This window comes from Tauraco erythrolophus, chromosome 16 (assembly GCF_009769465.1).
Source record: "Tauraco erythrolophus isolate bTauEry1 chromosome 16, bTauEry1.pri, whole genome shotgun sequence".
In the NCBI taxonomy this organism is placed as follows: Eukaryota; Metazoa; Chordata; class Aves; order Musophagiformes; family Musophagidae; genus Tauraco; species Tauraco erythrolophus.
The window spans coordinates 20,607,707-20,659,211 of NC_141480.1; the positions used below are offsets into that span (position 1 = coordinate 20,607,707).

Sequence of the window (51,505 nt, forward strand, 5' to 3'; positions counted from 1 at the left end):
CCAATGCTTGACAACCCTTTTGGTGAAGAAAGTTTTCCAACATCAATCTAAACCTCCCCTGTCCCACACACTTGAGGCCGCTTCCCCTTGGCCCAGACTTGCTACTTGGGAAAAGACATCGACACCTACCTCATTACAATCTCCTTTCATGGAGTTAGTAGAGGTCTCCCGTCAGCTTCCTTGCATGCAGCACAGACAACCCCAGTTCCTTCAGCTACTCCTCATAAGACACGTGCTCCAGACCCTTCACCAGCTTCGTTGCCCTCCTTTGGACAAGCTCCAGCACCTCAAGACTTTCTTGTAGAGAGGGCTCAAACTGAACACAGTATTCAAGGTGTGGCCTCAGCAGTGCTGAGTACAGGGGACAATCACTTCCCTAGTCCTGCTGGCCACACTACTTCCGATATAAGACAGGATGCTATTGGCCATCTCTTGGCCACCCTTGCCCACACGCTGGCTCACGTTCAACCGTCTGTCAAGCAACATGCAACCAGGTCCTTTTCCACCAAGCAGCTTTCCGGCCACTCTTCCCCAATCCTTTAGCGTTCCATGGGGTGGTTGTGATTCGATTGCAGGACTCTCAACATGTAGCCTTGTTGACCCTCATACAATTGGCTTTGGCCCATCGATCCAGCCTGTCCAGATCCCTCTGTAGAGCCTTCCTACCCTTAAGAAGGTCAACACTCCCACCTCTCTTGGTGTCGTCTGAGTTACTGAAGGTGCACTCGATCCCTTCACTGATAAACATATTGAACAAAAACGGCCCCAGTTCTGAGCCCTGCAGAACACCCCTGGTGACCAGCCGCCAACAGGAACGAACTCCATTCACCACACTCCTGGGGCCTGGCCAGCCAGCCCAGTCTTGACACAGCAAAGAGTACACCCATCAAGCCATGAGCAGCCAATTTCTCCCAGAGAGTGCTCTGGGGAACAGTGTCAAAGGCTTACTAAAGTCCGATAGACAACATCCACAGCCTTGCCCTCATTCACTAAGTGGGTCACCTTGTCATAGAAGGAGATCAGGATAGTTAAGCAGGACCTACCTTTCACAAAGCTAGTTGGGACAGCTCTAATGGCAATGGGCTTGGATTTCATGCACTGAAATAGAGCCACTCAAATGCTGATCACACAGCACTGAAACAGATGATATCTAATCTGCAGGACAATTTGGAGATGTTTGGGTTTTTTTAGCTAGAAAAAGAAAGTTTACACAGATTCTTTAAGTTGTCACTGCTGATCCAAATATTGAAAGAACATAAAAAGTTTTCCACACGAACCCACATCTGATCAAGCACAGGGAGCAGTCCCCAGCAAAAACAAACTGTCAGTAATGGTGCCTGGGGGACTGTCAGCACCACAGCCTGCATCTCTTGCAGTTCTTCATCAAGCTCGACTGAAAATGCTGCCATCAGTAAGCAAGAGCTTCTTGAAGCTGATATTGTGGCACCTCTCATACACAATTGGCACTGATTTTATCTAAAGTAGAATGACTCACACCTGGAAAGAGCAAAACTCAGCTGAGAGAATGAAGTACCACCAACCTTAGGAGAAGATCAGGTTCGGAGACAAGGTAAGAAACCTGAAGGTGCACTAGCTCATGAGGACCTGACGCGATGCATCCGCATGCTCCTGAGGCAACTGGCAGACAAAGTTGCTAAGCCATTATCCATCATATTTGAAAAGTTGAGGCAGTCCGGTGAAGTTCCCAGTGACCAGACAATGGGAAACATAACCACCAGTCTTAAAAAGGGAAAAAAGGAAGACCCAGGGAACTACAGGCCAGTCAGTCTCACCTCTCTGCCCAGCAAGATCATGGAGTAAACCCTCCTGGAAACTATGCTAAGGCACATGGAATACAGAGAGGTGACTGGTGACATCCAACATGGCTTCACTAAGGCCAAATCATACCTGACAATTCTGGTGGCCTTCTATGACAGTGTTACAGCATTGGTGGACAAGGGAAGATGACTGATATCATCCACCTAGAATGGAATAGAATGGTTAGGGCTGGAAGGGACCTTCAAAGGTCATCTAGTCCAACCCCCCTGCAAGGAACAGGGACATCTCCAACTAGATCAGGTTGCTCAGGGCCTCGTCCAACCTGGCCTTGAACGTCTCCAGGGATGGAGCATCCACCACCTCTCTGGGCAACCTGTTCCAGTGTTCTACAACTCTCATGGTAAAAATTTTTTCCTAATATCCAATCTGAATCTACCTCCCTCTATTTTAAAACCATTACCCCTTGTCCTATCACAACAGGCCCTCTGAACAGCCTCTCCCCATGAGGAGAGGCTCTCCCACCTGACTGATACTGTCTAGCACAACATCCTTGTCTCTATAATGGAAAGACATGGATTTGACAGGTGGATCACTCAATGAATAAGGAACTAGCTGCACAGTTCACACTCAAAGAGTCACGGTCAATGGCAACGTCTGGGTGGAGACAGTGACGAGTGGTGTCCCTCAGGGGCCTGTATCAGGACCAGCATTACATACATCTTTGTCGAGGATGTGGACAATGGGACTGAGTGAACCCCATCAAGTTTGCAGATGACAGCGAGATGAGTGCTGTGGTTGATTCGCAGAGGGAAGGGATGCCATCCAGAGAGAGACCCTGACATGCTACAGAGGTAGGCCTCTGCAAACCTCAAGAAGTTCAATATGGTCCTGGCACCTGGTCAGGGCAATCCCAAAGGACGGATACAGGCGGGGCAATGAGGGGATTGAGAGAAGCATTGAGGAGATGGGCTTGGAGGTGATGGTGGATGAAAAACTGAATATGAGCCAGCAATGTGCACTCACAGCCAAGAAAAACAATCGTGTCCCTGCACTGCACCAAAGAAGTGTGGCTAGCACGTCAGGGAGGTGATTTTCCCCCCTCTACTCTGCCCTTGTGACACCCAGAACCTCCTGACACAGATTGACACATGGAGCAGAGACGCAGCTGTAGTTTCGTGGGGAAGGGACTCCACGCTGGAGCGAGTGGCTGCATCCTAAGAAGATTCTGACTATGAGGGGAAAACCGGTGCTGGAACCATCTGATGGGTAAGGATTGCATCCTTAAGGAAGGACTCACATGGAGGAAAGATCATGGAGAGGACTGTCTTGCATGAGGGGCAGCCCATGTTGGAGCAGGGGAAGAGTGTAAGGAATGTCCCCCCAATCAGGAAGGAGCAGCAGAAACAGCATGTGAGGATTGTACCTGCAACACCCCATTCCCCATCCCCCTTGCACTGCTGAGTGGGGAGGAGGTAGAACCAGGAAGAAGGGGAGGGGTGGGGGAAGGTGTTTTAAGATCTGGCTTTGTTTCTCATTATCCTCTCTCAAGTAACTGACAACAATTGAAGTTCATTTTGTCTCCGAACACATGGGCCACAGTGGTGGGTGACTCCCTCCCTGTTCTTATCTCAACCCTCAAACCTTTTGTTACTGTTTTTTCCTCTCCACCCCACTGGGGAGAGAGGAGTGAGTGAGCATGGCCCCATGGTAGCTTAGCTACCGGGCTGGGGCTAAACCGCAACACCTACTCTGGGACATGCGTTCCCAAGACAAGCACATCATTCCCATTCTTGTCTCCTTATGACACGTCCCAGCTTGAAACCCCACCCTGAGCACGACCCAGGCCTTTGCACCTAAATACTTAATCACCTTTTCAGCAATTTCCGCTGGAAACTCTACAGAGTTACATGTTACAGTTCTTCAAGATTCTGTGATCAGAGCAGTGACAGCTCAGATCCCACTCCACATGGATTTCATTCTTCGAGAGAACCACACCAAATGCCAAAGCACAAACGCGTTCACGTTTTCAACTGGGTGGGAAAATTTCCACACAGAAAACCAGAGCCAAACTACTCTGCAGGGTTGCTGTGTACATGCACACATCAGAACGAGCCATGTGTAAGAGGGACACAGCATCTCTACCGAGGCTACTGTGCAAGTGCACACGTAGGGGGAATCAAGAGCACAAAGAATTATACCCGTCTCATCATGTGCCTTTACCAACCCTTCCCAAACAGTACAAAGGAAAACATCATGTAAACATAAAGTTTTGTGAAAGCTACTACAGATGCTCACCAGTACACAATGAGAGCAAACTGAAGCACTACCCTCCCACAACAACCTTCTCAAAAGAAGAGAGAAAAGGTCCCTCTGACAATATTCAGCAATCGCTCCCTTACCCGCACTTATCAACACATTATCTACGTCCAGGCAGGCAGCAACACAAGGACTGTCTCTGGTGGGAGATCTTCATAACCTCAAAAGACACTGTGGGCATTTCAATACCGTGTAACTATCTCAAGACCCAGAATGCCTCTTACTCCAGACTCTTCCAGCCTAGGAAGGGATCCAGGATCCACCATTCCTCATGCTAGCACATGTGTTCTCAAGAGAAGCACATCATCTCCCATTCTTGTCTTCTTATGACACGGCCTGTGGTCTTTCCCAAGGATTTCCGTAGCATTTCTATGACAGAACACCTGAGCTGGGCTGCTCTGCAGGGTCTGGTATGTATGTGCACCTATCATAATGAGAGAATATTGACAAGAGGACACACCATCTCTACTGAGGCTGGCCTATGGAAGTGGATGAGAAGGGGAAGTTGAGTGCACAGAGGTCACACCCTCCTGCTTATATCGGCACTTAAAAATTCTACTGAGGACAACAGAAGCATCACAGCATCAGCAACAGCTAATGAAGCTCCTGTAGATGCCCATCACTATGCAAGGAGAGCAGATTGAATCGCTATGTCCCACAACAACTTTTCCAAATCAGCAGTGGCAGCATCAGACAGTGTTCAGCAGCTTGTATCTCACCTGCTTTCATCATGACATTACCATTGCAATCAGGCAGCAGCAGCACAAGGGACTCTCTCTAGTACCAGTTATTCATAATGTCAGGGGACATTGTTGGCATTTCAATACCATACGCTATGTAAAGATGCAGAAGACCTCCAACTCCAGACTGTTGGAGCCTGGAAAAGAATTCTGGGTAGCATGGCTCTGTGCCATCCTGTCTCATGCTTACCTTGAAGCATCCTCCGTTCCCCACTCTGGGACATGCATTCTCCAGATAAGCACACCATCTCCCATTCTTGTCTTGTTATGACATGGCCCATTCTCTTCCCAAGGATTTCCATTTCCCTCACACAACTCTTCCCCACTGCTCAAGGTCACCCTTCACATCAAGACATGGCCAGGCCCTACTCACTGCCATTAACAACATTCACCCGTTCCACATGCCACAGTGTCGTGGGTTAGGTTTAAACGGTCCGCCCCACACACAGCCAGTCACTCCCCCTCCCCCACCCCAGGAATGAGGGAGAGAATTAAAGGATAAACGGGAAACCGTGGGGTTGAGATAAGAGTGATTTAATACAGATGATTTAATACACAGATAGGTGCTCACCACCCCTCGTATGCGAAGCCCGTCTCGTCCCGAAAACTGCAAATCCCGGACGAACGTGAGGCCCCGAAATAGAGAGGGGCAGAGAGGGAGAGAAAGAGAGAGAGAGAGAAAGAAAAAAAACAGCAGAGCAACAGCGCAGCAAGCGCAAAAGAGCAAAAGTGCAAAAAGAGCAAAAGCGCAAAAGCCCTTCTTCCCGGCTGACCCTCACTTTTATACTGGGCATGACGCTGCATGATATGGAATACTAATTGGCCGGTTTGGCCCTCAGTCTTAAGTTCCACACAAATCACAAGGGGAATCGTGTCCCCCTTGTCCCAGCTATGCTCCCCCCTTATCCCACCGTGTTTCTGTACTCCGCACACTGAAAAGTCCTTGGAGTTTCACTTCCAACCACAAACATCAGCTTGCTATCAGCATTCTTCTCAGAGTGAGCCTCTGAGTGAAACCAAAACAGGGAGCTCTTCTGGCTGTTAAAAAAAAAACTCTGTCCCAGCCAAAACTGGGACACACAGTTTCCTTCCCGCCCAACTCAAGGCTCATTCCAGCTTCTGCAGATGCTTCCCAGCAACGAAGGGAACATACAAACACACAGAGGTGTCATATTCATGGGGATCAGGAAACTCTCTGCAGCTGGGCTGTCATGATACTGAAAACTGATGTCGTTGGCACCTCTCATCCCAATCAACGCTAATTTTATTCAGCTCACACCCAGAACAGCAAAGCAAGAGCCGAGGGGCTCCGACAACGATGCCGAGCCAAAGGCAAAGGTCCCGTTAACATCCACAAGCACCCACCAAGCACCCACTGCCCACACGCCCCGCGGACTCAGTCACCCTCCCACCAACGCCTGACCAGTGGCCCTCACGGAAGGGCCACAAGGACACCCAGAAGGGCCAGAAAGGAGAAGGGGCCCCGGGGCAAGGGGCGAGGGAAGGGCCACTGACCGTGTCCAGCAGAGCGGGCGCCTCCGGCTGCGTCTCCTTCGCCGCGGGGGCCGGGCGGCGGCGGGAAGTTGGGGCTGAAAACCATCAGGTCGCTCTTGCCCGCGCCCTCCGCCACGCACAGGCTCCGGCTCTGGCGCTGCGAGTACGACCAGCTCCCCACTTCGCTGGCGCACACCAGCGCCGCCGGCCCGGGCCCCGACAGCACGGCCGCCCGCGGCGCCCACCGCCACGCCCCGTACAGCACCAGCGCCAGCACGAACACGCTCGACACTGCGCAGATGGCCACCACCAGCCACACGTTCGTCCACGACGACCACGACGAAGTGCCTCCCTCTGCCGCCCGCACACCCGACCCGACGACGACGAGAAACGACGACGACGACGAGCCCGCGGCCGCCAGCGCCGCCTCGGCGCCCTCCACCAGCGACAGGCTCAGCGTGGCCGTGGCCGAGCGCGCCGGCTCCCCGTGGTCCCGCACCACGATCACCAGCCTCTGCCGCGGGCCGTCCGCCTCCTCCAGCGCCCGCGCCGTGCTCACCTCGCCGCTGTACAGCCCCACGCGGAACGGGCCCTTCCCCCGCGGCTCCCACAGCTCGTAGCGCAGCCACGCGTTGTAGCCCGAGTCCGCGTCCACCGCGCGGATCTTCGCCACCACCTGCCCCGCCGGCGCCCCCCACGACGCCCACGCCCACAACACCCCCGACTCCGGACCCGCACCCGGACCCCCCGCCGCCTCGGGCCCCGGCCCGCCGCCCGCAGCCGGCAGCAGCGCCGGCGCGTTGTCGTTCTCGTCCACCACGAACAGCTGCACCGTCGCGTTGCCGCACAGCGGCGGCTCCCCCGCGTCCACCGCCCGCACCTCGAACTCCAGCACCTGCACCTCCTCGTAGTCCAACGGACGCACCGCCCACAGGCGCCCGCTCTCCGCGTCCACCGACACGTAGCTCGACGCCGAGCGCCACCCGACGCCCGGCCCCGCGCCCCCGCCGCCGCCCTCCGCCACCGAGTAGCTCACGCGCCCGTTGCCCGCCTCGTCCGGGTCCCGCGCCCACAGCCGCGCCAGCTCCGCGCCCGCCGCGTTGTTCTCCCGCGCCAGCACCGTGTACACGGCCTGCGCGAACGCCGGCGCGTTGTCGTTCACGTCCGACACCGACACCCGCAGCCCGCGCCTGCCAACCAGCGACGGCGACCCGCCGTCCTCCGCCCGCACCTCCACCTCGTACTCCGACACCCGCTCCCGGTCCAGCGCCTCCCGCACCACCAGCGAGTACGACCCCGCGAACGTCGACACCAGACCGAACGGCCCCGCCGGCCACACCGCGCACCGCACGCGACCGTTCGCCCCCGAGTCCCGGTCCGACACGCTCAGCAGCGCCACCACCGTCCCCACCGACGCGTCCTCCGGCACCGGCACCGACAGCGACGTCACCCGCACCTCCGGCGCGTTGTCGTTCACGTCCAGCACCTCCAGCTCAACGCTGCAGTGACCCGACAAAGGGGGGGTCCCTTTGTCTTTCGCTTCGATTTGCAACTCGTGCAAATGGGCATCTTCAAAGTCCAGGGCGCCCGTCAGTCTAATGTCCCCCGTTTTGGGATCAACAGTGAATAGGTCTCTGTTACCTGCAGGTACCGAACTGACGATGCTGTAAGAAAACTCCTGATTAACACCCTCGTCCGGATCTGTGGCGTTCACCCGCGTCACCAGCGTCCCCTCTCCAGCGCTCTCCGGCAGCTGCACTTTATACACCGACTGGTTGAACTGGGGCGCGTTGTCGTTCGCGTCCAGCACCGAGATCACCAGCTCCATCGTGCCCGTCAGAGACGGACGGCCCCCGTCACTCGCTGTCAGCACCAACCGGTGCACAGGCACTGCCTCCCGGTCCAGAGGTTTCACGAGCACCAGGAACAGGGACTTCCTATTTTCATCAGAGGATTTAACATCCAGCGTAAAGTGCTCGCTGGGGCTGAGCGTGTAGGAGAGCTGCGCGTTGGCTCCCACATCGGCATCCGACGCCCCCTCCAGCGGGAAACGAGACCCCGGCAGCGTGGTGAATTCCGCGATGCTGAGGTTTTTGCGGGCGGCGGGGAAGCGCGGGGCGTTGTCGTTGATGTCGGTGACCTCCAGCTCCACGTGGAAGACGCGCAGCGGCCGCTCCAGCAGCACCTCCAGCCGCAGGGCGCACGGCGCGCTCTTCCCGCACAGCTCCTCCCGGTCCAGCCGCGCGCTCACCACCAGCGCCCCGCTCGCCCCGCTCACCTCCACGCTCGCCCGCCGGCCCGGCGCCACCAGCCGCAGCCGCCGCGCCTCCGCCTCGCCCGCCTCCAGGCCCAGGTCCTGCGCCAGACGCCCCACCACCGTCCCGCCCTTCGCTTCCTCCGCCACCGAGTACCGCACCTGCCCGCCGACCACTGCCCAGGCCGCCTGCAGCACCACCACCCGCACCGCCCACACGCACCACCCCGCCATCGCCGCCGCCGACACCGGCCCTTACCCGGGCCCCGCACGGCTCCCCGCCGCCGCCCGCACGCCCCGGCTCTCCTCACCGCCCCGCCCCGCGCCGCGCCGCCCCCCCGCGCTCACAGCCGGGCTCTCCGCCGCACCGGGGCGGAGCCGCCTCGCCGCTCCCACGCCGTTCCTGAGCCTGCAGCGACACCGTGTGCTGCTCCGACGCCGCACACGCTCCCGCCGCACTTCGCTTGCCGCGCTTGCCTTCTCCCTGCTTTTCTTCTTCCTCCTTCTCCTTTCTCTTTCCCACTTGCGCATTTTCCTTTTCTACTTCCTTTCCTTCCTTCTCCTCTCTCAGCTTTCTGCTCTTTCCTCTTTTGCTTTCTTCTCTTCCTTCTCCTTTCCGTTCTCTCCCGGCCGTGCCCGATTCTTCACTCCCCTTTCCCTTCTCTTTCCATCCTTCGCTCTTCTTTACCCCCGCTCGCAGCTCAACAGTCGCCTCCGGTGCCGCGGCGGCGAACATCAAAGACGGAGCCATCAGCGCTAATTACGGGCATCAGCGCTAATGACGGGCTATCAGCGCCGGAGCGCGGTACTCTAACCAAGGCGGAAGCTGTAGAGACCAGCTCCCTTCGGCGACTAGAGGTGACATGGTGCGTGCTGGTCATCTTGTCTATTATCTCGTCCTTCCTTCCTCCCTTCCCTTCTTTTCTTTCTTTTCTTCTTTACTTGCTTTTTCACTTCGCTAGATTTCTTCCTTGTTTTTTTCTTTTCTTCTGCGATTCTTCCGCAAGTTAATGTTGCAACCTCGTCATCTCCTTTACTGTTTATTCCTTGTTTCTCCTTTTGTCATCTTCCTTTCCTTTTCAGTTTCTTCCTTGCTTCCCTTCTTCCTTCCTTGTTTCTTTCTTTCTCCTTTTCACTCACTCACCACCTTTCTCTGTACACTCACTACGTTCGGGCGTATCAGTAAACTCATTTATCTTTTCTTACGTTATTTTATTTCTCTCTAGTGCTTGCTTCGTTCTGGTTTCATTTTCTTTCTCCTTACTTCCTTCCTCGTTTTCCTTCCTCTTTCATTTCTTATTTCTCATTCTTTTTCGGCACCTTTTTCATTCTTCATCTCTTCCTTTCACTTCCATTAATCTTTTTCCTCTTTCCTCGTTTTTCCCTTTCTCTTCCTTCTTTTTTGCCTCACCCAGTTTTATCCTTGCCTCCTCTTTAATTTTGCTTTCATCCATGTCTCCTCTTTTTTCGCCTTTACCAAAATATTTTCTACATGTCTACAATACAATCAACATGGAGCACGGACATGCCCTTTGGCAAGAGCTCTCCTTCCTCTGCCCTCACGCCTTCCATCCTTCCAGACGAGGAACAACCTTCCTGCTTTCCTCCAGTCTATGCACGACAGACACTCTGACTCTTCACCTCTCCTTCTGGCAAGAAAATCACACTCTTCAGCCCTCGTCCTCTCAAGACATGAATCCACCATCCTCTGAAACACAAAACCAAGACCTTGGACATTTGTGCAAAAACACTCCAGTGAGCCCAAACAACACTCAGGGATGCTTTCCTTTGGAAACTCAAACTCATTACAGCCCAGCACAACAAATCTCTGAGAAGGCTGAAAAAGAACGGACCAACCACAGCTCCCGAGCACTCCTCATGTACCTCTTCTTCTGGCCTCATTTTCCACCTCCACAATGAATGGTGAGCTCTTGCTTTCCCTTTCAGACAGGCATGCACTGCCAGAACAACAAAGCAAGAAACTCGGTGCCCAGGGGCATTAGTCTACTCCAAATACCTCTCACTCAGCAGCCACCTCTCAAAAGCCACCAAGGTAACACCACGGCATTCTCACTGACAATATCCCCTTAACTCCCAACACAGCCACTCCCAGAAACACATCAGGGTCCCTCCTCCAGACGCGCTGGCTGTCACTTGCTCACACTGTGACCAAAAGCTCCAAGAAAGGAACGAGAGCAGGCAGTGGTGCTTTGCTGCTCCAATTATACAATATCTCAACTTGGAAGAGACCCATAAGGATCATCGAGTCCAACTCCCAATCCAGGCAACATCTGGCCAATCCAAGATGAAGATACAACAAGAACAAAAACAGGAGCAAAAGTACATCTTTGTCTCTCAGACTCATATTGTTTAGGTAGGAGCAACTTACCTGTAGCATCACTCATTGCTTCTTCAGAAAAGAAACACTTGCAGGGGAGGGAAACGGCTTCTAAGGGACATTTGCCCTTAACGTTAGCACAGATTTCCAGGGAAGATGGAGTGGAAAAAATGACCCACGTTCTGCAAAGCCTTTAAATCACCAGACAGTCACAGTGCTCCCTGATGTCCTTCTGTCACAGGGGAAGCAGGGAGGGACACCTGAAAGCTCAGGACATTCTCTCAATGCTAACCTCAGCTGAGGACACTGGAAAGGCCATTCCCTGCACTGATGGCTAACTCTATCCCATGCCCTGGGAAATGGCATCACCACATCCAAGCAGACATTCTTCAGTCCTTCCACAATGACACAGATCGTCTTCTACCCACCATCTTCATTTCCATCAGGGAAGACTCTTCCCCACTCCAAGTCATCCTCCCTATCACACATGTCCAGGCCCTATTCGGTACCACTCACACGATCAGAGCCAAAATACTCAGACATTGCTCAACACCAACAACATCCCCACCTCTAAACCCCACCCTGACCATGACCCAGACTTTTGCACAGCCTCACCTTTCCTCGTGACTGACACAAAGAACACAAAATGGCTGCAAAACCACATAGTGTCTGGCAGACATTTCCCAGATGCCTGGACTTCACCCTAAAGACTTTGTGCCTTTTCAGAAATTGTAGGAGGAAACACCACAGAGCTGCACGTTTGAGTTCTTAAAAATTCTGTGATTGCAATTATGACGGCTCCGATCCCACTCCACATGGATTTCATTCTTGCAGAGAATCATACCAAATATCAAAGTGTAATCGCTCTCACGATATCAACTGGGTGGGAGAGCATGTATCAAAGTCCTCCTTTCCTTTCTCTTCTATTCTCTCTTCCTTTTCTCTTTTGTCTTTCCTCCTTCTTCCCTTTCTCCCTCTTTCTTTCCTGGTCTCTCCTGCCCTCATCTTGACTCCTGTTCTCTGTTGCTTCCATCCTCGTCTCCTCTTTTCTTTTTCCCATTTACCAAAATATTTGACACATGACTACACCACACTTGCCAGGAGGCATGGAAATGTCCTTTGACAAGAGTGCTCATTCCCCTCCCTTCTGCCTTCCATGCCTACAGATGGGCAACAACTTTCCTGCTTTCCTCCATGCTATGCAAGACAGACTGACCCTGCACCTCCCTTCCACTTCTGGAACAAGATCACACTCAGCAGCCTTCAGTCCACTCGAGGACTTGCCAAACAACAGAGCACGGCAATCATATGGCAAAGAACAGCTCTGCTACGTCACAGCAGAATCCACCACCCTCTGAAACACAGGCTCGAGTCCCAGGTACTTGGACATTCTGCAAACAGGCTCCAGTGAGTCCAAACAACGCACAAAGGGTCCTTCATTCAGGAACTCAAACCCATCACAGCCCAGAATGACAATTCTTGCTGACAGAAGAAAACCAAAGGTTCCCATTCCACTTCACTGAAACGCAAGGCTGGTCAAAGTCTTGAATACAGAGAGCACTTTTCTCCCTTGCTAGCAAGAGAGATGAGCAGAGAGATGACCGAGGAGAGCTTTACAGAAGGCAGACAAAATGATTCAAGCTTCAAAAGTCTTCTGTTTGACCAATAACATACTACATTCAAGAGAATATGATTAAAGGAATCCTCATGCAGGAATACCACAGAGGGCAAAAGGGTGAAAGAGCGTACACAATTTCTGGAGGTCCTGAGAGGATGCCAAGCAAGCAGCTCTGCATCAGGCCTCTTATCAAGGTTTTCTACTGGCAATCTCTATGACACGCCATGGGTAATGTGATCTCCAGCTAAGCAGACATTCTCAAGTTCTTCCACAATGACTCAGTCCGTGTTCTACCCAGCATCTTCATCTCCATTAGCCAAGACTCTTCCCCACTCAAAGTCTCTCTCCCAGTGACACATGCCCAGGCCCTACCCATGCCACTATGAGCATCACTGCCACAATACCCAGACATTGCGTCACCACAATAACTTCACCCAGCTCAAAATCCCACTCTGAGCATGACCCAGCCTTTGCACAGCCTCATCTTTCCTTGTGCTCGCCACAAATAACATATGTAGTGAGTGCCACTCACTCTCTGGCAGACACCTTCCACATGCATGAACATCACTCTAAATACTTGGCACTTTTAAGCATTTTTAGGTGGAATCTCTATAGAGCTGCAAGTTAGAGTACTTCAAGATCCTATGACAGCTCTGATACCACTCCTCACAGATTGCATTCTTTGAGAGAACCACACCAAATGCTGAAGCACAAGCACACTCACGTTTTCAACTGAGTGGGAAAATTTGTACCATGGAAAAACAGAGCTGGTTTGGCGTGTACGTGCACACATCAGAACAAGCCATATGCAACAGGACACAGCATCTCTACCGAGGCTACTGTGCAAGTGCACACGTAGCGGAAGTCAAGAGCACAAAGATTACACTCATCGTATGCCCTCACAATCCTTCCTTAGTAAGACAAAGGAACAATCATGGCAAGATCAAGCCTGTGGAAGCTACTACAGACGCCCACCACTACACAAGGAGAGCACCTCCCACAACACCCTTCTCAAAACAAGAGAGAAAAGGTCCCTCTGACAGCATTCACCAATCTGTACCTTATCCCCCCCTTACCAACACATTGCCTACGTCAGGCAGGCAGCAGCACAAGGGACTGTCTCTGGTGAGAGCTCTTTATAACCTCAAAAGACATTGTGGGTATTTGAATACAATGTAACTGTCTCCAGATCCAGAAGGCCTCCAACTCCAGACCCTTCCAGTCCAGGAAAGATCCTACAAAAGAACACTCCATGCCCATCCTGACTCATGCTTCATTCTAAGCATTCTCCACTCTAGCACATGCGTTCTCAAGACAATCACATCATCTCCCATTCTTGTCTTCTTATAATATGGCCCATGGTCTTTCCCAAGGAATTCCACAGCATTTCTACAATAGAAAACCTGAGCTAGGCTGCTCTGCAGGATTTGGTTTGTACATGTACATATCGGAATGACAGAACATTGACAAAAGAACACACCATCTCTACCGGGGTCACCTATGCAAGTGCATGAAGAGGAGAAGCCAACCACGCTGCCTGAGCCATCACAGCAACATCAGTGGCTGTGGAAGCTCCTATAGATGCCCACCCCAACACAAGGATGGGACATTGAAGCACAGCCCTCCCACAATACCTTTACCAAAACAGCAGAAAAAATATTAATCAGACAGTGTTCATCAAGCTCCGTCTCAGCCCCTCTTGCCAACACATTTCCTCCAGCACTCTGGCACCAGCACAAGGACTGGGTGCCAGATATTTATAGTCTCAAAAGACATTGGGGATATTTCAACACCACACACAGCCTCAAGATCCAGCAGGTCTCCAACTCCAGGCCCTTGGAGACTGGTAAAGAATCTTGGGCAGGAACACTCTGTGCCCATCCGGTCTCATGCTTTCCTCTAGTCAGCCTCCCTTCCCCACTCTAACCCTTTGTTAGAGCAGACCCTGTACTTCACATTCATGTTTCGCAATGCTTCTCACCCGGGAGCTCTGTACACCTCTGAAATGTTACACATCCATTTGTAGAGATGGTGTCAGGACACTTCTCATGGCAACGGGCATGGATTTGTCTTCTGTGAGAGAACAACCTGAATGCTGGTGAGCACAACAATGTAACGGATGGTATCTCAAGTGTCAGACACTTTAGGATTTTTGGAAAAGAAGGTTTCTAAAGGTTCCATAAGGCTTTCAATGCATAAACAAATATTGAAAACCTATCAAAACAGGACAACGTACATCAAATCATGTCATTTCTCCAGACAGGAACAGAACCCAATAACATGGTATGCAGGAGCAGGAAAAGAAAACAAAAAAATTCCCCTATCTGACAGCTACCTTGGGTCACACTCCTCTCCCTGAACACTATAGACTAAGAGAGCAAAGCAACAACATATGTGGAAAAAGAACATAAGACAAATCCGTATTGCTTTCCCTACTTTCATAATAGCCGTGTGGAGCAAGTAAAACTGGAGAAACTACACCACAATGTAAAGTCCTAGTTGTCACACTGAACCACATCTCTTGCACAGGAGAAGCACACAGGAGGAGGACAGAGTCTTCCACAAGAAACCACATCTCAGACTGAAAGGTCAGCAATCAGCAAAGGGAACAAGCAGTAAACAGGAACAAGGGGACTGTCACCACCACAGCCTGCTGGTCTCGCACCCCTTCACCAAGCTCGGGTGAAAATGCTGCACACCAGCAAGAAAGACCGTCCCGAAAAATGAGTCGTTGTCACCTCTCATCGCAAACGACACTGATTTTAGGCAACTCACTCCCAGAACAGCAAAGCAAGAGCCGAGGGGCTCCGACAACGACGCCGAGCCACAGGCAAAGGTCCCGTTAACATCCCCGAGCACCCGCCAAGCACCCACCGCCCACACGCCCCACGGACTCAGCCACCCTCCCACCAACGCCTGACCAGAGGCCCTCACGGAAGGGCTACCAGGGCCACCCGGAAGGGCCAGAAGGGAGAAGGGGCTCCGGGGCAAGGGGCGAGGAAGGGCCACTGACCGTGTCCAGCAGAGCGGGCGCCTCCGGCTGCGTCTCCTTCGCCGCGGGGCCGGGCGGCGGCGGGAAGTTGGGGCTGAAAACCATCAGGTCGCTCTTGCCCGCGCCCTCCGCCACGCACAGGCTCCGGCTCTGGCGCTGCGAGTACGACCAGCTCCCCACTTCGCTGGCGCACACCAGCGTCGCCGGCCCGGGCCCCGACAGCACGGCCGCCCGCGGCGCCCACCGCCACGCCCCGTACAGCACCAGCGCCAGCACGAACACGCTCGACACTGCGCAGATGGCCACCACCAGCCACACGTTCGTCCACGACGACCACGACGACGGCGACGCGCCGCCCTCCGCCGCCCGCACACCCGACCCCGACCCCGACGAGAACGACGACGACGACGAGCCCGCGGCCGCCAGCGCCGCCTCGGCGCCCTCCACCAGCGACAGGCTCAGCGTGGCCGTGGCCGAGCGCGCCGGCTCCCCGTGGTCCCGCACCACGATCACCAGCCTCTGCCGCGGGCCGTCCGCCTCCTCCAGCGCCCGCGCCGTGCTCACCTCGCCGCTGTACAGCCCCACGCGGAACGGGCCCTTCCCCCGCGGCTCCCACAGCTCGTAGCGCAGCCACGCGTTGTAGCCCGAGTCCGCGTCCACCGCGCGGATCTTCGCCACCACCTGCCCCGCCGGCGCCCCCCACGACGCCCACGCCCACAACACACCCGACTCCGGACCCGACGCCGCCGAGCCCCCCGCCGCCTCGGGCCCCGGCCCGCCGCCCGCAGCCGGCAGCAGCGCCGGCGCGTTGTCGTTCTCGTCCACCACGAACAGCTGCACCGTCGCGTTGCCGCACAGCGGCGGCTCCCCCGCGTCCACCGCCCGCACCTCGAACTCCAGCACCTGCACCTCCTCGTAGTCCAACGGACGCACCGCCCACAGGCGCCCGCTCTCCGCGTCCACCGACACGTAGCTCGACGCCGAGCGCCACCCGACGCCCGGCCCCGCGCCCCCGCCGCCGCCCTCCGCCACCGAGTAGCTCACGCGCCCGTTGCCCGCCTCGTCCGGGTCCCGCGCCCACAGCCGCGCCAGCTCCGCGCCCGCCGCGTTGTTCTCCCGCGCCAGCACCGTGTACACGGCCTGCGCGAACGCCGGCGCGTTGTCGTTCACGTCCGACACCGACACCCGCAGCCCGCGCCTGCCAAGCAGCGACGGCGACCCGCCGTCCTCCGCCCGCACCTCCACCTCGTACTCCGACACCCGCTCCCGGTCCAGCGCCTCCCGCACCACCAGCGAGTACGACCCCGCGAACGTCGACACCAGACCGAACGGCCCCGCCGGCCACACCGCGCACCGCACGCGACCGTTCGCCCCCGAGTCCCGGTCCGACACGCTCAGCAGCGCCACCACCGTCCCCACCGACGCGTCCTCCGGCACCGGCACCGACAGCGACGTCACCCGCACCTCCGGCGCGTTGTCGTTCACGTCCAGCACCTCCACCACCACCTTGCAGTGACCCGACAAAGGGGGGGTCCCTTTGTCTCTCGCTTCGATTTCTATCTCGTACGAACGGACGTCTTCAAAGTCCAGGGCGCCCGTCAGTCGGATCTCCCCCGTCTTCGGATTTAAAATGAAATGGTTTAATCCGTTTGGAGGAAAAGCTGTGCTCGTAGTAAACGTCATATCGCCATTGCTTCCTAAGTCCGGATCCGTGGCGTTCACCCGCGCCACCAACGTGCCCTCTCCAGCATCCTCCGGCAGCTGCACTTTATACACCGACTGGTTGAACTGGGGCGCGTTGTCGTTCGCGTCCAGCACCGAGATCACCAGCTCCATCGTGCCCGTCAGAGACGGACGGCCCCCCGTCACTCGCCGTCACCACCAGACGGTGCACGGGCACCGTCTCCCGGTCCAGCGGTTTCAGTAGCACCAGGAACAGGGATTCTCGGTATTCTTCACTCCGATGCAAATCCAAAGAGAAGTGCTCGCTGGGGCTGAGCGTGTAGGAGAGCTGCGCGTTGGCTCCCACATCGGCATCCGACGCGCCCTCCAGTGGGAAACGAGACCCCGGCAGCGACAGCTCCGCGATGCTGAGGTTTTTGCGGGCGGCGGGGAAGAGCGGGGCGTTGTCGTTGATGTCGGTGACCTCCAGCTCCACGTGGAAGACGCGCAGCGGCCGCTCCACCAGCACCTCCAGCCGCAGGGGCGCACGGCGCGCTCTTCCCGCACAGCTCCTCCCGGTCCAGCCGCGAGCTCACCACCAGCGCCCCGCTCGCCCCGCTCACCTCCACGCTCGCCCGCCGGCCCGGCGCCACCAGCCGCAGCCGCCGCGCCTCCGCCTCGCCCGCCTCCAGGCCCAGGTCCTGCGCCAGACGCCCCACCACCGTCCCGTCCTTCGCTTCCTCCGCCACCGAGTACCGCACCTGCCCGCCGACCACCGCCCAGGCCGCCTGCAGCACCACCGCCCGCACCGCCCACACGCACCACCCCGCCATCGCCGCCGCCGCCGACACCGGCCCTTACCCGGGCCCCGCACGGCTCCCCGCCGCCGCCCGCACGCCCCGGCTCTCCTCACCGCCCCGCCCCGCGCCGCGCCGCCCCCCCGCGCTCACAGCCGGGCTCTCCGCCGCACCGGGGCGGAGCCGCCTCGCCGCTCCCACGCCGTTCCTGAGCCTGCAGCGACACCGTGTGCTGCTCCGACGCCGCACACGCTCCCCGCCGCACTTGGCTTGCCGCGCTTGCCTTCTCCCTGCTTTTCTTCTTCCTGGTTCTTCCTTTCTCTTTCCCACTTTCGCAGCTTCTTTCTCTGCTTTCTGTCCTTCCTTCTCCTCTCTCGGCTTTCTGCTCTTTCCTCTTTTGCTTTCTTGTCTTCCTTCTCCTTTCCGTTCTCTCCCGGCCGTGCCCGATTCTTCACTTCCCTTTCCCTTCTCTTTCCATCCTTCGCTCTTCTTTACCCCCGCTCGCAGCTCAACAGTCGCCTCCGGCGCCGCGGCGGCGAACATCAAAGACGGAGCCATCAGCGCTAATGACGGGCTATCAGCGCCGGAGCGCGGTACTCTACCCGAGGCGGAGGTTGTAGGGACCAGCTCCCTTCGGCGACTAGAGGTGACATCGGTGCGTTCTGGTTATCTCGTCTATCATCTTGTCCTTCCTTTTTCCCTTCCCTTCTTCTCTTCCTTCCTTCCTGGCTTTTAACTTCCTGAGATTCCAAGTAAAAGAGAAGGAGCCTTTTTCCTTTCCTTCTCTCATTCTCCTGCAAGATAACTTTGCTGCAGCCTCGTCATCTCCTTTACTCTTTCTTCCTTGTTTCTCTAGTCATCTTCCTTCCCTCTGTAATTTTCCTTCCTTCCTTGCTTATTTCTTTCTCCCTTTCTCTACCTCACCACTTTTCCGTGTACAGTGACAGCGTCCGTGCATGTATGTAAACTCATTTGTAGTTTCTTATTTTATCTTCTTTCTCTCTAGTGCTTGCTTCGTTCTGGTGTCCATTTCTTTCTCTCCTTCCTTCCTTCCTTCCTTCCTTCCTTCCTTCCTTCCTTCCTTTATTCCTTGCCTCACTCCATCCCTCCCTCCTGTTCTCCTCTTCTTCCCTCCTTGCTTCTGCGTTGTCTCCTTCATCAACATGCTTTTTACACAACTACATCACGCTCGCTATGCAGCACGGAGACACCCTCAGGCAAGAGCTCTGCTTCGTCTTTTCATCAAGCCCTGCACAGGGTCTCTGAGTAACAAGGATGCTGAGGTCCTTCACTCCATTCACTATGTAGAGATGACATCAGTGCATCTCCTCTGTCGTCTCTTCCTTCTTTCTTTTCTATTCCTTCTTTCTTTCCTCCTTGTTCCCTTTTCCCATTCATACAGTCTTTCTTTTCCTTCTTCCTTTCTCTTTCATTCCTTCTTTCTCTTTTTTCTCCTTTTTCATTCTTCATCTCTTCCTTTCTCTTCTATTCGTCTTTCCCCTCTTTCCTCGTTCTTTTCTTTCTCTTTCTTCTACTTTTTTGCCTCTTTGCCTCCTCTTCACTTCTGCTTCCATTCCTGTCTCCTCCTTTTCACCTTTACCAAAATATTTTCTACATCTCTACACAAAGCTCACCACGGAGCACAGACATAACCTTTGGCAAGAGCTCTCCTTACTCTGCCCTGACACCTTCCATTCTTCCTCCAGACGAGGAGCAAACTTCCTGCTTTCCTCCAGTCTATGCAAGACAGACACTGACCATTCACTTTGCCTTCTTGAAGAAGATCACACTCTTTAGGATCTGTCCTCTCAAGTAGACAATCCATGACCCTCTGAAAAACAAGACCAAACCCCAGGTACGTGGACATCTGCGCAAAAATGCTCCAGTGAGTCCAAACAACACGTAACGAGTCTTTCCTTTGGGAACTCTAACCCAGCGCAGCCCAGAATGAACATTCTCCAAAGCCACAGCTCCTGAGCACTCTTCATGTACCTCGAGGTAGAGCTGTTCTTCTGGCTGCATTTTCCACCTCCACAATGAACGACGAGCTCCTGCTTTCCCTTTCAGACAGGCATGCACTGTCAGAACATCACAGCAAGAAACTCGGTGCCCAGGGGCATTAGTCTCCTCCAAATACCTCTCACTCAGCAGCATCAGCTACCCCTCAAAAGCCACCTAGGTGACACCACGGCATCTGCACTGACAACATCCCTTAACTCCCAACACAGCCACTCCAAAAACTGCATCAGGGTCCCTCCTCCAGCCGTGCTGGCTGCCACTTGCCCACACTGTGTCCAGAAGCACCAAGAAAGGAACGAGGGCAGGCAGTGGTGCTTTGCTGCTCCAACCACTGAATTATACAATACCTCATTTTAGAACGGATCCATATGGACCATCGAGTCCAACTCCCAATCCAGGCAACATTCAGCCAATCCAAGATGAAGATACCATGAGTCGACGGAAACAAAAGTACATCTGTCTCTCAGATTTATCTTTAGGTAGGAGCGACTTACCTGTAGCATCACTCATTGCTTCTTCAGAAAAGAAACACTTGCAGGGGAGGAGAATGGATTCTAAGGGACATTTGCCCTTAAAGTTAGCACAGATTTCTGAGGAAGACGGAGAGGAAAAAAATGTTCTACATTCTGCAAAAGCCTTTAAATCACTGGACAGTCACAGTCCTCCCTGATGCCCTTTTGTCAAAGGGGAAGCAGGAGGGACACCTGAAAGCTAAGGACTTTCTCTCAATGTAAACCTCAGCTCAGGACACTGGAAAGCCATCCCCTACACTGATGGCCAACTGCCTCTAACTCTGACACCCAAGAGCTGACAAAATTCTGCCACCTGAATTTCATCCACTGCCACCAACACATCTCCAATTCGAGAAAAAAACACCAAAATGGTGGGTGGTTTTGACGAGAGGAGAGAAGAAAATTAAAGGAACCCATTCCACTGCACTGAAACGCAAGGTTTGACAACATCCCGAACATGGACACCGCTTCTTCCCCTCCCTAGCAAGAGTAAGAGAACAGAGAAGACCAAGGAAGGTTTAGAGAAGGCTGGCAGTGTCATCCAAATTTCAGAAAGCTTCTCTTTGACCAACAACATTTCACACTAAAAAAAAAAGAGACCAAAGGCACATACAGCAGTTATCTTCACAAGCTGTAATACCTTGGAGAACAACACGGCATGAGGATATGCAGAACTTTAGGAAATCCTGAGAGGAGTCCAGGCAAGCAGCTCTGTGCACCCCAGGCCTCTTCTCAAGACTTTCTATTGGTATCCTCTACCCCATGCCATGGAAAATAGCATCACCACAGCTAAGCAGACATTCTTCAGTCCTTCCCCAGTGACACAGAGAGTCTTCTACCCACCATCTCTATTTCCATCAGGGAAGACTCTTTCCCGCTCAAAGTCACCCTCCCCATCACACATGTCCAGGCCCTACTTGATACCACTCGCACAATCACTGCCAAAATACTCAGACATTGCTCAACACCAACAACATCCCCACCTCTAAACTCCAGTCTGAGCATGACCCAGACCTTTGCACAGCCTCACCTTTCCTTGTGACTGGCACAAAGAACACATGGAGGGCTGGAAAGCCACTCACTGTCTGGCAGACATTTCCCAGATGCCTGAACTTCACCCTGAAGACTTTGTGCCTTTTCAGAAATTTCAGATGGAAACACCACAGAGCTGCACGTTACAGTTCTTAAAGATTCTGTCATTGCAATTGTGACAGCTCAGATTCCACTCCACACGCATTACGTTCTTGGAGAGATTCAAACCAAATGTTGAAGTGTAAGCGCACTTACGATATCAACTGGACAGGAACGTTTGTACCAAAGGGGAAGAGAGTTGGGCTGCTCTGGAGAGTTTGGTGTATGTGTTCACATAACCCAACGAGTAAAGAATGACGAGCAGAACAGCATCTGTACTGAGGCCGACTGAGCAAGTGCACAAGCAGGAGAAGTCGAGTGCACAAACATTACACTCACCTCATCACATCACCTTAAAATCAAGCCTGAGGAGGTGCAAGGAACCATCACAGCAACATCAATGGCTGTAGAAGCTACTATGGAGGCCAAACATATGACAAGGATAGCAGACTGAAGCATTGCCTATCTCCTCTTTCAGAGAAGAATCACAGAAGGGGAAGACATCTGAGGAAACCACATGTGAGATCAGCACGGTCAGAGGTCAGCAAAGGCAATAAGGCAGTAAAGAGTGCCCGGGGACTGCCAGCATCACAGCCTGTGTGTCATGTAGGTCTTCATCAATCTTGAAAGGAAACGCTACACACCAGCAAGTAAGACCATCCTGAAAACTGGTATTGCGGCACCTCTCATCTCAATTGGCACTGATTTTATTCTATAGGAGAATAACTCACACTCTATTCTTTGCATAGATTCCTTTCCTGCTTCCTTTTCCCATGTATAGATTCCTTTGCTACTTTGTTTCTCCCTCCATCCCTTCCCTTTTCCTTACATAGATTCTTTCCTTCCTCCCTTCTCTGTTTCCTTCTTTCTTGCATAGATTCCTTCCTTTCTTGCTCCCTTTCTCATTCTTTCCTTCTTCCTTTCTCACAAGTCCTCTTTCCCTTTCTCTTCTGTCCTCTCTTCCTTTCTTCCTTTTCTCTTCTCTCTTTCCTTCTTCTTTCTTTTCTCTTCCTTTTTCTTTCCTGGTCTCTCCTGCCCTAGATTGACTCCTGTTCTCTGCTGCTCCCATTCTCGTCTCCTCTTTTCTTTTTCCCATTTATCAAAATATTTGACACATGACTATATCACACTTGCCAGGAGGCATGGAAATGTCCTTTGACAAGAGTGCTCATTCCCCTCCCTTCTGCCTTCCATGCCTACAGATGGGCAACAACCTTCCTGCTTTCCTCCACTCTATGCAAGACAGAAAGACCGCACCTTCCTTACCCTTCTGGAACAAGATCACACTCAGCAGCCTTCAGTCCACTCGAGGACTTGCCATATAGCAAAGCACGGCAATCATATGGCAAAGAACAGCTCTGCTACGTCACAGCAGAATCCACCACCCTCTGAAACACAGGCCCGAGTTCCAGGTAATTGGACGTTCTGCAAACAGGCTCCAGTGAGTCCAAACAACGCACAAAGGGTCCTTCATTCAGGAACTCAAACCCATCACAGCCCAGAACGACAATTCTTGCTGACAGAAGAAAACCAAAGGTTCCCATTCCACTTCACTGAAACGCAAGGCTGGTCAAAGTCTTGAATACAGAGAGCACTTTAACCCTTGCTAGCAAGAGAGATGAGCAGAGAGATGACCGAGGAGAGCTTTACAGAAGGCAGACAGAATGATTCAAGCTTCAAAAGCCTTCTGTTTGACCAACAACATACCACGTTCAAGAGAAAATGATTCAAGGAGCCTATGGCAGATGTCTTCACATCATACAGGAATACCACAGAGGGCAAAATGGCGAAAGGATGTACAGAACTTCTGGAGGTCCTAAGAGGATGCCAAGCAAGCAGCTCTGCATCAGGCCTCTTCTCAAGGTTTTCTACTGGCAATCTCTATGACACACCATGAGGAATGAGATCTCCAGCTAAGCAGACATTCTCAAGTTCTTCCCCAATGACACAGTCCGTGCTCTACCCAGCAACTCCATCTCCATCAGCCAAGACTCTTCCCCACTCAAAGTCACCCTCCCAGTGATGCATGCCCAGCTCATACCCCATCTGACTACAGGCATCGCTGTCACAATACTCAGGCATTGCTTCACCACCAGAATGTGACCCAGCTCGAAACCCAGGCCTTTGCACAGCCTCATCTTCCCTCATCATCAGCACAAAGAACATACAGAGGGCTCAGATCCACTAACTCTCTGGAAGACTCTTTTCAGATACCAGAACTTCACGATAAATACTTGGCACCTTTCCAGCAATTTCGGGAGGAATCTCTAACAGAGCTGCACGTAAGAGCTCTTCAAGATTCTGTGACCAGAGCAGTGACACCTCATATCCCACTCCACATGGATTTAGTTCTTCAAGAGAACCACACTAAATGCCAAAGCAAAAGCGCACTCATTTTCAACTGGGTGAGAAATTTTGTACCACCATCTCTACCGAGGCCACCTATGTAAGTGCATGAAGAGAAGAAGCCAACCACCCTTCCCAAGGATGACAAAAGAACAACAACGAGGATGTTGTTACAGCAACATCAATGGCTAGGGAAGCTCCTGTAGATGCCCACCACAACACAAGGACAGGAGATGGAAGCACAGCTGTCCCACAATACCCCTTTCATACAGTGTTCTGCAGGCTGCATCTCACCCCCTCGTGCCAACACATTTCCAACGGCACTCAGGCAGCAGCACAAACGACTGTTTCTGATGCCAGATATTCATAACCTCAAAAGACATTAAGGACATTTCAATACCACACACTATCTCAAAATCCAGCAGGCCTCCAACTCCAGATATTTGGAGACTGGAAAAAAAATCCTGGGCAGGAACACTCTGTGCCCATCCTGCCTCATGCTTTCCTCTAGTCAGCCTCCATTCCCCACTCTGGGACATGCATTCTCCAGACAAGCACATGATCTCCTATTCTTGTCTTCTTATGACATGGCCCATGCTCTTCCCAAGGATTCCCAGTTCCCTCACACAACTCTTTTCACTGCTCAAGGTCACCCTTCACATCAGGATGTGGCCAGACCCTACTCACTGCCACATTGATCTCTGCCACATGCCACAGTTTCCTCTCCCACCCTGGAGCTCATGCCAGCTTTAGCAGACCCTTCCCACCAATGACAGCACCATAAAAAATCCATACAGATGGTATCATATAGATATCATGGTATCCAGCAGACGCTCTACTCTTTCTAAAAAAGGTGATATTTCAACAGATCTCAATGGCAATGGCAATGATTTCCTGCTGCGAGAAGAACAACCCCATCGTTGACAAGAAACCCGATGGAACGGATGGTATCAATTTCACAGGAGAGTTTGAGTTTGTGTGATTTTGTTATTGAGGCTGTGGACTGGTTGGGCTTGCTTGCTTTGTTTGTTGGTGGGGGATTTTTTGCTGTAAAGGAAATTTCCGGGGCTTTGAAAAGGTTGCGGCTGCTAATGCAGATATTGAAAAAATATCGTGACATGCCAGCATACGTCACACTGCTTCTCTGGCCAGCAATTCAAGTCCACAACCGTTCCCATCAATGAGATCACCATAGAAAACATACAGATGGTATAACATACCCTTGGCTCAACAGACCCTCTGTACTCCACCTTTCATGTTTCGCAATGCTTCACACCTGGGAGCTCCGCACACTTCTGAAATGTTACACATCCATTTGCAGAGAAGGTGTCAGGACACTTCTCATGGCAACGGGCACTGATTTGCATTTTGTGAGAGAAAACTTGAATGCTGACGAGCACAGCGCTGTAATGGATGGTATCTTACGTGTAGGACAGATTAGGATTTTTGGAAAAGAATGTTTCTGAAGGTTCCATAAGGCTTTCAATGCATATACAAAAATTGAGAACTTATCAAAAATGACCAGCGTACATCATATCATGTCAGTTCTACAGAGAACTACAGAAAGAAGCCTATAACATGGTATGCAGGGGAAGGAGGAGAAAACAAAAAATTCCCCTATCCGATACCTACCTTGAGTCACACTCCTCTCCCTGAACACTTTAGAGCACTAGAGTAGAGCAACAACATATGTGGAAAAAGAACATAGCACAAGTTCATAATACCTTAACTACTTTCATAATAACCCTGACGAGCAAGCAAAACTGCAGAAATTACACCATAGCATAAAGTCCTAGTTGTCACCTTGAACCACATCTCTTGCAGAGGAGAAGCACACATGAGAACAACAGTTTTCCACAAGAAACCACATCTGAGACCACCACGGTCAGCAGTCAGCAAAAGGAACAAGCAATATATAGTGTCTGGGGGACTGTCACCACCACAGCAAGCTGGGTTGCAAATGCCGCACATCACCAAGAAAGACCGTCCCGAAAGATGACGTAGTGGGTACCTCTCATCGCAATCGACACAGATTTTAGGCAACTCACACACAGTAGAGCAGAAGCAAAGGTCCCATTAACATCCCCAAGCACTCGCCAAGCACCCACCGCCCACACGCCCCGCGGACTCAGCCACACTCCCACCACCGCCTGCCCAGTGGCCCTCATGGAAGGGCAACTAGGGCCACCCGGAAGGGCCAGAAGGGAGACAAGCTAGAAGGGGCAAGAGGTGAGGAAGGGCCAGAAAGGGAGGGCCACTGACCGTGTCCAGCAGAGCGGGCGCCTCCGGCTGCGTCTCCTTCGCCGCGGGGCCGGGCGGCGGCGGGAAGTTGGGGCTGAAAACCATCAGGTCGCTCTTGCCCGCGCCCTCCGCCACGCACAGGCTCCGGCTCTGGCGCTGCGAGTACGACCAGCTCCCCACTTCGCTGGCGCACACCAGCGTCGCCGGCCCGGGCCCCGACAGCACGGCCGCCCGCGGCGCCCACCGCCACGCCCCGTACAGCACCAGCGCCAGCACGAACACGCTCGACACCGCGCAGATGGCCACCACCAGCCACACGTTCGTCCACGACGACCACGACGACGGCGACGCGCCGCCCTCCGCCGCCCGCACACCCGACCCCGACCCCGACGAGAACGACGACGACGACGAGCCCGCGGCCGCCAGCGCCGCCTCGGCGCCCTCCACCAGCGACACGCTCAGCGTGGCCGTGGCCGAGCGCGCCGGCTCCCCGTGGTCCCGCACCACGATCACCAGCCTCTGCCGCGGGCCGTCCGCCTCCTCCAGCGCCCGCGCCGTGCTCACCTCGCCGCTGTACAGCCCCACGCGGAACGGGCCCTTCCCCCGCGGCTCCCACAGCTCGTAGCGCAGCCACGCGTTGTAGCCCGAGTCCGCGTCCACCGCGCGGATCTTCGCCACCACCTGCCCCGCCGGCGCCCCCCACGACGCCCACGCCCACAACACCCCCGACTCCGGACCCGCACCCGGACCCCCCGCCGCCGAGCCCCCCGCCGCCTCGGGCCCCGGCCCGCCGCCCGCAGCCGGCAGCAGCGCCGGCGCGTTGTCGTTCTCGTCCACCACGAACAGCTGCACCGTCGCGTTGCCGCACAGCGGCGGCTCCCCCGCGTCCACCGCCCGCACCTCGAACTCCAGCACCTGCACCTCCTCGTAGTCCAACGGACGCACCGCCCACAGGCGCCCGCTCTCCGCGTCCACCGACACGTAGCTCGACGCCGAGCGCCACCCGACGCCCGGCCCCGCGCCCCCGCCGCCGCCCTCCGCCACCGAGTAGCTCACGCGCCCGTTGCCCGCCTCGTCCGGGTCCCGCGCCCACAGCCGCGCCAGCTCCGCGCCCGCCGCGTTGTTCTCCCGCGCCAGCACCGTGTACACGGCCTGCGCGAACGCCGGCGCGTTGTCGTTCACGTCCGACACCGACACCCGCAGCCCGCGCCTGCCAACCAGCGACGGCGACCCGCCGTCCTCCGCCCGCACCTCCACCTCGTACTCCGACACCCGCTCCCGGTCCAGCGCCTCCCGCACCACCAGCGAGTACGACCCCGCGAACGTCGACACCAGACCGAACGGCCCCGCCGGCCACACCGCGCACCGCACGCGACCGTTCGCCCCCGAGTCCCGGTCCGACACGCTCAGCAGCGCCACCACCGTCCCCACCGACGCGTCCTCCGGCACCGGCACCGACAGCGACGTCACCCGCACCTCCGGCGCGTTGTCGTTCACGTCCAGCACCTCCACCACCACCTTGCAGTGACCAGACAAAGGGGGGGTCCCCTTGTCTCTCGCTTCAATGCGAAAATCAAATACACTGACTTCTTCAAAGTCCAGGGCGCCCGTCAGTCGGATCTCGCCCGTCCTCGGATTGATGGAGATCACATCTCTTCCACTCAGGGGAATGAAGTTGGTCGCCGTGTAGGTCACCTCACTGTTAAATCCCTCGTCCGGATCTGTGGCGTTCACCCTCGTCACCAGCGTCCCCTCTCCAGCGCTCTCCGGCAGCTGCACTTTATACACCGACTGGTTGAACTGGGGCGCGTTGTCGTTCGCGTCCAGCACCGAGATCACCAGCTCCATCGTGCCCGTCAGAGACGGACGGCCCCCGTCACTCGCCGTCACCACCAGACGGTGCACTGGCACCGTCTCCCGGTCCAGAGATTTCGTTAAAACAAGGTCGGGTACAGCATTTTGCTCATTCGATTCTTGTAAATCCAAAGAGAAGTGCTCGCTGGGGCTGAGCGTGTAGGAGAGCTGCGCGTTGGCTCCCACATCGGCATCCGACGCGCCCTCCAGCGGGAAACGAGACCCGGGGGGGGAATTCTCCGGTAAACTGAGATTTTTCCGAGCGGCGGGGAAGAGCGGGGCGTTGTCGTTGATGTCGGTGACCTCCAGCTCCACGTGGAAGACGCGCAGCGGCCGCTCCAGCAGCACCTCCAGCCGCAGGGCGCACGGCGCGCTCTTCCCGCACAGCTCCTCCCGGTCCAGCCGCGAGCTCACCACCAGCGCCCCGCTCGCCCCGCTCACCTCCACGCTCGCCCGCCGGCCCGGCGCCACCAGCCGCAGCCGCCGCGCCTCCGCCTCGCCCGCCTCCAGGCCCAGGTCCTGCGCCAGACGCCCCACCACCGTCCCGCCCTTCGCTTCCTCCGCCACCGAGTACCGCACCTGCCCGCCGACCACCGCCCAGGCCGCCTGCAGCACCACCACCCGCACCGCCCACACGCACCACCCCGCCATCGCCGCCGACACCGGCCCTTACCCGGGCCCCGCACGGCTCCCCGCCGCCGCCCGCACGCCCCGGCTCTCCTCACCGCCCCGCCCCGCGCCGCGCCTCCCCCCCGCGCTCACAGCCGGGCTCTCCGCCGCACCGGGGCGGAGCCGCCTCGCCGCTCCCACGCCGTTCCTGAGCCTGCAGCGACACCGTGTGCTGCTCCCACGCCGCACACGCTCCCGCCGCACTTCGCTTGCCGCGCTTGCCTTCTCCCTGCTTTTCTTCTTTCTTTCTCTTTCCACTATCGCAGCTTCCTACCTTCCTTCCTTCCTTCCTTCCTTCCTTCCTTCCTTCCTTCCTTCCTTCCTTCCTTCCTTCCTTCCTTCCTTCCTTCCTTCCTTCCTTCCTTCCTTCCTTCCTTCCTTCCTTCCTTCCTTCCTTCCTTCCTTCCTTCCTTCCTTCCTTCCTTCCTTCCTTCCTTCCTTCCTTCCTTCCTTCCTTCCTTCCTTCCTTCCTTCCCTTCCTTCCCTCCTCTCTCTCGGCTTTCTGCTCTTTCCTCTTTTGCTTTCTTCTCTTCCTCCTCCTTTCCGTTCTCTCCCGGCCGTGCCCGATTCTTCACTCCCCTTTCCCTTCTCTTTCCATCCTTCGCTCTTCTTCACCCCCGCTCGCAGCTCAACAGTCGCCTCCGGCGCCGCGGCGGCGAACATCAAAGACGGAGCCATCAGCGCTAATGACGGGCTATCAGCGCCGCAGCGCGGTACTCTATTCAAGGCGGAGGCTGTAGGGACCAGCTCCCTTCGGCGTCTACCGGTGACATGGGTGTGTTCTGGTCATCTTGTCTTTTATCTCCTCCTTCCTTCCTGACTTCCGTTCTAATTTTTCTTTCTTCCTTCCTTAATTCCCCCCCCGCCCTCCCCGCGAATCTGCTGCAAGATAACGTTGGTGCAACCTCATCATTTTCTTTACTGTTTCTTCCTTGTTTATCTTCTTGTCATCTTCATTCCCTTCTAAATTTCTTCCTTGCTTCCTTTCTTCCTTCCTTGCTTATTTCTGTCTCCTTTTCTCTCTCTCACCACCTTTATGTGTACACTGATGGTGTCCATGCATGCATGTAAGCTCATGTATCGTTTCTTATCTTCTTTCTCTCTAGTGCTTGCATTGTTCTGATTTCTTTCCTTCCTTCCTTCCTTCCTTCCTTCCTTCCTTCCTTCCTTCCTTCCTTCCTTCCTTCCTTCCTTCCTTCCTTCCTTCCTTCCTTCCTTCCTTCCTTCCTTCCTTCCTTCCTTCCTTCCTTCCTTCCTTCCTTCCTTCCTCATTCTCCTTTCTCTTTCACTCATTATTTATCATTCTTTTTTGGCTTCTTTTTCATTCTTCATCTCTTCTAATCTTTTTGCTCTTTCCTCCTTCTTTCCTTCTCTTCGTCCTTTTTTTTTTTTTGGCCTCATCCTGTTTTATCTTTGCCTTCATTTCACTTCTGCTTCCATCCTTGTCTGCTTTTTTTCACCTTTACCAAAATATTTTCTACATCTCTACAACATGCTCGCCGCAGAGCATGGACATGCCCTTTGGCAACTTCTCTCATTCCTCTGCCCTCATGCCTTCCATCTCTCCACACGAGGAACAACCTTCCTGTTTTCTTCCGGTCTATGCAAGACAGACACTCATACAAGGGCTGCAAAACCACTCACTGTCTGGCAGACTCTTCCCAGATACCTGAACTTCACCCTAAAGACTTGGTGCGTTTTCAGCAATTTCTGGAGGAAACACCACAGAGATGCACGTTAGAGTTCTTAAGGATTCTGTGATTGGAATTGTGACAGCTCAGATCCCACTGCACATGGTTTTCATTCTTGGAGAGAACCACTTCAAATGTGGTAGTGTAAGTGGACTCATGTTATTAACTGAACGGGAGAATTCGTACCAAAGAAAAAGAATTGGGCTACTCTGGAGAGTTTGGCATGTACGTGCGCGTAACCAAATGAATAAAACATGACAAGCAGACACAGCATCTGTACTGAAGCTGACCATGCAAGTGCACAAATAGGAGAAGTCGAGTCCACAAACATTACACCCATCTCATCACATCGCCTTAAAATCTTGCCCGAGGAGGAGCACAGAACCATCATGGCAACATCAATGGCTGTAGAAACTACTATGAATGCCAACCATTTGACAAGGAGAGCAGACTGAAGCACTACCCGTCTCCTCTTTCAGAGGAGAATCATAAAGGGGAGAGGACATCTGAGACCAGCACTATCAGAGGTGAGCAAAGGTAATAAGGCAGTAAAGAGTGCCCGGGGAACTCTGCACCACAGCCTGCGTGTCTTGCAGGTCTTCATCCATCTCGAAAGGAAATGCTACACACCAGCAAGCAAGACCGTCCTGAAAGCTGGTATTGTGGCACCTCTCATCGCAATTGGCACTGATTATATTCTACATGAGAATAACTGACACCCAGAACAGCAAACCTCAGCTGTGGATGGTCACTTGTTTTGTACTTGTTTGCTTTTCTTTCTCTCTCTTCTTCCCTCCCGTATCCCCTTATTCCTTCTCTTCTTATCGTGGTCCAGCCCGTCCCTTCTTTTCTTCTTCCCTCTTGGACTATGCGTTGTCTCCTCTACCAACATGTCCTCTAGATAACTACACCACTGCCATGTGCAGGATGGACATGGCAAAACCTCTTTCCTCTTCCTCACCTCTTTTCATCAAGCCTAACACAGCATCCCTGAGTACCAAGGATGCTGCGGTCCTCAACTCTCTCATGCAGAGATAACATCCGTGCATGTGGGTAAACCCTTCCTTCCCGGCATAGATTCCTTCCTTTCCTTCCTTTTATTTGCACAGATACCCTTTCTTCCTTCCATCTTCCTTGCATAGATTGTTTTCTTCCTTCCTTTTTCCTCCATAGATTCCTTCCCTACTCCCTCCCTCCCTCCCTTTTTTCCTTACATTGATTCTTTCCTGCCTTCCCATTCCACGTAACTGAAAAGCAAGGTTGGCCAATGTCTTGAATACAGAGAGCACTTTTCCCCCTCCTTAGCAAGAGAGATGAGCAGAGAGGTGACGGAGACGAGCTTTACATGAAATGTAAATTTTGGAAAATAATTCCAACTTCAAAAGCCTTCTGTTTGACCAACAATATATCATGTTCAAGAGCAAATGATTCAAGGAGCCTATGGCAGATGTCTTCACATCATACAGGAATACCAGAGAGGGCAAAAGGGTGAAAGGGCATACACAATTTCTGGAGGTCCTGAGATGATCCCAAGCAAGCAGCTCAGCATCAGGCCTCTTCTCAAGGTTTTCTACTGGCAATCTCTAAGAAACACCATGGGTAATGAGATCTCCAGCTAAGCGGGCATTCTCAAGTTCTTCCCCAATGACACGGTTGGTGTTCTACACAGCATCTCCATGTCCATCAGCCAGGACTCGTCCCGACTCAAAGTTACCCTCCCAGTGACGCATACCCAGGCCCCACCCCATGCCACTACAAGCATCACTGCCACAATACCCAGACACTGCTCCACCAAAATAACATGACCCAGGTCAAAATCCCACTCTGTGCACGAACCAGGCCTTTGCACAGCCTCACCTTCCCTCATGATTGACACAAAGAACATACGAAGGGCTGCAGAGCCACTCAGTCTCTGGAAGACTCTTCTCAGATACCTGAACTTCACCCTAAATACTTGGCGTCTTTTCAGCAATTTCAGCTGGAAACTCTTACAGAGCTGCACATAAGAGCTCCTCAAAGTTCTGTGATTAACGCTGTAACAGCTCGGATTCCACTCCACATGGATTGCATTCTTTGAGAGAACCACACCAAATGCTGAAGCACAAGTGCACCCACTTTTTCAACTGGGTGGCAAAATTTATACCATAGAAAATCATAGCTGGGCTGCTGTGCAGGGTTTGGTGTGTACATGCACACATCAGAACGAGCCATGTGTAATAGGACACAGCAGCTCTACCGAGGCTACTGTGCAAGTGCACACGTAGGGGAAGTCAAGAGGACAAAGATTACAATCACCTCATCATGTGCCCTCACAAATCCTTCCCGAGTAGAACAAAGGAACCATCATGGCAAGATCAACACCTGTGGAAGCTACTACAGACACCCACCACTACACAAGGAGAGCACCTCCCACAACACCCTTCTCAAAACAAGAGAGAAAAGGTCCCTCTGACAGTATTCAGCAATCACTCCCTTACCCCCCTTACCAACACATTGCCTATGTCAGGCAGGCAGCAGCACAAGGGACTGTCTCTGGTGGGAGATATTCATAATGTCAAAGGACATTGTCAGCATTTCAATACCATATAACTACCTCAAGATCCAGAAGGCCTCCAACTCCAAACCCTTCCAGCCTAGGAAAGGATCCCAGGAACAGGAACACTCTGTACCCATCCTGACACATGCTTTCCCCTAGGCATCCTCCATTCCCCACTCTGGCACATGCGTTCTCAAGACAAGCACATCATCTCCCATTCTTGTCTTCTTACGATATGGCCCATGGTCTTTCCCAAGGATTTCCACAGTGTTTCAACGACAGAACACCTGAGCTGGGCTGCTCTGCAGGGTTTGGTTTGTACATGCACATATCAGAATGAGAGAACCAATGAACACACCATTTCATCCAAGACCATATGTGCAAGTGCCATGAGAAGGGGAAGTCGAGTGCACCGAGGTCATACCCTCCTCCTTACTTCCCCTTACAGATCCTGCCTGAGGACAAAGAAGGAATTATCACGGCAACATCAATTGCAGTGGAAGCTCCTGTAGATGCCCACCACAACACATGGACAGGAGACTGAAGCACTACTCACCTACAACACCTTTCTCAAAACAGCAGAAAAACGTTCCTCAGACAGTGTTCAGCAGGCTGCATCTCCCCTCCTCCTGACAAAACAGATTCTACGTCAGGCAGGCAGCAGCACAAGAGACTCTCTCTGGTGCCAGATATTCATAATCTCAAAAGACATTGAGGGCATTTCAATACTACGCACAGCCTCAAGATCCAGCAGGCCTCCAACTCCAGAGCCTTGCAGCCTGGAAAAGAATCCTGGGCAGGCACACTCTGTGCCCATCCTGCCTGGTGCTTTCCTCTAGTCAGCCTCTGTTCCCCACTCTGGGATGCGCATTCTCCAGACAAGCACATCATCTCCCATTCTTGTCTTCTTATGACATGGCCCATGCTCTTCCCAAGGATTTCCAGCTCCCTCACACAACTCTTTTCACAGCTCAAGGTTACCCTTCACATCAGGACATGGTCACACCAACTCACTGCCACATTCACTTCTGCCACATGCCACAATTTCCTTTCCCACCTCAGGGCTCATGCCAGCTTTTGCAGACCCTTCCCACCAATGACAGCACCATAAAAAAACCCATACAGACGGTATCATATAGATGATGTCCAGCAGACTCTCTACTCTTTCTAAAGGTGATGTTGGAACAGCTCTTAATGTCAATGGCATTGATTCCACGCTTGCAGAGAAGAAATCCATCCTTGACAAGCACCTCAATGGAATGGATGATATTGATTCAGTAAAAGAGTTTGGGTAGGGGGTTTTGTTATTGAGGGGTGTTTTTTTTCCAGGTTTTTGTTTGTTTCTTGCTGGGGGGGTTTATGATGAAAAAGACATTTCTGGGGCTTTTGTAAGAGTGTGACTGCTGATGCAGATATTGATAGAATATTGTAACAAGCCATCAATGAGAGCACCATAACAAACATCCAGATGATATAACATACCCTTTGTTAGAGCAGATTCTGTACTTAACCTTCATGTTTTGCAATGCTTCCCACCTGGGAGCTCCGCACACCTCTGAAATGTTACATATCCATTTGCAGAGATGGTGTCAGGACACTTCTCATGGCAACGGGCATTGATTTGCATTTTGTGAGAAAAAGCCTGAACGCTGACAAGCACAGCGCTGTAATGGATGGTATCTTACGTGTAGGACAAATTAGGGTTTTAGGAAAAGAACACTTTAGACTACTAGAGTAGAGCAACAACATACGTGGAAAAAGAACGTAAGACAAATCCGTATTGCCTTCCCTACTTTCATAATGACTCCGTGGAGTGAATGAAACTGGAGAAATACCAGAGCATAAAGTCCTAGTTGTCACTTTGAATTGTATCTCTTGCAGAGAAGAAGCACACAGGAGGAGGATAAAGTTTTCCACAAGGAACCACATGTCAGGTCAGCACGGTCAGCAAAGTGAACAAGAAGTAAATAGTGCCTGGGGGACTGTCACCACCACAGCCTGCGAGTCTTGCAGCCCTTCAGCAAGCTCGGGTACAAATGCTGCACACCAGCAAGAAAGACCGTCGCGATGTCGTTGTCACCTCTCATCGCAAACGACACTGATTTTATTCAACTCACACCCAGAACAGCAAAGCAAGAGCCGAGGGGCTCCGACAACGACGCCGAGCCACAGGCAAAGATCCCATCAACATCCCCGAGCACCCGCCAAGCACCCACCGCCCACACGCCCCACCGCCCACACGCCCCACCGACTCAGACACCCTCCCACCAACGCCTGCCCAGCAGCTGGCACACAAGGGTCACCAGGGCCACCAGGGCCATAAGGGTAACAAGGGAAGAGGGGCCCCGGGGCAAGGGGCGAGGAAGGGCCACTGACCGTGTCCAGCAGAGTGGGCGCCTCCGGCTGCGTCTCCTTCGCCGCGGGGCCGGGCGGCGGCGGGAAGTTGGGGCTGAAAACCATCAGGTCGCTCTTGCCCGCGCCCTCCGCCACGCACAGGCTCCGGCTCTGGCGCTGCGAGTACGACCAGCTCCCCACTTCGCTGGCGCACACCAGCGTCGCCGGCCCGGGCCCCGACAGCACGGCCGCCCGCGGCGCCCACCGCCACGCCCCGTACAGCACCAGCGCCAGCACGAACACGCTCGACACCGCGCAGATGGCCACCACCAGCCACACGTTCGTCCACGACGACCACGACGATGGCGACGCGCCGCCCTCCGCCGCCCGCACACCCGACCCCGACGAGAACGACGAGAACGACGACGACGACGAGCCCGCGGCCGCCAGCGCCGCCTCGGCGCCCTCCACCAGCGACACGCTCAGCGTGGCCGTGGCCGAGCGCGCCGGCTCCCCGTGGTCCCGCACCACGATCACCAGCCTCTGCCGCGGGCCGTCCGCCTCCTCCAGCGCCCGCGCCGTGCTCACCTCGCCGCTGTACAGCCCCACGCGGAACGGGCCCTTCCCCCGCGGCTCCCACAGCTCGTAGCGCAGCCACGCGTTGTAGCCCGAGTCCGCGTCCACCGCGCGGATCTTCGCCACCACCTGCCCCGCCGGCGCCCCCCACGACGCCCACGCCCACAACACCCCCGACTCCGGACCCGCACCCGGACCCGACGCCGCCGAGCCCCCCGCCGCCCCGGGCCCCGGCCCGCCGCCCGCAGCCGGCAGCAGCGCCGGCGCGTTGTCGTTCTCGTCCACCACGAACAGCTGCACCGTCGCGTTGCCGCACAGCGGCGGCTCCCCCGCGTCCACCGCCCGCACCTCGAACTCCAGCACCTGCACCTCCTCGTAGTCCAACGGACGCACCGCCCACAGGCGCCCGCTCTCCGCGTCCACCGACACGTAGCTCGACGCCGAGCGCCACCCGACGCCCGGCCCCGCGCCCCCGCCGCCGCCCTCCGCCACCGAGTAGCTCACGCGCCCGTTGCCCGCCTCGTCCGGGTCCCGCGCCCACAGCCGCGCCAGCTCCGCGCCCGCCGCGTTGTTCTCCCGCGCCAGCACCGTGTACACGGCCTGCGCGAACGCCGGCGCGTTGTCGTTCACGTCCGACACCGACACCCGCAGCCCGCGCCTGCCAAGCAGCGACGGCGACCCGCCGTCCTCCGCCCGCACCTCCACCTCGTACTCCGACACCCGCTCCCGGTCCAGCGCCTCCCGCACCACCAGCGAGTACGACCCCGCGAACGTCGACACCAGACCGAACGGCCCCGCCGGCCACACCGCGCACCGCACGCGACCGTTCGCCCCCGAGTCCCGGTCCGACACGCTCAGCAGCGCCACCACCGTCCCCACCGACGCGTCCTCCGGCACCGGCACCGACAGCGACGTCACCCGCACCTCCGGCGCGTTGTCGTTCACGTCCAGCACCTCCACCACCACCTTGCAGTGACCCGACAAAGGGGGGGTCCCTTTGTCTCTCGCTTCGATTTCTATCTCGTACGAACGGACGTCTTCAAAGTCCAGGGCGCCCGTCAGTCGGATCTCCCCCGTCTTCGGATTTAAAATGAAATGGTTTAATCCGTTTGGAGGAAAAGCTGTGTTCGTAGTAAACGTCATATCGCCATTGCTTCCTAAGTCCGGATCCGTGGCGTTCACCCGCGCCACCAACGTGCCCTCTCCAGCGTCCTCCGGCAGCTGCACTTTATACACCGACTGGTTGAACTGGGGCGCGTTGTCGTTCGCGTCCAGCACCGAGATCACCAGCTCCATCGTGCCCGTCAGAGACGGACGGCCCCCGTCACTCGCCGTCACCACCAGACGGTGCACAGGCACCGTCTCCCGGTCCAGCGGTTTCACTAGCACCAGGAACAGGGATTCTCGGTATTCTTCACTCCGATGCAAATCCAAAGAGAAGTGCTCGCTGGGGCTGAGCGTGTAGGAGAGCTGCGCGTTGGCTCCCACATCGGCATCCGACGCGCCCTCCAGCGGGAAACGAGACCCCGGCACCGTGGTTAGTTCCGCCATGCTGAGGTTTTTGCGGGCGGCGGGGAAGAGCGGGGCGTTGTCGTTGATGTCGGTGACCTCCAGCTCCACGTGGAAGACGCGCAGCGGCCGCTCCAGCAGCACCTCCAGCCGCAGGGCGCACGGCGCGCTCTTCCCGCACAGCTCCTCCCGGTCCAGCCGCGAGCTCACCACCAGCGCCCCGCTCGCCCCGCTCACCTCCACGCTCGCCCGCCGGCCCGGCGCCACCAGCCGCAGCCGCCGCGCCTCCGCCTCGCCCGCCTCCAGGCCCAGGTCCTGCGCCAGACGCCCCACCACCGTCCCGCCCTTCGCTTCCTCCGCCACCGAGTACCGCACCTGCCCGCCGACCACCGCCCAGGCCGCCTGCAGCACCACCACCCGCACCGCCCACACGCACCACCCCGCCATCGCCGCCGCCGCCGACACCGGCCCTTACCCGGGCCCCGCACGGCTCCCCGCCGCCGCCCGCACGCCCCGGCTCTCCTCACCGCCCCGCCCCGCGCCGCGCCGCCCCCCCGCGCTCACAGCCGGGCTCTCCGCCGCACCGGGGCGGAGCCGCCTCGCCGCTCCCACGCCGTTCCTGAGCCTGCAGCGACACCGTGTGCTGCTCCGACGCCGCACACGCTCCCGCCGCACTTGGCTTGCCGCGCTTGCCTTCTCCCTGCTTTTCTTCTTCCTGGTTCTTCCTTTCTCTTTCCCACTTTCGCAGCTTCTTTCTCTGCTTTCTGTCCTTCCTTCTCCTCTCTCGGCTTTCTGCTCTTTCCTCTTTTGCTTTCTTCTCTTCCTTCTCCTTTCCGTTCTCTCCCGGCCGTGCCCGATTCTTCACTCCCCTTTCCCTTCTCTTTCCATCCTTCGCTCCTCTTTACCCCCGCCCGCAGCTCAACAGTCGCCTCCGGCGCCGCGGCGGCGAACATCAAAGACGGAGCCATCAGCGCTAATGACGGGCTATCAGCGCCGGAGCGCGGTACTCTACCCGAGGCGGAGGTTGTAGGGACCAGCTCCCTTCGGCGACTAGAGGTGACATCGGTGCGTTCTGGTTATCTCGTCTATCATCTTGTCCTTCCTTTTTCCCTTCCCTTCCTCTCTTCCTTCCTTCCTGGCTTTTAACTTCCTGAGATTCCAAGTAAAAGAGAAGGAGCCTTTTTCCTTTCCTTCTCTCATTCTCCTGCAAGATAACTTTGCTGCAGCCTCGTCATCTCCTTTACTCTTTCTTCCTTGTTTCTCTAGTCATCTTCCTTCCCTCTGTAATTTCTTCCTTCCTTCCTTGCTTATTTCTTTCTCCCTTTCTCTACCTCACCACTTTTCCGTGTACAGTGACAGCGTCCGTGCATGTATGTAAACTCATTTGTAGTTTCTTATTTTATCTTCTTTCTCTCTAGTGCTTGCTTCGTTCTGGTGTCCATTTCTTTCTCTCCTTCCTTCCTTCCTTCCTTCCTTCCTTCCTTCCTTCCTTCCTTCCTTCCTTCCTTCCTTCCTTCCTTCCTTCCTTCCTTCCTTCCTTCCTTCCTTCCTTCCTTCCTTCCTTTATTCCTTGCCTCACTCCATCCCTCCCTCCTGTTCTCCTCTTCTTCCCTCCTTGCTTCTGCGTTGTCTCCTTCATCAACATGCTTTTTACACAACTACATCACGCTCGCTATGCAGCACGGAGACACCCTCAGGCAAGAGCTCTGCTTCGTCTTTTCATCAAGCCCTGCACAGGGTCTCTGAGTAACAAGGATGCTGAGGTCCTCCACTCCATTCACTATGTAGAGATGACATCAGTGCATCTCCTCTGTCGTCTCTTCCTTCTTTCTTTTCTATTCCTTCTTTCTTTCCTCCTTGTTCCCTTTTCCCATTCATACAGTCTTTCTTTTCCTTCTTCCTTTCTCTTTCATTCCTTCTTTCTCTTTTTTCTCCTTTTTCATTCTTCATCTCTTCCTTTCTCTTCTATTCGTCTTTCCCCTCTTTCCTCGTTCTTTTCTTTCTCTTTCTTCTACTTTTTTGCCTCTTTGCCTCCTCTTCACTTCTGCTTCCATTCCTGTCTCCTCCTTTTCACCTTTACCAAAATATTTTCTACATCTCTACACAAAGCTCACCACGGAGCACAGACATACCCTTTGGCAAGAGCTCTCCTTACTCTGCCCTGACACCTTCCATTCTTCCTCCAGACGAGGAGCAAACTTCCTGCTTTCCTCCAGTCTATGCAAGACAGACACTGACCATTCACTTTGCCTTCTTGAAGAAGATCACACTCTTTAGGATCTGTCCTCTCAAGTAGACAATCCATGACCCTCTGAAAAACAAGACCAAACCCCAGGTACTTGGACATCTGCGCAAAAATGCTCCAGTGAGCCCAAACAACACGTAACGAGTCTTTCCTTTGGGAACTCTAACCCAGCGCAGCCCAGAATGAACATTCTCCAAAGCCACAGCTCCTGAGCACTCTTCATGTACCTCGAGGTAGAGCTGTTCTTCTGGCTGCATTTTCCACCTCCACAATGAACGACGAGCTCCTGCTTTCCCTTTCAGACAGGCATGCACTGTCAGAACATCACAGCAAGAAACTCGGTGCCCAGGGGCATTAGTCACCTCCACATACCTCTCACTCAGCAGCATCAGCTACCCCTCAAAAGCCACCAAGGTGACACCACGGCATTTGCACTGACAACATCCCTTAACTCCCAACACAGCCACTCCAAAAACTGCATCAGGGTCCCTCCTCCAGCCGTGCTGGCTGCCACTTGCCCACACTGTGTCCAGAAGCACCAAGAAAGGAACGAGGGCAGGCAGTGGTGCTTTGCCGCTCCAACCACTGAATTATACAATACCTCATTTTAGAAGGGATCCATACGGACCATCGAGTCCAACTCCCAATCCAGGCAACATTCAGCCAATCCAAGATGAAGATACCATGAGTCGACGGAAACAAAAGTACATCTGTCTCTCAGATTTATCTTTAGGTAGGAGCGACTTACCTGTAGCATCACTCATTGCTTCTTCAGAAAAGAAACACTTGCAGGGGAGGAGAATGGATTCTAAGGGACATTTGCCCTTAAAGTTAGCACAGATTTCTGAGGAAGATGGAGAGGAAAAAAATGTTCTACATTCTGCAAAAGCCTTTAAATCACTGGACAGTCACAGTCCTCCCTGATGCCCTTTTGTCAAAGGGGAAGCAGGAGGGACACCTGAAAGCTAAGGACTTTCTCTCAATGTAAACCTCAGCTCAGGACACTGGAAAGCCATCCCCTGCACTGATGGCCAACTGCCTCTAACTCTGACACCCAACGCTGACAAAATTCTGCCACCTGAATTTCATCCACTGCCACCAACACATCTTCAATTCGAGAAAAAAACACCAAAATGGTGGGTGGTTTTGATGAGAGGAGAGAAGAAAACTAAAGGAACCCATTCCACTGCACTGAAACGCAAGGTTTGACAACATCCCGAACATGGACACCACTTCTTCCTCTCCCTAGCAAGAGTAAGAGAACAGAGAAGACCAAGGAAGGTTTAGAGAAGGCTGGCAGTGTCATCCAAATTTCAGAAAGCTTCTCTTTGACCAACAACATTTCACACTAAAAAAAAAAAGAGACCAAAGGCACATACAGCAGTTATCTTCACAAGCTGTAATACCTTGGAGAACAACACGGCATGAGGATATGCAGAACTTTAGGAAATCCTGAGAGGAGTCCAGGCAAGCAGCTCTGTGCACCCCAGGCCTCTTCTCAAGACTTTCTATTGGTATCCTCTACCCCATGCCATGGAAAATAGCATCACCACAGCTAAGCAGACATTCTTCAGTCCTTCCCCAGTGACACAGAGAGTCTTCTACCCACCATCTCTATTTCCATCAGGGAAGACTCTTTCCCGCTCAAAGTCACCCTCCCCATCACACATGTCCAGGCCCTACTTGATACCACTCGCACAATCACTGCCAAAATACTCAGACATAGCTCAACACCAACAACATCCCCACCTCTAAACTCCAGTCTGAGCATGACCCAGACCTTTGCACAGCCTCACCTTTCCTTGTGACTGGCACAAAGAACACATGGAGGGCTGGAAAGCCACTCACTGTCTGGCAGACATTTCCCAGATGCCTGAACTTCACCCTAAAGACTTTGTGCCTTTTCAGAAATTTCAGATGGAAACACCACAGAGCTGCACGTTACAGTTCTTAAAGATTCTGTCATTGCAATTGTGACAGCTCAGATTCCACTCCACACGGATTACGTTCTTGGAGAGATTCAAACCAAATGTTGAAGTGTAAGCGCACTTACGATATCAACTGGACAGGAACGTTTGTACCAAAGGGGAAGAGAGTTGGGATGCTCTGGAGAGTTTGGTGTATGTGTTCACATAACCCAACGAGTAAAGAATGACGAGCAGAACAGCATCTGTACTGAGGCCGACTGAGCAAGTGCACAAGCAGGAGAAGTCGAGTGCACAAACATTACACTCACCTCATCACATCGCCTTAAAATCAAGCCTGAGGAGGTGCAAGGAACCATCACAGCAACATCAATGGCTGTAGAAGCTACTATGGAGGCCAAACATATGACAAGGATAGCAGACTGAAGCATTGCCTATCTCCTCTTTCAGAGAAGAATCACAGAAGGGGAAGACATCTGAGGAAACCACATGTGAGATCAGCACGGTCAGAGGTCAGCAAAGGCAATAAGGCAGTAAAGAGTGCCCGGGGACTGCCAGCATCACAGCCTGTGTGTCATGCAGGTCTTCATCAATCTTGAAAGGAAATGCTACACACCAGCAAGTAAGACCATCCTGAAAACTGGTATTGTGGCACCTCTCATCTCAATTGGCACTGATTTTATTCTATAGGAGAATAACTCACACTCTATTCTTTGCATAGATTCCTTTCCTGCTTCCTTTTCCCATGTATAGATTCCTTTGCTACTTTGTTTCTCCCTCCATCCCTTCCCTTTTCCTTACATAGATTCTTTCCTTCCTCCCTTCTCTGTTTCCTTCTTTCTTGCATAGATTCCTTCCTTTCTTGCTCCCTTTCTCATTCTTTCCTTCTTCCTTTCTCACAAGTCCTCTTTCCCTTTCTCTTCTGTCCTCTCTTCCTTTCTTCCTTTTCTCTTCTCTCTTTCCTTCTTCTTTCTTTTCTCTTCCTTTTTCTTTCCTGGTCTCTCCTGCCCTAGATTGACTCCTGTTCTCTGCTGCTCCCATTCTCGTCTCCTCTTTTCTTTTTCCCATTTATCAAAATATTTGACACATGACTACACCACACTTGCCAGGAGGCATGGAAATGTCCTTTGACAAGAGTGCTCATTCCCCTCCCTTCTGCCTTCCATGCCTACAGATGGGCAACAACCTTCCTGCTTTCCTCCACTCTATGCAAGACAGAAAGACCGCACCTTCCTTACCCTTCTGGAACAAGATCACACTCAGCAGCCTTCAGTCCACTCGAGGACTTGCCATACAGCAAAGCACGGCAATCATATGGCAAAGAACAGCTCTGCTACGTCACAGCAGAATCCACCACCCTCTGAAACACAGGCCCGAGTTCCAGGTAATTGGACGTCCCTGCAAACAGGCTCCAGTGAGTCCAAACAACGCACAAAGGGTCCTTCATTCAGGAACTCAAACCCATCACAGCCCAGAACGACAATTCTTGCTGACAGAAGAAAACCAAAGGTTCCCATTCCACTTCACTGAAACGCAAGGCTGGTCAAAGTCTTGAATACAGAGAGCACTTTAACCCTTGCTAGCAAGAGAGGTGAGCAGAGAGATGACCGAGGAGAGCTTTACAGAAGGCAGACAGAATGATTCAAGCTTCAAAAGCCTTCTGTTTGACCAACAACATACCAGTTCAAGAGAAAATGATTCAAGGAGCCTATGGCAGATGTCTTCACATCATACAGGAATACCACAGAGGGCAAAAGGGCGAAAGGATGTACAGAACTTCTGGAGGTCCTAAGAGCATGCCAAGCAAGCAGCTCTGCATCAGGCCTCTTCTCAAGGTTTTCTACTGGCAATCTCTATGACACACCATGAGGAATGAGATCTCCAGCTAAGCAGACATTCTCAAGTTCTTCCCCAATGACACAGTCCGTGCTCTACCCAGCAACTACATCTCCATCAGCCAAGACTCTTCCCCACTCAAAGGCACCCTCCCAGTGATGCATGCCCAGCCCATACCCCATCTGACTACAGGCATCGCTGTCACAATACTCAGGCATTGCTTCACCACCAGAATGTGACCCAGCTCGAAACCCAGGCCTTTGCACAGCCTCATCTTCCCTCATCATCAGCACAAAGAACATACGGAGGGCTCAGATCCACTAACTCTCTGGAAGACTCTTTTCAGATACCAGAACTTCACCATAAATACTTGGCACCTTTCCAGCAATTTCGGGAGGAATCTCTAACAGAGCTGCACGTAAGAGCTCTTCAAGATTCTGTGACCAGATCAGTGACACCTCAGATCCCACTCCACATGGATTTAGTTCTTCAAGAGAACCACACTAATGCCAAAGCAAAAGCGCACTCATTTTCAACTGGGTGAAAAATTTCGTACCACAGAAAACCAGAGCTGGGCTGCTGTGCAGGGTTTGGCGTGTACGTGCACACATCAGAACAAGCCATGTGTAATAGGACACAGCAGCTCTACCGAGGCCAGATGTGCAAGGACACATGTAAGGGAAGTCAAGAGCACAAAGATTATACTCGCCTCATCATGTGCCCTCACAAACCCTTCCCAAGTAGGACAAACAAGCAATCACGGAAAGATCAATGGCTGTGGTAGCTACTACAGATTCCCCCCACTACACAAGGAGAGCAAACTGAAGCACTACCTGTCCACAACACACTTCCAAAGAGAGAAAAGGTCCCTCAGACAGTATTCTGCAATCTGCACCTCACTCTCCCTTAAGCAACACATTGCCCACACCAGGGAGGCAGCAGCATCAGGGACTGCTTCTGGTGGCAGATCTTCATAACATCAAAGGTCACTGTTGGCATGTCAATACCATGTAACTATCTGAAGATCCAGAAGGCCTGCAACTCCAGACCTTTCCAGCCTGGGAAAGATCCTGCAAAAGAATTGCATGCCCATCCTGCCACATTCTTCCTTCTAGGAATTCTCCATTCTCCACTAAGGTACATGTGTTCTCAAGACAAGCACATCATCTCTCATTTTTCTCTTCTTATGACATGGCCATTGTCTTTCCCAAGGATTTCCACAGTGTTTCTAGGAGAGAACACCAAAGCTGGGCTGCTTGTGCAGGGTTTGGCATGTACGTGCACCTATTGTAATGAGAGAATATTGACAAGAGGACACACCATCTCTACCGAGGCCACCTATGTAAGTGCATGAAGAGAAGAAGCCAACCACCCTTCCCAAGGATGACAAAAGAACAACAACAAGGATGTTGTTACAGCAACATCAATGGCTAGGGAAGCTCCTGTAGATGCCCACCACAACACAAGGATAGGAGATGGAAGCACAGCTGTCCCACAATACCCCTTTCATACAGTGTTCTGCAGGCTGCATCTCACCCCCTCGTGCCAACACATTTCCTACGGCACTCAGGCAGCAGCACAAACGACTGTTTCTGATGCCAGATATTCATAACCTCAAAAGACATTAAGGACATTTCAATACCATACACTATCTCAAAATCCAGCAGGCCTCCAACTCCAGATATTTGGAGACTGGAAAAAAAATCCTGGGCAGGAACACTCTGTGCCCATCCTGCCTCGTGCTTTCCTCTAGTCAGCCTCCATTCCCCACTCTGGGACATGCATTCTCCAGACAAGCACATCATCTCCTATTCTTGTCTTCTTATGACATGGCCCATGCTCTTCCCAAGGATTCCCAGTTCCCTCACACAACTCTTTTCACTGCTCAAGGTCACCCTTCACATCAGGATGTGGCCAGACCCTACTCACTGCCACATTGATCTCTGCCACATGCCACAGTTTCCTCTCCCACCCTGGAGCTCATGCCAGCTTTAGCAGACCCTTCCCACCAATGACAGCACCATAAAAAATCCATACAGATGGTATCATATAGATATCATGGTATCGAGCAGACGCTCTACTCTTTCTAACAAAGGTGATATTTCAACAGATCTCAATGGCAATGGCAATGATTTCCTGCTGGGAGAAGAATAACCCCATCGTTGACAAGAAACCCGATGGAACGGATGGTATCAATTTCGCAGGAGAGTTTGAGTTTGTGTGATTTTGTTATTTAGGCTGTGGACTGGTTGGGCTTGCTTGCTTTGTTTGTTGGTGGGGAATTTTTTGTTGTAAAGGAAATTTCCGGGGCTTTGAAAAGGTTGCGGCTGCTAACGCAGATATTGAAAAAATATCTTAACATGCCAGCGTACGTCACACTGCTTCACTGGCCAGCAATTCAAGTCCACAACCATTCCCATCAATGAGATCACCATAGAAAACATACAGATGGTATAACATACCCTTGGTTCAACAGACCCTCTGTACTTCACCTTTCATGTTTCGCAATGCTTCACAACTGGGAGCTCCGCACACTTCTGAAATGTTTCACATCCATTTGCAGAGAAGATGTCAGGACACTTCTCATGGCAACGGGCACTGATTTGCATTTTGTGAGAGAAAACCTGAACGCTGACGAGCACAGCGCTGTAATGGATGGTATCTTACGTGTAGGACAAATAAGGATTTTTGGAAAAGAATGTTTCTGAAGGTTCCATAAGGCTTTCAATGCATATACAAAAATCGAAAACTTATCAAAAATGACCAGCGTACATCATATCATTACAAGCAATAAATAGTGTCTGGGGGACTGTCACCACCACAGCAAGCTCGGGTGCAAATGCCGCACATCACCAAGAAAGACCGTCCCGAAAGATGACGTAGTGGGTACCTCTCATCGCAATCGACAGTTATTTTAGGCAACTCACACACAGTAGAGCAGAAGCAAAGGTCCCATTAACATCCCCAAGCACTCGCCAAGCACCCACCGCCCACACGCCGCGCGGACTCAGACACCCTCCCACCAACGCCTGACCAGTGGCCCTCACGGAAGGGCAACTAAGGCCACCAGGGCCATAAGGGTAACAAGGGAGAAGGGGCCCGGGGCAAGGGGCGAGGAAGGGCCACTGACCGTGTCCAGCAGAGCGGGCGCCTCCGGCTGCGTCTCCTTCGCCGCGGGGCCGGGCGGCGGCGGGAAGTTGGGGCTGAAAACCATCAGGTCGCTCTTGCCCGCGCCCTCCGCCACGCACAGGCTCCGGCTCTGGCGCTGCGAGTACGACCAGCTCCCCACTTCGCTGGCGCACACCAGCGTCGCCGGCCCGGGCCCCGACAGCACGGCCGCCCGCGGCGCCCACCGCCACGCCCCGTACAGCACCAGCGCCAGCACGAACACGCTCGACACGGCGCAGATGGCCACCACCAGCCACACGTTCGTCCACGACGACCACGACGACGGCGACGCGCCGCCCTCCGCCGCCCGCACACCCGACCCCGACGACGACGAGAACGACGACGACGACGAGCCCGCGGCCGCCAGCGCCGCCTCGGCGCCCTCCACCAGCGACACGCTCAGCGTGGCCGTGGCCGAGCGCGCCGGCTCCCCGTGGTCCCGCACCACGATCACCAGCCTCTGCCGCGGGCCGTCCGCCTCCTCCAGCGCCCGCGCCGTGCTCACCTCGCCGCTGTACAGCCCCACGCGGAACGGGCCCTTCCCCCGCGGCTCCCACAGCTCGTAGCGCAGCCACGCGTTGTAGCCCGAGTCCGCGTCCACCGCGCGGATCTTCGCCACCACCTGCCCCGCCGGCGCCCCCCACGACGCCCACGCCCACAACACCCCCGACTCCGGACCCGCAGCCGGACCCGACGCCGCCGAGCCCCCCGCCGCCTCGGGCCCCGGCCCGCCGCCCGCAGCCGGCAGCAGCGCCGGCGCGTTGTCGTTCTCGTCCACCACGAACAGCTGCACCGTCGCGTTGCCGCACAGCGGCGGCTCCCCCGCGTCCACGGCCCGCACCTCGAACTCCAGCACCTGCACCTCCTCGTAGTCCAACGGACGCACCGCCCACAAGCGCCCGCTCTCCGCGTCCACCGACACGTAGCTCGACGCCGAGCGCCACCCGACGCCCGGCCCCGCGCCCCCGCCGCCGCCCTCCGCCACCGAGTAGCTCACGCGCCCGTTGCCCGCCTCGTCCGGGTCCCGCGCCCACAGCCGCGCCAGCTCCGCGCCCGCCGCGTTGTTCTCCCGCGCCAGCACCGTGTACACGGCCTGCGCGAACGCCGGCGCGTTGTCGTTCACGTCCGACACCGACACCCGCAGCCCGCGCCTGCCAAGCAGCGACGGCGACCCGCCGTCCTCCGCCCGCACCTCCACCTCGTACTCCGACACCCGCTCCCGGTCCAGCGCCTCCCGCACCACCAGCGAGTACGACCCCGCGAACGTCGACACCAGACCGAACGGCCCCGCCGGCCACACCGCGCACCGCACGCGACCGTTCGCCCCCGAGTCCCGGTCCGACACGCTCAGCAGCGCCACCACCGTCCCCACCGACGCGTCCTCCGGCACCGGCACCGACAGCGACGTCACCCGCACCTCCGGCGCGTTGTCGTTCACGTCCAGCACCTCCACCACCACCTTGCAGTGACCTGACAAAGGGGGGGTCCCCTTGTCTCTTGCCTTAATTTGTAGGTCGTAGAAAGTGACTGTCTCAAAGTCCAGGGCGCCCGTCAGTCGGATCTCCCCGCTTTTCGCATCGATGCTGAACACATCGGATGCAGAAGGAGGAAGAAAAGTATCAATTTCATAAACCACTTCTCCATATATTCCCAAGTCGGGATCCGTGGCGTTCACCCGCGCCACCAGCGTCCCGTCTAAGGCATCTTCGGGCAAATGCACGTTGTACACCGACTGGTTGAAGTGGGGCGCGTTGTCGTTAACGTCCAGCACCGAGATCACCAGCTCCATCGTGCCCGTCAGAGACGGACGGCCCCCGTCACTCGCTGTCAGCACCAACCGGTGCACTGGCACGGTCTCCCGGTCCAGACCTTTTGTGAGCACCAGAAATAGAGATTTACTGCGCGAGTTGCTGTTTTCTTCCTCTATTCTAAAATAGTCGCTGGGGCTGAGCGTGTAGGAGAGCTGCGCGTTGGCTCCCACATCGGCATCTGACGCGCCCTCCAGCGGGAAACGAGACCCCGGCACCGTGGTTAGTTCCGCCATGCTGAGGTTTTTGCGGGCGGCGGGGAAGTGCGGGGCGTTGTCGTTGATGTCGGTGACCTCCAGCTCCACGTGGAAGACGCGCAGCGGCCGCTCCAGCAGCACCTCCAGCCGCAGGGCGCACGGCGCGCTCTTCCCGCACAGCTCCTCCCGGTCCAGCCGCGAGCTCACCACCAGCGCCCCGCTCGCCCCGCTCACCTCCACGCTCGCCCGCCGGCCCGGCGCCACCAGCCGCAGCCGCCGCGCCTCCGCCTCGCCCGCCTCCAGGCCCAGGTCCTGCGCCAGACGCCCCACCACCGTCCCGCCCTTCGCTTCCTCCGCCACCGAGTACCGCACCTGCCCGCCGACCACCGCCCAGGCCGCCTGCAGCACCACCACCCGCACCACGGGCCCCCAGCGCTGCCGCTGTGGTCCACAAACGCCCATCGCAATCACCGGCTCCTTTTTGTCTCCACCGCGTAATTACGGATCTTGGTATGGAAAGGGTTTTAGCTGTGCACTGTGCAGCAACCCTTTGTCAAGGGCTGCACATCCTCTTCTCTGCCGCTCTTCTTCTCTTCTGCGTTCTTTTTTTATGTGCACCGGAAGGTCTTTCCCCGCCCTTCTCCCGGTTTTATTATACGTTTATTAGGTCAGAGCGGCATCAAGCGGCATTCTGCACAAATTGCCTCTTACGGTTCTCTGCAAATCGCGCTGCTTTGCTTCCTCTCTGCCGTTTTCCTTCTCAGTTCCAGGATTTTTATTGTCTTGGTTTAGAAGAAGTTCATACGATTCTCCCCTGCTTCTTCGTAGAGCGCCCTTCCGCCAGCTTTTCTGAAACACAGTGCTTTTCGCTAATTACAACTGATTTTGAGGCCTGAATCTTGTTTTTCGGTTAAAAATGCAGAAAAACCCCATCAAGCTTTTAATTCTTCTCGGAGACGCTTTTTTTTTTTTTTTCTCGACTGCTGTTTATTGTCACTCCTACTCACCTTGATTTGTAGCCCCTGTCATCAGTTCAAGTGGCCGAAAACTCATCTTTCACACTTGTTTTCCTACTGAAATGGTCTTGCCCTAAATGACATTGAACATATTTTTCAATTTATGGGACTGGTCCCAAGATGGCCCTGATTTGGGTTCCCCTCTATTAGAAACCCTGAGGTTTAATTGTAGCGTTTCCGAAAATATGCCCGTTCCACACGCATTGGAACACTCCACATTTCTTTCAATAAAATACATCTTTTGTAGTGTTTTGCAACCAAGCCACCGGGCTGAGGGCCTTCACACACTGGTGCTGTGAGCAAGTCTTGTAAGGATCGGTAAGAATCGGGTACAAGGGAAAGAGAAAACTGGGAAACAGATCGCTTTTTCGCTGTCGCTGGGTCCCCCCCCTGCCCCAGCATCCTTTTGAGGGAACAGGAAGATGAAACGGTTCAGCGATGGCTCCTTCACAGGAGAGACTCCGCGTTACCCACCAGCTCTGCTGACGGCGCAAGTGACCACCCTGTTGTGAAACGCTGGGTGGAAAGGGGATGCAGGAGGAGAGCAGACTGAGAAACGCAGGTTACTCCACATTTCCCTCGGAGACGGGGAGAGGGGGACGAGATGGGACACGGGAGGGCGAGAGGAGAAGCAGTCAACACGCGTGGTGACTCCAGGCCCTTGGGGGGAAGCAGAAGGAGCCGTGGGCTCTCATGGGCGAGATCCTCACTTTAAATGAGACAGGGCTGAGTTTTGCTGCCAGCTGCTCTCGCCGTTCTTGCTCGCCTTTTGCTGGAGGCTCATCTGTGCCGCAGGGTACCGGAAAAAACGTCACCGTTCTCCGCTCCGCCGTCCCGGCAAAGCCGGCTGCGCGGCTGAAGGAGAATTTTCCACCACCATTTGATGCTTCAGGACCAAATCTGCCGCCTGCCCACACCCCCCTCGTCCGGCCCCGCTCGCACCCACCATCACCTGTCCCCGCAGGCAGCGGGGCTGCGGCACCCCGGCCCCGCGGCCACCGCGCTTCCAGCCGCCGAACTGAGGACGAGAGCAACTTCTCCCGTTACCTCTGTAGCTCACGTACACAGACCAGACTTCAAAAGATTATCGAACACGATTGTGCGTACTGACCTTTTCGTATTCCCGCCCGACGATCTCCGCAGCGCCGCCGCTTCATAGAGAAATCCGCCGCTGAAGGTAGTCAGGCTTTCCCAGTACAGCAATGACGTCTTGAGTCCAGATCCGTCCCCGATATAATTTTTGTACGGCATACGCCATCAAAACGCAAAGACGAGCTCTTCTTCCTACTGCGTCTTTGTAACTTACCTGCATTTCCTTATCCCGACCAGTGACAGGGTTTTCTCTCCGAGGAAGGTATTCAGACGGACATTTCATATCCAAATCCTTGCGGAACTTTAGCTTTTGAAGATGAAGAGCACTCTTTCCTTCCAGCGCTGCTCTCGAGCGGAACAGCCCACGGGAAAGGGCAAAAGGGACCTCTGGCAGATGCTGCTGCTGAGGACTCGGACTTATCAAGCCCATTAGCACATCCCTATCGCATCCATAATGCTCACTCAGGTTTTGTCCTTCTCTTCCATTGTTTAGCTCTACACACGGATTTTCTGCAGTGTCACACTGTCATTCCCACAGACCACAGGTAAACAGACAGCGACAAATGTGTCCTACCAAGCAGAACAGCATTCGTCAACTTTTTCTAGGTGCAGGCGACAGAATCGATCTTTTTGCTAACAGAGGACCGATGAGCAAGATTCTACAAGGCACGATTTTTGCCAAGTTAATCTGCAGGCACGTTCCCCACCTCTGAGTCTTCTGGCACTTTAATTCGTGTAGCAAAAGGAAATAAAGGTTTGGGTAGAGATCAATGCCTTGACTTGTGGATAGGAAGAGATGCTGGGACAGAT

The 51,505-nt window shown here is 54.3% G+C and overlaps 3 protein-coding genes and 2 pseudogenes across 3 annotated transcripts; all 5 read right to left on the bottom strand.

Annotated features, from left to right (window-relative positions):
* Window positions 1-936: 936 nt before the first annotated feature.
* Window positions 937-9,448, bottom strand: LOC147527691 (protocadherin alpha-2-like; annotated as a pseudogene).
* Window positions 9,449-15,480: 6,032 nt separating this feature from the next.
* LOC104381202 (protocadherin alpha-3) lies at window positions 15,481-18,026 on the bottom strand. The gene is given in 3 exon segments (XM_009988868.2): window positions 15,481-17,394; window positions 17,396-17,734; window positions 17,736-18,026. Coding segments are annotated over 3 exon segments (2,544 nt in total).
* Window positions 18,027-26,176: 8,150 nt separating this feature from the next.
* On the bottom strand, window positions 26,177-30,841 carry LOC147527692 (protocadherin alpha-2 pseudogene; annotated as a pseudogene).
* A 2,590-nt stretch (window positions 30,842-33,431) lies between these two features.
* LOC147527693 (protocadherin alpha-3-like) lies at window positions 33,432-37,855 on the bottom strand. The gene is made up of 2 exons (XM_086621865.1): window positions 35,366-37,855; window positions 33,432-33,440 (listed from the first exon to the last, which is right to left on the bottom strand). The coding sequence occupies exons 1-2, from the start codon at window positions 37,853-37,855 to the stop codon at window positions 33,432-33,434; spliced, it is 2,499 nt and encodes an 832-aa protein (XP_086477991.1).
* Window positions 37,856-46,457: 8,602 nt separating this feature from the next.
* LOC147527694 (protocadherin alpha-1-like) lies at window positions 46,458-49,049 on the bottom strand. The gene has a single exon (XM_086621866.1). The coding sequence runs from the start codon at window positions 49,047-49,049 to the stop codon at window positions 46,458-46,460; it is 2,592 nt and encodes an 863-aa protein (XP_086477992.1).
* Window positions 49,050-51,505: the final 2,456 nt, after the last annotated feature.

What these genes read in the sequence shown, in the direction of transcription:
- LOC147527693 (XM_086621865.1), bottom strand. Translation starts at nt 37,855, where the DNA reads ATGGCGGGGTGGTGCGTGTGGGCGGTGCGGGTGGTGGTGCTGCAGGCG.
- LOC147527694 (XM_086621866.1), bottom strand. Translation starts at nt 49,049, where the DNA reads ATGGGCGTTTGTGGACCACAGCGGCAGCGCTGGGGGCCCGTGGTGCGG.